We start from the raw sequence: 72,089 nt of genomic DNA, 5'->3' as shown, positions 1-72,089 counted from the left end.
GCTGTACCAGGAGCTCCAACTTTATTTTCTTTCTATTAAGTGTTCGCATGCATTCCAAAGTTTCAGGGATTCTGCAAAAAGGTGGCTTCCTTTGGTTTGCAGTCATAGGGCAAGCCACCTGTCTATCATTGTTAAGTTTGGATCCACCCCTTCTCCCAGGGAGATGGGAAGGGAAGGGGGGGGCATTTTAGTTAGTCTTAGTGAAGAAAGCTAAGTTAGAGGACGTGGACAAGCTTCACCTGCAGAAAAGCTTCATTTCACCAGACATTCCGGGGGGAAATTCCCAAAGCTCTGGCAGGGAGCTTGCAGCCTATCAGCCTTACAGCATCTGAGGGAAACAGCCCTAAAATCTTAAGAAATTCCGGAGGGAAAACAGCTTTACAGACCCAAAGAACTCCAGCTGGAGAATCTGTAAGCCTTTATTGGTAGGCCCAAGACGCAGTTTGGATCCGGTTGTAGTTCCCGCATCAGTAAAGCTTAGATAATAGACAGCCTGGGAGAGGTTAAAAAAGGGTTTTCCTCTCAAAGTATAAGAACAGTTAACAAAGACAGTTGCCTGTCCCTTGTGGACAAGATTAAGGAAGTCACTAGTGATTTAAAGCCTTGAAGCATTTGTTTGACTCATTGAAGATTTGAGAAATATCTGTTTAATTTGTTCAATAATAAAGGACTTTGTTTAACCTTTCAAGCCATCTAAAGACCATTTCTTCAGGAAAATCCTTGAGGGCCTCTTTTGTGGTGCCCTGGCTTCCTGCTGGGCAAAAGGTGCACGTCCTATCTCAAAAGACAATTATTACAGGCCCAGTGCGTGACAGAACAGGTTTACTTTGATTAGACTTAGTCCAATGACTAGAAATTATGATGATTCAATCATAAATGAATACCTGGAACCAGTATTTTATATTACATTTTCCTTTATTTATTTATTTATTTCTGTCACTTTTACCCCGCCCTTCTCACCCCCGGGGGGGGGGGAATCAGGGCGGCTTACAGAGGAAGGCACAATTTATCACATATACATACATATATAAACAAATTAAACAATTACAAATTAAAAATTAAAATCATCAATACACATTAATACAATAACACAGCAGTAGGTTAATCCTGAGTTCAGCGTTCGAAGTTTCATAAGTCCATTCCATCTCGACAAGTTCCAGCTCATCATTAGGTTTTTCTTTAGCTGCCCGGGTGTCCAAATGCCCGGTCCCATATCCAGGTTTTCAATTTTTTCCTAAATGAAAGAAGGGACGTTGCCGATCTAATTTCCCCGGGGAAGGAGTTCCACAGGTGGGGGGCCACCACCGAGAAGGCCCTGCTCCTCGTCCCGGCCAACCTCACTTGTGATAAAGGCGGGGTCGAGAGCAGGGCCTCCCCAGAAGATCTTAGGTTCCGAGGTGGGACATAGAGGGAGATCCGTTCGGACAGATACACTGGGCCGGAACCGTATAGGGTTTTATAGGTCAAAACCAGCACTTTGAATTGTGCTCGGAATTGGATCGGCAGCCAGTGGAGCTGACACAACAGGGGGGTGGTGTGCTCCCTGTATGTCGCTCCGGTGAGCAATCTGGCTGCCTCCCGCTGGACCAGTTGGAGTTTCCGAGCAGTCTTCAAAGGCAGCCCCACGTAGAGTGCGTTGCAGTAATCCAGTCGGGATATAACAAGAGCGTGGACCACCATGGCCAAGTCCGACTTCCCAAGGTACGGGCACAGCTGGCGCACAAGTTTTAGTTGTGCAAAAGCTCTCCCGGCCACCGCCGAGACCTGGGGTTCCAGGCTCAGCGATGAGTCCAGGATCACTCCCAAGCTGCGAACCTGCATCTTCAGGGGGAGTGTAACCCCGTCTAACACAGGCTGTAACCCTATACCCTGTTCGGCCTTATGACTGACCAGTAGGACCTCTGTCTTGTCTGGATTCAATTTCAATTTGTTAGCTCTCATCCAGTCCGATACAGCGGCCAAGATATGGCATAATACAAGCAAAGTATTATGCCACATCATATTATTTTAAAATAAGAAAATGCATTTAATTGACTAACTAATCATATTATAGCACACCTAAGTTACATCATAGTTGTTATAAAGCTGAGAAGTGAACACTCAATCCTACAAGTGCAGAAATCAATGAATGAGGTAATGCTAATTTTAATTCCTAAAGAAGGTCAGGGCTTGACATTAACAAAGAATTATAGGCCCATTCCATTACTGAATAGTGATTATAAGATATTTACAACAATCTTGGAAGAAAGGTTGAAGAGAATTCTACACCCTAGATTTTTACCCAAAAGGTGATTAAAGGGCAACATCAAATGTGTGTTTGGTGTTTTAACAAACATGTAAAAAAATAACAAGAAACAAGTGGCTCTTATATTTTTAGATGCTCAAAAAGCTTTTGATAATTTCAAATGGTGTTTTTGTTCAAAATTCTAGGAAAGTTTTAGTTATGATTATATTATGTGGATTAAGACAGACTTAGATTACTATTTGGATTAAGGATTATTTTGTCAATTGCAATTTAACTAAAGAATTCTATATACTAAAAAGAAAAAAAGTGATGGGCAAGAGTATTTACTCTGCCCCTTACTATTTATCTTAGCCTTTGAACATGACAATACTACATAATTAAAGGATTAAGAAGATATACATTTAAAAGGAGTTGTTTTAGATAAAAAGGGGTTGTATTAGATAAAAAGAGTTTCATTTGCAGATGATTCAGTGATTGTCTTAGAAAATCTTTCGGCTGGTATAAAAGTATTGTTGAAGATACTAAAATAATTTGGAGAGTTCACTGGATTTGAGATTTAAAAAGCAAAAAATAATAGTGCCAACAAAAGAATGAGGAAAGGGGGTCAAATTTTAGAACTAAGAAAAAAAGTGACATAATTAGGCATTGTAATGACAAATATGAACTACTTGTTATTGAAGAATAATTGTCTTAAGATATGGAATGACATTAAGATGGATTTGCAAACAGGAGTAAAACTTAAACTATCATTGTTGGTGAGAATATCCATCATAAAAATAATATTCTGACATGAAGGTTGCTTATGTTACAGGCAATACTGGCCTTGACTAATGGTGAGTTATTGAAACATTTACAAGAGATCTACAAAAATGTATATGGCAAGGGAAGAAACCAAGTATAAAGCTTTACAAGATGAAAAACAGAGAAGTGGACTGAGAGTGCAAGATTTGAAATTCTATTTTGCTGCTTGCTGTGTGTGTTTTTAAAAGAACAACACATTTTATTTCGGTCAATGACCAGCATCAAAACAAACAGACAGCAAGGTAAGTGAAACACAAGTTGAGGCATCAAAGTACAACCCGCAAAAAACAAAGCTGGGAAACAATGCAGTCTGTGAGAGTCAAAAAACAGCACCAAGCATTTGTACAATTGAAAGTGAGGAAAGCTGAGAATCTTTTATGACTATGACAACATCCTGCCCTGTTACTGCAGCAAAAAAACAAACAACTTTGGCTATGATTTCAAGTGTTTAGTCAGCCAAAATATAATCAATATAACATTTTTCAGGTCTTCTTGGTATACTTCATAAAATTATGTTAATAAAGTGTTGCCAAAGGTCTTGATAAAAAGAGCAGTACAACAAAACATGTCACACAGTGTCTACCAGCATAGTTTCACAGAGATATGGGCATTTACAGTATAGTATGTTGTTATTTCTTCCCTCCAGTACTGCAGAAGGGATCACATTAAATTTAGCCAAGACAAATGCTTTCCTGTATTAGTGATGATTATATTACCCTAGGTACTCTGCAGGAAGAAGAGCCCTCCCACTATCTTTAAAAACTGAGGAAATGGCAGCTGTGTTGATGTAATTTTGCAGCTCAGTGTCCCAGATACATTGCCGAATATTTTCTTTGGCTTTTGCATAACCCATAGTTTAGATGGCATTTTGTAAGAATTCAAGTTTTAGGACTTTCTCATCAACAGCCTACTTATCCAAAAGGTCAGTGGTTCGACTCCTGGAGTCGAACCACTGACCTATTGGTCAGCACTCCTGCCAGCACAAGGGTTTAACCCAGGGGTCCTCAAACTTTTTAAACAGAGGGCCAGGTCAGAGTCCCTCAAACTGTTGGATGGTCGGATTATAATAGTTCAGTGTCTAAAGTGCTGTTGTGCCCACTAGCCAAAAGGCCTGGCTCCAAAACCACGTCTTTAGTTTTTTTCCTAAAAGTAAGGAGGGAGAACAAAATTCCATAAGCAGGGGGTCACCACCGAGAAGGCCCTGTCCCTCGTCCCCACCAGACGCGTTTGAGATGCTGGTGGGACCGAGAGGTGGGCCTCCTCAGGAGATCTTAAATTACGAGGTGGAACATAGAGAGAGATATGTTTGGATAAGTAAGCTGGGCCGGAGCCATATAGGGTTTTATAGGCCTATATGATTTATCTTATTTGTAGTGCAAAAAACACTTTAAAACAATACAATAATTAAAATGAAGAACAATTTTAACAAATATAAACTTATTAGTATTTCAATGGGAAGTGTGGGCCTGCTTTTGGCTGATGAGATGGGATTGTTGTTGTTGTTGTGTGCTTTCAAGTCATCTCAGACTTAGGTTGACGCTGAGCTAGGGCCGGGTAAATGACCTTGGAGGGCCATATCTGGCCCCGGGCCATAGTTTGAGGACCCCCGGTTTAATCCATTGCACCATCAGGGGTTCCCATATATAAGTTGAAAAGTTAGAAATCAAATGTAACTGTCTCTCTCTCTCTCTCTTATCATTCATATTCTTGTTCTTTTCTTTTTGTTTGTTCTTTCTTGTTTACTTTTGGTTTTGGCTCTTTTAATGTAGTAAAAAATCCTTAATAAAATCTATGAACCAGAAAAGGAAATGACTGAAAAATAAGGAATACGTGCAAGATTGCTAGTAAAAATGGGAAAGCTTTAATGTGTTGCTGAAAGCAAACAAAGTACCCGTACCTTTTTCTTTCAGTTGCTTTTCTAGCATTTCAATTTGGATCTTCTTCACCAAAATTCCCAGAGCAATGGCAATTTATGCCTCATTTGAATAGAGGAGATGTAAAAGTTACTGTTTTTTGGCACAGTATGAAGAAGAGCAGAAACAATAACTTCTTGTCCATTACACATCACTATGAAATCCAAAATCTGCAGAGATCAGAGATACTCCTGAAATATAAAACTGAAAGACAAGGCATCAAAATTGACCATCCATTTGGATTTTTTAAATTTAAAAAATCCAATGTACAAGAGTGGGCTACTAAGCCTGCTTACATTACACTATGAGTATCATGAACATGGGCATTTTATGTTTGTACCCTGTCTTAAGATTTGCTGAATTATCCCCATATAAAAATTCATTACTGTCCAAAGTGTTTCCATGGGGCTTTCCAAAGCAGAGCATCTTGTAGCAAGATCTGGATAATCTTATGAAGCCTGAAAGACCACAACCCAAGGTAATAAGGATTTTGTTTGGGAACACGGGTTGCAGAAAGCTAGTCTGTTAAAAAAAGCTCTCTGCCAAAAAGAGCAAGTTATGTCAATATGACATAGATATGAAACACAAAGCTATGGAGCTCAGGAAATGTTTAGATGATGCCGTTTAAGGAAGGATGCTAAATAATATGCACTTTCTTTTTGAACACATGGGAATAGCCTGATATGACATCGTTTTTCTAAAGATGCTAATAAGCAGTAACATAGTATTTCACACATTCTACTTGAAGATGGTTATAAAGATGGATATTGCTACATTTTCATTTTTATAATTCATTGTTTTTATACATTATGGTTATTATTATTAAACTTCCAATATCTTTCCTGCTTTTTCTTTTGCTAAGGTAACGGTTTCCTCTAACGTCAAGTATAGTCCTGTCCGGTTCTGGGGGGGTGGTGCTCATCTCCATTTCTAAGTCAAAGAGCCGGCATTTCCGTAGAAACCTCCAAAGACATGTAGCTGGCATGACTGCATGGAGCACTGTTACCTTCCCGCATGAGAGGTACCTATTGATCTACTCATGCAGTATTTGAACTGCTAGGTTGGCAGAAGCTGGGGCTAACAAGGGGAGCTCAAGCCACTCCCTGGATTCAAACCACCAACCTTTCGGTCAGCAAGTTCAGCAGCTCAGAGGTTTAACCCGCTGCGCCACCAAGAGCCCGTGTTAGTTAACTACAAAAAATGACCTATCTTTTGTTTAATCAAATGTCTCACATAAATAAGGATATTTTTTTCATAAACTGGTTTGGTTTATTCTTTCTCCGATCTAGATAAGGTGTGTAGATAAGTTAAGAAATATTTCTTCCCTACTGAGATGACCCAAAATTCCTTTCCATACATGCTTCAGAACTAGAACTATATGTAACAATTACACCTTCTCACATCATCAACAACAAAAAATGTCCCAAAACATCCTACTGAGAAAATGGTCAGCCAACATGTGAATGTCAGCTGTTTTGACTGCTGCTTGTACAGAAAATATTACTATTTTCTGAAAATGTTGTGTTTTGTACATGTGCAGATCCTCCCATCCTGTTGATTACTCAGCTTGACAGCTCTGGCAGTTGACCATGCTTAGAGGACTACCTTTGTCTATGAAAAAAAATTTCTCATCCTGTGGAAGCTTGAGCAATCTGTGATCATTACCTGGATTTTGACATGATGAACATGGTGTTGCTATGGTCACTGAATCTGAAACTCACTGTTTTGATTAAATGTTAGCAATGGGGTTTATTTAAATAAAAATGTCCCCTCTAGCTAGCTAGCTCTAGCTTGGTCAATCTCTTTGCTAATGGATGAGATAGTTAATGAAATAATTGTTAGGAATGTTATGCTCAATCTATGAGCGATGGAAGTTCTCTAACTATCCTAGTAATCTGGTAGTACCTGTATGATTAGAATAGCAAACACAGGCAAGTACAGCAAAGGTTTCTTTCCACAATCAGGAAGGTTTTTATAATGCAGTTTCAGCAATGCATACACACAAAGCTCTGTACAAAAAAATCAAGTCTTGACACTTTCTCCTCCACTCAGATAATTTCACAGCAATTCTCCCATGTTGAACTCTCTTCTTCTTTTCCCATAACGATGAGCAACAACACCAGCATAAACACTCATCCACAGTCATTATGCTAGTTGTCTCACTTTATCCTAGACCTGAATAATCACATATTGTATTGCATCATCCATTGTGCCCCAACATTGCACCATGGTTTCATGAGACATTAGACATTGCACTCTTGTTTCATCAGTCGATGAAACTTGCCTTGCCTTTCTGACTTTACAATTAGTACCTGGATAGGATAACATGCTTTATTTTCATCACAAATCTTGACAATAATACAAGGAAAACAATACTCCATTTGGTTATTTATTTATCGTGTCATCAGCAACCAGACATTTGTATTACATTTTTAACAAAAACAAATAAACAGACAGACAAAACATAGAATTTGCAAGCTTGGTAGTTGATTAAATGTCCTTTGACCAGTATCTGGCCACTTGGAGTGCCTCTGGTGTTGCCGCAAGGAGGTCCTCCATTGTGCATGTGGCAGGGCTCAGGTTGTATTGCAGCAGGTGGACTGTAGTTTGCTCTTCTCCACACTTGCATGTCGTGGATTCCACTTTGTAGCCCCATTTCTTAAGGTTGGCTCTGCATCTCGTGGTGCCAGAGCACAATCTGTTCAGCGCCTTCCAAGTCGCCCAGTTTTCTGTGTGCCCAGGGGGGAGTTTCTCATTTGGTATCAGCCATTGATTGAGGTTCTGGGTTTGAGCCTGCCACTTTTGGACTCTCGCTTGCTGGGGTATTCCAGCAAGTGTCTCTGTAGATCTTAGAAAACTATTTCTTGATGTAAGTCGTTGACGTGCTGGCTGATACCCAAACAAGGGATGGGCTGGATATGTCACTGCCTTGGTCCTTTCACTATTGGCTGCTATTTCCCGGCTGATGTCATGTGGTGCGATACCGGCTAGACAGTGTAATTTCTCCAGTGGTGTAGGACGCAGACACCCCGTGATAATGCGGCATGTCTTGTTAAGAGCCACATCCTCTGTTTTAGCATGGTGAGATGTGTTCCACACCGGGCATGCATACTCAGCAGCAGAGTAGCATAATGCAAGGGCAGATGTCTTCACTGTGTCTGGTTGTGATCCCCAGGTTGTGCCATTTGGTGATAGTTAAAGAGAGTTATATTGCTACCTACTAGGAATGCTTGTGAATTCCTGCATTGGCAGAGTTTAGACTAGATGGTCCTCTGGGTCCATTACAACTCTGGTAAAGTCTCCTAATGTTATTCAGCTTTTCCAATCAACTGTATTTTTTGAAAGTGGAGAGCCATTCTTTCAGTCAAATATTTTGGGTAATATTTATGTGTGAGTTGAAATCTCCAGGCCACTTAATAAATATAACTTTTTCCAGAATACATGATGAGACAACTTCATGATGTAAAACCCTACCAAAAACCATAGATCATACATGCATCACATTTACTTTGGTAGAAACCCAGCTTTTTCTTGGTATGCATGAGGACAATTAATTCACAAAAACTGCTCATCCAGGCAAAGGACTATTTCCCAGGGTTTTTACAGACTGACAGCTACAACAATTTTCATTTTAATTATGGAGGATTTCCAACTCATAAAAAGCAAACAGATTGTTCTCTGGACATACAGATGGCAGTGTCACATACCAACCAGTCTGAGAGGAACAGAAGACTATTGTGTGCCATATGTCAGTGTCAAGACAATCACTAATTAATTTACACTAATATTTCCAGGATGTATCTTTGGGATAAGTTGCTATCAAAAAGAACCTGCTTGGAAGAGTAGGATGGATGAGCTACAGTGAATTCAAACCTGTGATCCAACTTGTTTACTTCAGTCTTAAATAAAGGTCAGCAGTGTAAGCTATCATGAATAACCTTTCCAAACAGTCCCAGTGGTGCTGACATTCCATAAATATGTTTGGAAAATAAAGTTTTAATGCTGGGATGAATTACAATGTCCCAGACATCACCAGAGCTGTGACAACAGGTAAGAAACAAATGAGATTAGGGATTTGTGTTATAATCCATTATGTTATGTAAATCTGTAAATGGTTTGCTGATGTGGTTTATGTTTTTACTACTAAAAGAACAGTGGCACTAACAAAAGAGATAGTGATGGATTGTAAACTACACCTGAGATTTCACTTTGACTTTTTAATATCTTGACCATGCAGGTTTCTTGTCAGATATCCAGGTTTACTTTTGACAACTGGCCCAGATACATTCCTAAACAAGAAACAGAATAAAGCCAGCTCGTGAAAAATGTATCTTGCTTTAAGGATACATTCCAGCACCATATTATCTGAATCTATTAAATTACAATCAATGTAACTATTTGATGGCAACTGCCGGAGAACTAAATTCAAACATTTATACGGAACTCAACAGTGATGCTTTGACCCACATCTTATAAATCTTGTAAAGAAATAATGAATTTATTAACTTTTTAACATAGTGAAGCAAGTAAGTAAAACTTTATTTATATTCTGCCCCATCTCCCTGCGGGGACTCAGGGCGGCTCATAACATAAGAAGCCAACATTCATTGCCACAAAAATACAACTATAAATTAAGCAATACAGATAAATAATATAAAACATTCAACTGTATAAACATATCACATGAAGAGCAATAAAACAAATTACACAATATCAGTAAAAACAGGGTTAAAAGCCATATTCCTATTCCATTCCTTGTTTCGTAGGCCGGATCTTCAAACATTCACCTCTCCATATGCCTGGATGCATAGGAAAGTTTTTAGTTGCTGCCTAAAAAATAACAGTGCTGAGGTCGTTCTGCTCTCTTTCAGGAGGGAGTTCCAGAGGTATGTGTGTGTGTGTGTGGGGGGGGGGGGCTATTGCAATAAGGCCCTCTTTCTTGTCTCCACCAACTGAGTTTGAGATGAGGTGGTACGAAGAGGAGGGCCTCCCCTGAAGAGCACAGTGTAATATGAGAGGCAGTTGGCCAGGTAGTCTTGATTCGAATCATTTAGAGCTTTAAAGGTAACAACCAGCAATTTCAATTTTGCCTGGTAGCAAACTGGAAGCCAGTGGAGCTTGTTCTCTCCCTATACTGTGCTTTTGTTAGTAACCTGGCTGCTTGATCTCTCCTTGTACGGTGTTCTTGTTAGCAACCTGGCTCTGAACCAACTGAAGCTTCCAAGCACTCTTTAAAGGCAGCCCCACATAGAGTGCATTGCAGTAGTCTAGTCGGGCTGTAACCAAGGCATGTACTACCAAGTTTTAGTTGTGCAAAGACACTCCTGGCTACTACTGACACCTGAGGCTCCAGGGTCAGCAATGAATCCAGCATCACCCCAAGTTGCATACCTGTGACTTCAAGGAGAATGTAACCCCACCCAGCACAGGTTGTATCCCTATACCCTGATCTGCCTTATGACTCACCAGGAGTACCTCTGTCTTGTAACGATGTATTTTCAATCTGTTCACCCTCATCCAGTCCATTACTGTTGACAGTGATTCTGGACCGGACCAGCATCTTTAGCTTTTGATGGAAAGGACTAATAGGGTTGGGTATCGCCTGCATAAATATGGCACAAACTCCAGAACTCTGGGATGATCTCTCCCAGTGGTTTCATGTAAATGTTAAATGGCATGGGTGACAGAACTGATCCCTGAGGGACCCCACAGGTCAATGGCCAAGGGGTCAAACAGGAATCACCCAGCACCACCTTCTGGGTTTTGTCCTCTAAGAAAGAACAGAGCTACTGCAAAACAGTGCCTCCTAATCCCATCCCAGCAAGATGATCCAGAAGGATATCATGGTTGATGGTATCAAATGCCACTGGGTAATGCAGGAGAACCAACAGGGACACACTTTTGTCATTAGAAGATTAAATTTATCTAGAAGAATTAGTCCCTGGCTGCAGGATACAAACCTCAAGCAATGAGAACAGCTTTGTGGTCAGAAATGCTTAAGAGCTCTCAACTCCTGTCCCTTAAAAATGGCACTGGCAAAGCTTATGCTCTGTCTTGACAGAAATAAAAACACATGCCAAAGGAGCAGCTTCACAAAATGAATTTCCTCTTTATTTTCCCCCAATAAGCTCATCAGGTGTTAGGGAAAAAAAGATGTTTTATGATTATATACTCAGGTACAAATGTGTACACATTGCACAATGAATACAGTAAAAGCAATTATTTTAAATGCACAAGGCTTCCTTTTCTGTTCTTTGCTACAAACAGCAACAACTTCCAGGGTCCCCAAACAACATGGGGATGTCTGGGAAGTGTAGTACAAAAATAATGTTTCCAAGCTCTATCCCCACTGCACCTCTACATTTTCCATTTGACTATTCACCAAAACATAATGGCTTGTGGAAGTCATTCTTCCACAGTTTTGTTGTTGTTCATGCATTCAGTCATTTCTGACTCTTCGTCACCTCATGGACCAGCCCACGCCAGAGCTCCCTGTCGGCCATCACCACCCCCAGCTCCTACAAGGTCAATCCAGTCACTTCAAGGATGCCATCCATCCATCTTGCCCTTGGTTGGCCCCTCTTCCTTCCATTTTCTCCAGCATCATTGTCTTCTCTGAGCTTTCCTTTCTTCTCATGATGTGGCCAAAGTACTTCATCTTTGCCTCTACTATCCTTCCCTCCAATGAGCAGTCAGGCTTTATTTCCTGGTATGGACTGGTTGGATCTTCTCGTGGTCCAAGGCACTCTCAGAACTTTCCTCCAACACCACAGTTCAAAAGCATCTATCTTCCTTCGCTCAGCCTTCCCTATGGTCCAGCTCTCACATCCGTAGGTGACTATGGGGAATACCATTCCTTTAACTATGCTGATCTTCGTTGCCAGTGTGATGTCTCTACTCTTCACTATTTTATCGAGATATAATCCACAGTTACATTCTTAATTTTAATAGTCTATTTTGGACTATATTTTAAGAAGTTACATAATAACCATTTTCCAATAAATAATAATAAGGATACATAATCAGAGAACATACACCCTCAATAGAAATTCAGGCACTTAAGAACCGAAGCAAGCCAAATTCTTTATATTTCTTATTTATACCTCCACACAATGGAAAGATGTGCATTAGCTTTAGATGTCAATAGGTTAGATTGATAATTTTCTGTCCTTTCTCAAATACCTATGTCAAGGCTTCTGTGGGAAGAAGTCGGGGAATTTTATTTCTGTCCCTTAAATCTGGATTCTACTCAGTATGTTTGGTGTAGAATAAAAAGTAATGTTTCATCATGAAGCTGAAGGTTGCTTTGCATTCCAATCTTGGGGGAAAAGATGGGATCTGAAAAGATAAATAAAGTGAGCAGGAAAACAAACCAGATAGACCAAGGGAAATACATCTTCAGCTCATTATTTTCACATGGGAGCTTGTCTAGAAATTCAGACTTAAGTGACTAGCTTGTCACTTAAGTCTGTTAAAGACAAGCTAGCACTGTCTTTAACTACCATAATTAATTACTGTGATAGATAGCATCAACTGCATATTGAATAACCTGATTCTCTTCTGACAGACATGCATTGAAACTGAAATGTTGTCTTGAAACTCTGAGCAGAAGTTGGGCAATTAATCACTCTACAAACTCTGAACTGTTACTGATTCATATATAATTATAATCCATAAAAATATCATGGATTATCCAGGTTAAATTAGCTGCCATTATGGTTGGACAGACAACCCTAAAGGTTTAAAACACATCTAGTCCTCCAAATATTGAAGACACAACTACAGTATTTCACCAGATCTATGATGCCAATGATTACAAGATGCACCCCACTTTTGGAAGCTTCAATTTTTTTTGAAAAAACAATTTTCTTTGAATACATTTTTACAATTCACTCTGATTGTTTCAACATGTAATCGTTTTTTTAAGGGGGGGGGTTGTTTGGGCTTTTTTCCGAGGTCTATGGGTGCTTGGGAGTCAGGGGAAGCAGGAGGCAGGTTTACTTCAACCAGACCTGCAAACAGAGCCCTTCCTCCTTCTCCTCCTTCAGAAGTAAACTCACTTTTTCCCATTTTAGATGTCCTCCAAACCCATGAATTTAAGTCTCCATCAATTGTAAGATACAGCCCATTCTTGGGGCCCCTAAAACAGGGCAAAGGGGTTTCTTAGTTTTGTTGAAATACAATATATAACTTCTAGACTTAGCATGTAAAGAATGAGTTCCATATAGGAACTCATTCCATATATCGGATGGGTAGGGGGAAAGTGAGGAAAAACAAAAGCAACCATCTTACCAGTTCCCTACTGTCTTTCTTGTCTTCTGAGATGCCCTGTCATTCTACATCTTTTCTGTGCCTTTCCCTGTCTTCTCGCTTTCCCCCACTTGCTCCATTTTAGAGTTGAAGTCCTGAAGATGGTCTTCAGGCCCTATTTCCATGTGCTTAGGAACCAGAGATCCATGGAGTTCCAGTGGAAGTGACTCATGTCATGTGATGGCCTCTATGGGACTCCCAAGCACATAGGAACAGAGTCTAAAGACTATCTGATGAAGTCCTTAGATTATTTTAACAGATTATGAAACACTTCTCTAAGAAAAAATTGATCAAAATAGCAATTGATGACCTTCAATGTTTACAAAAAAATTGGGGTGTCATCCAATGGCCAACTCATTCAGTCAGCTATACAGATTATAATTCCCATGTTCTCTCTATCCACTTGAAAATAGTTTTATGCACCTATTAGCATGGAAGTAATGAAGCAGTTTACCACAGTATCTCCTCCACAAAAATTCTTATTAAGTCACAATAAACATTTCTGAATTCTTTTTTAATCAATCCCTAGGCAGGTTCTTATAGAGTGAATATTACTCTCATAATGGCTGATTATACAGCTGTTGTTGCCTTCTTATGTTCAACTTGCACAATGCAAGCATCCACCCCAACAAAGAAAACACTGTCTCCTTTCTTGACATTGGGGGTATTTCATTCTTTATGAGATAAAAATAAAATGTTCACTTCATTTATATGTGTACTTCACTTTATCCCAAAGAGTGCATCTAACCTGTAGAATTAATGCAGTTTGACACGACTTTAACTGTCATGGCTCAATGCTATGAACTCCTCGGACTAATAGGTCAATGTTATCATTTTGTAACTTCTGCTGGGTAGACCAATGGGAAATAATTATGGCTGAAACATAGTTCTCACAACTGTGTATAGCTAGGGTAGAACTAGACTAACAGGCTGCATCTTACAACATATTGACATAATATGTCAGTTCTGTTCATCTAGCTTGTTTTCTGGGGTCCTGAAAGGAGGACACAAAACTCTCCTTATTCAATAGGAAAGTAATTGTAAAAAAATAAATTAAGGGTAAGATATTATTCCACTAATAGGCATGAATAAAGAACTGGCATACAAGGAGATGACATTTTCTTGATGTAAATTAAGCAAGGAACTTCAGTTATTTTGTTCTTATTTGTCCTCATAGTCTAAAGCTGTTGTTATTACTTTGCTTATTTTTCCCTATTGGGAGTTATATACTTGGGCACTTGAATTTAATTGTGGCCTTCTGGTCATTTTGGCTTTTATTTAGCCAATGCGGTGAGTGGTGCCTGAAAGATTCTGGTGGAATTTGTCCTTTGGAAGACCAGAGCTTGCCTGCCATTTCCCTAAAAAAATCTATCTTTTTGCAGTAAATCATTAAAAAAAAGTATTTTCTAGTTTTAAAAGCCATAGTTTCTATATAGCACAAGGCATTCTATTCTTTTGATGACCTGATACTAAATGCAAACAAAAGAAATATTTCTAATTATGTCTTTGTTGTATGGGTTGACAGAATCAGGCTGACCAATGTTGGAAACACTGCTGGACGAGATGGGCTCTGTTCTTATTTTTTAAAATATTTCATATTCAAGTGGAAAAGTTGGAGCAGAAAAGCCATACTGAAGCTCAGTGTGCACCGATTAGAGAAGAAGGATAAAATAATAAAATAGAGAGACAAATACATACATACGTATTTGTCTTTTCAATTTAGCACTATTTGATATTCCCTCCGGCTACTCTAAATGCCATATGAACTTAAGACAAACATTATCAGACCAAAAGAAAATGACTGTAAAAACAGTGATATGCATTATTTTTCTCTTGCGTCAAATTTATTCTTGTTTATTTAAGTGCATACAAACATGCAAATACTGTGGAATTCACCCATGCATGAGATGTTCCTTCTCTCATGATTTCAAAGGGAGGTTAAGCTCTGAAGTTTTCAAAAAGATGTAATTTGTCAAAGAGAAAACATTTAAGCAATGGGGAAGTTCAGTGCTTCTAAGCAGATAGATTAGTCTCAAGCATGAAAAACTGTCAGATCTAAGTTCTGTCCTACTTTAGGGATCTTCCATGAATAGCTAAGTTTTCTTTCATGCATAGTTTGTGCTGTTTCCTTACAACCTGCCTATTTACTTACCTCCCCATTTCATTCCTCTCTTTAGTTTTCCTCCTCCTTTTCCTCCTCACAGCCAGAGATTTCCAAAATTATAATTTCTATTATTAATCTCTATTAACAACTAATATTTGTTGCTGCAGTCCTGGGACAACATAATAACACACAAATAACACAACATAGGAAAGCCTAGAGAAGACAATTATGCTGTGGAAAGTGGAAGGTAAAAGGAAGAGGGGCCGACCAAGGGTGAGATGGATGGATGGCATCCTTGAAATGACTGGACTGACCTTGAAGGAGCTGGGGGTGGTGACGGCCAACAGGGAGCTCTGGCGTGGGCTGGTCCATGAGTTCACGAAGAGTCGGAGACGACTGAACGAATGAACAACAACAACAACACAACATAATGACAAGGGGATATTATGATTCGCTATCTTCATTCTGCACCATGCCATTCTATGTCCTTAAGGTTAAGGACTAATGAAAACAGTGATGGAATAGTTGTATGATTGTTATCAGAAACTTCCCATATTGTTGAACCAGAGATAGGAAAGTTAGTGAAAATGTGTCACTAGGTTTTGTTTACATTGGAAAGTTACTTTTTTAAAGTACCTACATGGAAAAGGGGGCATATGTTACCCTTACATTTATTCAAACTTGGTGTCTCTATTTGCATTACATGAATACACGTAAAACTCTGATGCAATGTAGGTGAAAAAAATCTAATCTTTTTTTTTATTATTTTGAGTTTGGAAAAAAAGGAAACAAATGTGTTATCTATGAACAATTCAATTTATCACCCATTCCATCACTGAAAAGAAATGAGTAAGAATGCAGGACACTCTGTATCTATACATATAAGCAAGCAAGAAAACACTCCTGGAACAATAAAAGTCTGAATCTTCTTTCCATGGCTCACCATTTTATTTTTGTTTATAGTAAAGAAACAGCAGCCAATAACAACAATTATCTTAGGCGAATTTGAAAGAGACGCTGCTTCATTTATGCTGCTTCCCTGTAGACCTTTATTGTGCTGCTCTTGAGCTCTTCTCTTCTGTCCCATTCTTCTTTCAGTGACCTGCATGGTGTCTGTCTATCCATTTTTGAGAATGTGCTCTCTAAGAAACAAAATAAAAAGAAGCAAATCTTGAGAAAAATGGAAATAAAAGCACTCCACATAGTCTAAACAGCATTCAGGTGCTTCTTTGTAACATAAAACCAAAATCAACCAAGGGAAACATTGCCATTCATTCTGGGCGTAATTGAATATGGTGCTGCACATTGAGGCACCATATCCTGAACACATTACTCTTCATAAGGGACTGCAATAGATGTTACCCTTCACCAGCAGGTCTTCCTCCTCCCTTGGTGTGAGTTACATCTATTTTCACATCATTCCCAGGCTAACAGGCTACTCCACTCAGGAATGAATGGTGCTTGCCCTTTACCTCTTGTTTCACTGTTCAAACAGCAGCAACCTGGTAGGTATGTGAAAATGGGTGTGACTCGACATGTAGAAAAATATAGATATCCTTTGATTGTTCTGTTTAGAGCCATCTATTTCTAAAAATCATAAATATTCCTAACTTGGTTATGGAATAAAATTAACAAAGATATCTATACCCATTTCTATCCTTTAGGATACATCTATACATAAAATCGAAGGATGATCCAGAGCATTGATGTTTCGGATTGGCTCCAGATTCCAGGAAGCTGTTTAGATACGCCACATTGAACCATCACAGAGACAGAAGAACAAACTATCTGGTTGGGAAAAATCCAGATTAGCTCCTCTGGATAGCCATCCTTACTTGGGATACTCTGTCACCGCATGGAGAGCTGGAGTTGATGGAGGTAGCTCATCCACGCTGTATCAATGCCTGAGCAGCCACATCTCTACAAAAGTCAACATCAACACCAAAATGCAACACTATCTGACCTCTGAGGCCACAGCATGTTCTTGAATGGAAGGAAGATACATGCCAAGAGGAGGGCATGCCAAGCAAACCCTTGTGGTGACCACCGTTTATCTGGAAATCTATATCCTCATTGTGAAAGATCATGTAGATGCAGAATAGATCTTCACAGTCATCTGGCCGTTCCCTGGAAACGTCCTAGCAAAAAGCTAATTCTCTCACACCCAAAGCAATTTGGAGTTTCTCAAGTCGCTCCTGACATGAAAAAAAAACTATGTCTAATGACAAGGCTTGCCCTAGCTAAGGGTTCTCACTCTGTGTCTTCTTTGAAGCACACATAGAAGATGATCAAAGAAAAACATTCCTTCATACCTGGCATAATTATCTGAAGCATTGCTCAGTGCTCTGCAGTATTGCTGTCTACAGTATTACCTTATTGATGGAATGTCTGAGAAACACAATTCTGACACCCTGCCCTTGTATCTTTTCTCATACGTGCACATTTCTCTGCCAGTTTGTCAAGTTAATGGGGGAAAGTATTCATAAGCTACCTGTGACAGTGTCTGGGCACACTGTCATGTTTACAAGCAAATCTTGAAAGCCGTTCATGCAAATTACCTCCCAGTCTGTCATCTTAGGCAGCAAAGTCACTATGGGAAATGAAGACTAGAATAATGTCCATGACAGGTGAAAAGAAGCTGAGAAAGTTCTGTGCCATTAGAGATTGAGAAATAAAAAGGGAAAGGGGCAGAAAAAATGCAACAAAGCATTCTAAAAGCTTTGGGGGTCATCATAAGTTGGTAGACAACTTGAAGACACATACACACACACATACACAAATGTTACACACACACATTTCTTCAATTAGCAAAAGGACAAACACAAGCCATAATAATATATCGATATTGTTTTTATTCTCACTCCAAATGGTCTCACTCATAATGGTAGAGCTAGATTACTTATATCCTAATTTTCAGTGAAGACAAAGTTAGTTTGGCTGGTCCCAGATGATCAAACAGTGCTGGCCAAGTTTCTCCTTTTTCACTCCACAGCAAAGGAAAAACATAAATATAACTAGGTTTAAGGGCAGACTGGTGGTGGTACAATAAGCTTCAATCCGCCAACAGAATTCTCTTCTTTCAACTCTATTCTCAAAGCTCACATTTTGTAGACTTCTATTTTAGTCCTCTTCTGCTAACAAAATGACATCCAAGTATGTGTAATTGCATTTGCTCACAATTATTCAGTGTCCCATTCGACTCTGATTCCTCTCCTACTGCAGTTGTCTTAGGTAACTTTTTTTGATACGCCTAGTTCTGTAAGATCTCTCTCCTTCCATATTTCTTCCTCTTTCTTGAACTTTAATGAGAGTTTGTGAATAAAATGCTCATTTTTGTATTATCTCTAGCATTCTTAGTTATCTGATAAGGTACCCATAACGTTAGTTTTCTTTCCCAGCACTGTAAGCAGTGCTTGACAAGTGGATAACAATGAATAATCCTGGTGGAAATCCCAGTAAGCAATTCTGATGAATTTTGGAAATATTAAGGGATGCCTAGAGTGCTTGTCCAGCAAATCAACATAGCCTGGTTAGTAGAACAGGTTGGGAAGACATTAGATGACACCTTGTCCAGTTTGCCTTTTGTACTTTGAACCAATCTTGAAAATCATGATTACTGTAATTACAGATTATAATTAGACAATGTGCAAACATCTCCACATAAACAAGCTTACTTAAAAAAACTTTGTAAAACCATAAGGAAGCAGTTAAGAATGATTAATAATTGTAGTGCAAAGGAACTACTTTTTTATTTGCTAGCAAAAGTACTAAGTTCACTGAATTTAGTATGGACGTGTCCTTCATGGGGTTCTTTTCTCTATATATTTTTCTTTTTTCTTTCTTATGCCAAGAGCTACTACTACTACTACTATATTTATTTATAACTCACTTTATCTCAAAGTGCCTTGACATAAAACCATTAGTATACAATTTGAAATATACAAATATACAGGCATTAAAACATAATTAAACACAAACAGCAATTCAAAAATACAACTAAAATCCATCAAAACTTACTCAAAATTAAAAAACCACAGCACCCTCTGACTATATTTTAAATATCCTCATCTTTAAAAGCCTGTCTGAATAAAAAGGTTTTAAACGGCCACCGGAAGGACAACAGGGAAGGGGCCATTCTGGCTTCCTTGGGCAAGGAGTTTCAGAGTTGAGGAGCAGCCACTGAGAAGGACCTCTCTCTCGTTCCAACCAACTGAGGTTGAAATGGAGGTGAGACGGAGATAAGGACCTCCCTTTAATATCTCAAGGCCCAGACAGGTTCATACAAGGGGATGCGGTTGGTCAAATAGTCTGGACCTGAACCATCTAGGGTTTTAAAGGTCATTACCGGCACTTTGAATTGTGCCCAGAAACAGACTGGCAGCCAATGGAGCTACTGCAATGGGGAGTTGTCTGCTCCCTGTAACCAGCCTCAGTTAGCAACTTGGCTGCAGGTCTTTGGACAAGCTGAAATTTCCGAGCACTCTTCAGAGGCATTCCCACATAGAGTGCATTACAGTAATCCAGATGGGATGTAACTAAGGCATGTACCACCATGGTAAGATCTGGCTTCTCAAGGAATGGACACAGTTGATGTACAAGTTTTAATTGTGAAAATGCCCTCATGGCCTCCAGTTTTATTGCTAGTCCAGGAGGACCCCCAAACTGTGAACTTGTGTCTTCAGGATGATTGTGACCCCTAGGCTGGATCCCTATTCCCTGGTCTGCCTTCCAAATGACCAGGGGCACCTCTATCTTTTCTGGAATAAGTTTCAATTTGTTTGTCCTCATCCAGTCCATTACTGATGACAGGCAGTGCTTTAGGGTCAGGGCAGCTTCCTTGACTTTAGGTGGGAAAGAGGATATAATCTACAAATAGGTGGTATCATACTCCAAAACACCAGATGACCCCTCCTAATGGTTTCATGTATATGCCAAACACCATGAGGGACAAAAGGGAATCCTGACGAACCCCACAGGACAAAGGCCATGGGTTCAAACAGAAGTCCCCACCTTCTGGTTGCAACCTTCCAGGAAGGACTGGAGCCACTTTAAGACTCCCAGTCCCATCCAAGCAAAATGACCCAGAATGTGACTATGGTCAATGGTATTGAAAGCCACTGACAAGTCCAGGAGAACCAACAGGGCACACTCCCCCTGTCTAGCTCTATTCGTAGGTCATCCACCAAGGTGACTAAAGCTGTCCCTGTTCCATAACCAAGCCTGAAACCAGATTGAAATGTGTCTAAATAATCTGCTTTCTAGAATTTCTGGGGGCCACTACATGCTCCAAGATCTTGCTTAGAAAGGGAAGGTTGGACACTGGCTGATAGTTGTCCATTATAGAGGGATTCAGGGATTAATTTTTTAAAAATATAGTCTCACAACCACCTCTTTTAGGCAAGTTCCAAAGAAGCATTGACCACTATCTTCACTCACTCTGCCAGTCTCACTCTGACCTATTTGATCAACCAGGAAGGGCAAGGATCTAGAATACACATGGTAGCTCTCACTTCTTCAAGGATCCTGCCCACATCCTCAGACTGCACAAACTTTCATCAACACTGTAACTGTATCAATAACAGCATCCAAGTTGGAACGGATCTGAGTAACTTTATCTGCAAAGTGCCTTGCAAATTCTTTGCAGCAGGATGCTGAATGGTCAGGGATTTCTCCTTGAGGACCAGTATGTAATAGCTCTCTAGCTACTCGAAATGGTTCATCTGGTTGGTTCCTTGGAAATACAGCAAGGAATGATTTCTCTGCTGCCTCCATTGCCTTAGTCTAAGTTTTCAAATATGTTATAGCCTATGCTCAGTCAGATTTGCTTTGAGTTCTCCACCAACATTGCTCTAGCCTCTGTTTCACTTGTTTCATCACCACCAACTCCTTGGAAAACCAAGGGACTGGTTTGGCTCTGCTCCATGAGAGGGGATGTTCAGGAGCAATTGTGTCCACCATCCTGGCCATTCCCCCATTCCAGAGGTCATTCCCCCATTCCAGCCAGAGTTTCAACAGAATTGCCAAGATGATAGGAAAATTTCCAAGAGCTTTCAGGAATCCATCAAGATCCATAAGCCTCCTGACCAGACCATCTTAATTGGGCCCCCACCCCTGTGGAAATTTGGACTTCCAACAAGTCTAAGCTGACCAGGTAGTGATCAGTCCATGACAACAGAACTGTGACAAGTTCCTCCACACCACAATCACCATCATCACATCCTGCAAAGAAAACAAGGTTCAAAATGTGCCCAGCAGCATGGTCAGGGCAAGATTGGGGCAGACCCATGATTGTCATGGAGGCCATGAAGTCCTGAGCCACTCCCAATAGAGCAGTCTCCGCATGGGTGTTGAAGTCTCCCAGCATGATTAGCTGCTGAGACTCCAACGCCAACCCCAAGACCACCCCAGCTAGCTCAAGAAGGGAAACTGTTGAGCAGCAAGGTGAGTGGTACACCAACAGGATCCCTATTCTCTCCTGGTTACCCATCTTCTTGACCGTGGGATGGGGAACCTGGTCAGGGGAATGGAGTCATGCTAAACCACTGCAACACCACCTACATCCCCCCCCCCCGGCCTCACCTGTTGCTGCACAGATAATCCTGGTGGATTGAGCTCAGAGAGATAACCCCCCTCCCCCCCCCCATCCTCAGCCAGTCAGGTCTCTGTGATACAAACAGGCCAGCAGGCTTATCAAGAATCAAGACCTGGCTCAGCCCCCACCAGCATCTTCTTTTTATGCCCCAGCCTCTGGAGGAAAACAGATGTTTCTGTTGGGTTTTACTTCCCAAAAATATTTGTTCAGAGGGTCATCTTTACCTTTACCTTTACCTTTTTTATAAGATGGAAGAATGTAATTTGCCCAAGGTCACCCAGTATATTTCCATGGCTGAGTGTGGATAAAGACCCTGCTCTTAGACTAAGGCGAAAATCACTATAATTCCAGCTGCCCCCTTTTTAATGCTTATAGAAAGGGAGCTCCAAAGGAAAATGAGCTGTTGTGGATCCATTTCTGTTATGGCTTTACTTTCACTATGTATGCTATCTTCTGTCAAAAGGACTTTTCATTTTAGGTCTAGACTTATGCTAGAAGCCAGTAGCAGCAGTAAGCCCCCTTTTCTCCTTTAGAAAGAAGGAAATGGAATACATATAAAAGAAATGTTCAAACCCTCAGTACTTTTCCCTCTTCTCAGAGAGAAGTTTTTGAAGAACTTTAAAGCTTGCTCCAGTCAGAAGTGTGAGGGAGAGGGAACAGAATATTTGAAACTTTCCCCTCAACAGCTTGAGCACCTCCTGATTTGCAGCATCTTCAAAGAGGGACACTGAAGCCAACCAAGTGGCAGCTGCTCTATCAAATGTTGGAAATAAATAAAAACTCTCTTCCTGTTACATTGGAACTCTATAGACACTGGAAGGAAATACCATAAACTGAGACCGAGCATGGTTTTTGGGTACATCAATAAAATACTCAATTGCTTTCCAGTTTGAGACCCATCCAATTCCAGGATAAGGCTTACCGCTAGTTGGAGTGTAACCCATGCTTCCAGTGTCTGAGTTTAGGCAGCATTAAAAAGCTATACATTGTCAGCTATTTCATGAACATGACTGTCATTTGGCTGTTCTGCCTCAAGCATCAAATACTTTGAACAATGCCTGACTAGCGCATAAAATGTACAGCGACTTCTTCCTCTTCACTTGGTGAGGTACGAATCAAAAATACTCCATCTTGCATGTGCTTCAGCAGATCAAGTGCTTTTATCTTCTCCACTGTCTAGAGACTTCTTTTTCTGGATTTCTCTCCTTCACAGAGTGCAAAATAACACACTAAAATACATATCTTTTTCTGAAAGGCATAGTAGAAAGCCATTGATTCACTCTTTGTATATGTTAAAATGTGCAGTAACTTCATTTTCTTTTCTTTTAATTTCTTTAATCACCGCCCATCACGTTCACATTCATTACTTTTCACTGGCATATAAATATTTCTATAAATATATAAATATGATATGCAGATATGCAGATGACACCACTCTGATGGCCGAAAGCGAGGAGGAGCTGAGGAGCCTTCTAATCAAGGTGAAAGAAGAAAGCGCAAAAGCTGGGTTGCAGCTAAACATCAAAAAAACCAAGATTATGGCAACAAGAATGATTGACAATTGGGAAATAGAGGGAGAAAATGTGGAGGCCATGACAGACTTTGTATTTCTAGGTGCAAATATTACTGCAGATGCAGACTGTGGCCAGGAAGTCAGAAGACGCTTACTTCTTGGGAGGAGAGCAATGTCCAATCTCGATAAAATAGTAAAGAGTAGAGACATCACACTGGCAACAAAGATCCGCATAGTCAAAGCCATGGTATTCCCTGTAGTAACCTACGGATGTGAGAGTTGGACCTTAAGGAAGGCTGAGCGAAGGAAGATCGATGCTTTTGAGCTGTGGTGTTGGAGGAAAGTTCTGAGAGTGCCTTGGACTGCGAGAAGATCCAACCAGTCTATCTTCCAGGAAATAAAGCCCGGCTGCTCACTGGAGGGAAGGATACTAGAGACAAAGTTGAAGTACTTTGGCCACATCATGAGGAGACAGCAAAGCCTAGAGAAGACAATTATGCTGGGGAAAGTGGAAAGTAAAAGGAAGAGGGGCCGACCAAGGGCAAGATGGATGGATGGCATCCTTGAAGTGACTGGACTGACTTTGAAGGAGCTGGGGGTGGTGACGGCCGACAGGGAGCTCTGGCGTGGGCTAGTCCATGAGGTCACGAAGAGTTGGAAATGACTGAATGAATGAACAACAACATAAATATTTCTATATATTTTGAGGGAAATTGATCCTTCTTGCTGGGCAACATTCTCATTGGCAGAAGACAGTCCATCACCACAAGAAAGCCCCATATCTTTTACTTGGTTTTGTGTGTGTGTGTGTGTGTGCATATGTGTGTGTGAGGACTGACTTGAGAAACTGCAAGTCGCTTCTGGTGTGAGAGAATTGGCCATCTGTGAGGACGTTGCACAGGGGACACACAGATGTTTGATGTTTTATCATCTTTGTAAGAGGCTTCTCTCATGTCCAGAGGCGGCCCTAGGTAATTTTCAATGGTAAGCAAACAGTATTTTGCCCCCCCCCCCACCAATCACTGATATATATTTTCTGTTCGTCATGGGAGTTCTGTGTGCCATATTTGGTTCAGTTCCATCATTGGGGGAATTCAGAGTGCTCTTTGATTGTAGGTGAATTATACATCCCAGTAACTACAACTCACATATGTCAAAGTCTATTTTCCCCCAAGATCGCCTCAAGAGTACCCCTGGGCAAAATCAACTATACTGCAATTGCTTACTTTGTGTAATGGGTTGAGCCACCCCTGCTCATGTCCCTGCATGGGGAGCTGGAGCTGACAGAGGAAGCTCAACATGATCTCCCTTGATTCAAACTGCTAGCCTGTCAGTCAACAATCCTGCCGGCACAAGGATTTAACCCATTGGAGCTGACAGAGGGAGCTCAACACAATCTCCCTGGATTTGAACTGCTGGCCTGTCGGTCAGCAATCCTGCGGGTACAAGGATTTAACCCACTGCATCACCAGGGATGTTGTGGTAATTTCCTGTTCCCTTTCTCTTCCCTTACTTTTTCATCTGGGGCTAGGTCTGTTGATAAACTTCAGAGGAATATCAGCTAATACACAAAATTGCAGCCATTAAAATTGTACAGAAGTTATTGAAACAATGTATATGTTTAACTGTTAGAATATATTTGTTTTGGTAACAGTAGCTGAAAGCTAGAGTTAACTGGTTGTCTCCACAGGAGGTTGCCAAGGAGACCAGGCAGGAGAGAGAGAGAAGTGGGCGGAGCCTAGCAAGAAAGTGTTATCTACATTTTGAAAAGAAGCAGTCAGTTGGGGGGTTTGGAGTCGGAGTTAGCAGTTGAGAGAGAGAGAGTGGGAAGTAGAGAAGCAGTGTTTGTGAATAGTCAGAGGTTTCTTCAGTCTAGGAAGGCTGAAGGGGGAAACCTAATTAGTTTCATTAGTCAGAGAGGACTAAGGGAAGCTTGTTTAGATCACTAGTTAGAAATGAACTAGAGATCTGGGGTTGGATCACAAAGAGATCAAACCAGAAGGCTATTCACCTCAGGAAACATTGTTTAAGAAAGTGCTTCACCACAGTAAAAGTCAATTACAAGTTGTATCATCCAGAAGTGTGAACTGTATTGCAAACCAAGTTACATTTAAAGTTCTACAAGTTCTCTAAGTTATTCCAAGTAAACCAACAGCCTGCAACCATACGCTTTGTGCAAAATAAACTTATTAACTTTTGTTTGAAGACCGTGACATCTCCATCTATCTGCGTCTGGGGAACTAGTTCTCATTGGCAAGAACTCACATTGGTAGCAGTTACCTGAATTAAATCTAGAATCATCCACACCTATTTAATTGGTAACAGAATTTAAGAACAGTCTTTACATTTGGTGACAGAGGGTGGGTACTTTAAAGTTAAAAACCCTATACCCTGTCTGTTGTTGGAATTGCAGCACCTTCGCAATTAGCACAATTGTACAACTGCTGCGTGTAGACTTTGCAAAAAGGTGGTAGCCCTGTACAACTGTTGCACAACCTTTACAATAGGGCTAGCATCGCTGCAAAAATCTAAATTAATCAGGTACTGCTGAATTGGTTTCTACTCTATTTCACCTGACAAAGAGCTCAAGGTAACTTAGGAAATTCAACATACCCTTAGTAACAAGCCATAATGGCTCTCAAGTGGTTGGCTGACCATTATATAACTAAACAAAAGCTGTGAAAGTGGAATAAAAAATAAAATGACCACAACACACCAGCTTCTTGAAAAAATGTTGGCACCATTCAGATACAATGAGAAACAATGGCTTTTGCACTCGTTCTCCATTTTTCCTCTTCTAAATGCAACAGTGACTGACAGAGGCTGTAGTTGATCTAAATCAAATCACTGTGTTCTTAACTTGATTTCTTTTTAGAAAAAAAATGCTTTCTCTACACTCAGAAGCATTTTGTTGTAGAAAGAAAGGATAGCAAAAAGCTATTAACAGGATTTGGAGCAAATCTGTTATACTACATCAGTAGCACTGTCTGGAATATATGTGTCATTGTTGCTAATGCATTTTTCATTTATTGTTTGTAACATGTATCTGATCCACAGCCAACACCACTCTGTGAGAAACAGTAGCAACGCAAGGGTGCCTGACAAGTATGACAATAAAACACAACCTACCACAGCTAACCATAAGGTTTTGATTTGAGAATAGTATCTATTGAAATCATACAGAATGATTAACTCGCTTTTACCGCTGGGTAACAGCCACTTCAGACATTTCCAAGTCACACTGAAAATTACAGAATGTTTTCCAAACCTCTCCAGGAAACTGTCCAACTTGGACTGAAGCATTATCTTTAAAGCATGAGAATAACACAAGTCGAAACAAACCAAAAACAACCCTAACTCCAAAGGAGAGAAATTAATGCTTATCCCAAGAAAGCACAGAATATGTTTTAATTTTATATTATTTCCATTCAATGGAAATTCCGTATTAAAATTGACTGGGCTGTACTAAGAAGAAATACCATGGTTACTAGATTAATTCCTTTCTCATTGAGGACATTTCCACATGTGGCTTGTAAACTGGAATTGCAACAGGATAACCTTGAACTTTTCTGTTAGCTTTCACATAAAGTTTTGTACATATTGCTGCTGATTTACCTTCTCTCCATGTACATAGTCCTCCTTTTTATGGATGGGTAAAATCTGTCAATGTCTCCTGATAGTGCTGTCTTCTAGGCCTGGGTAACAACGGAAAACTTTGTTTCTAAAATCGATTCGTTTCTTGGGGTTTTTTGTGTTTTGATATTTAAAAGAATTCAGATTTTTTTTAAAAAAAAAAAGTTTGATATTTACGAAATTTCGGAAATGGTAAAAAAAATTCGAAACAATAACGAAACAATAACGAAACAATAACAAATCGATTCGTTAATGGCGGACGCGAACGCGCAATATGCTAAAAAACCTCCAAATGGGACAGGGGGAACTTCTGAAGCTTCCCTCTCCCTCTGTTGTTGACTGTTGGTGTGATATTATAATTTTTTTTCACTAAATAAACAAAAAAACAACTATAAAACTTGCCCCAGACATGCGGAAATAATAACGAAACGACCTCAAACCGATAACGAAACGAATACATAACAAAATATGAAGCATTTACGAAACGAATTGAAAAATTCGTTTCATTTTTAAGCTGCTCCAGAATGGTTCGTTATCGCTTCGTTAACAAAAAAAATAATGAATTTTTAACGAATTACGAATTAACGAAATGAAACCGCCCAGCCCTACTGCCTTCCCATTTTGGGGGGGGGGGGGGTAATCTATTATACTATATATTTCACTTCCTTTCCCCCCAAAATGAAATTTTCTAACAGGCTAAAACATTTTAAAACAAACAAATAATAAAGAATAGTTCACTATAACATGATCTATGAACAATAAAACAAAGTAATAGGTTGAATGGGACCAAATGTGGACTTCAGGACTCTAGAGCAAGGATGGGGAACATGATGCCCTGTAGATGTTGGACTACAGCTCCCTTCTCTCCTAGTAACAGCATTGAAATATCCTTATAGACTGCAACTCCCTGGATCCCTCCCATGGCTGGAGAAATCATGTTGTAAAAAAAGAACTTTCCCAATCTTCAGAGCTAGTTAACATTCCAAATAGTGGTGAAATCATGAAAATTACTGTCCAGCAACATATGGAGTGTCACATTTTCTCTCTTCTTATTTCAGAAGCCAAATGACTACTACAATAAAATGTTTAAGTCTCAAAGTTGGGGACACCCCAACTTATCAGTTCCAAAGCTCAGATACCATAACTGTGCCTGTGCCCATTGTATGCTAATCAATAGGGCTGGGCGGTTTCGTTCGTTAATTTCGTAATTCGTTATTAATTCGTTATTTTTTTTTATAACGAAGTGATATTGAACCATTCAGGAGCAACTAAAAATCGAAACGAATTTTTAAAATTTATTTCGTAATTGTTTCGAAATTGTTTCGTTATTATTTCGTTATTATTTCCGTATGTCTGGTGCAAGTTTTATAGTTGTTGTTTGTTTTAAATTATCACACCAACAGTCAACAACAGAGGGAGAGGGAAGCTTCAGAAGTTCTCCCCGTCCCATTTGGAGGGTTTTTAAGCGTATTGCGCAATCGCGTCGATTCGTTATTGTTTCGAAATTGTTTCGTAATTTCCGAAATTTCGTAAATATCCAACTTTTTTAAAGAAAAATTTCGGAATTCTTTTAAAAAACGAAACGCAAAAACCCCCTAAAAACGAATCGAGTTTAGAAACAATTTTTTCTGTGGTTGCCCAGCCCTACTAATCAAGGTGGTCAGCTGAAACATTCACACCTAGCTCCAGCAGACAAGAGTCCTTTGTCTCACCCTGGTCATTCCACAGATACATAAATCCATTTTCCTAGTTCCAACAGACCTCACTACCTCTGAGGATGCTTGCCATAGATGCAGGCGAAACGTCAGGAGAGAATGCCTCTAGACCATGGCCATACAGACCGAAAAAACCTACAACAACCCAGTGATTCCAGCCATGAAAGCCTTCGACAATACATAGACCTATCAATTGTTTATCTATGGTATTTGACTTCCTCTAAATACCATATACTGCTATTTCATTTTAAAAGTATTAATCTATGTAGGAATGTGAACTCATAAGGTTGCATACAACCAGAGAAGTCAGCCTCTGTAAAGTTGCATGAAGAAATTCAGATTTTTTTTTAAAAAAAGAGAGATATATTTTAATAAGCGAGAAAAATACACAGTAGCTTACGCATGCATAAACCTATACAAACACACACTGACTTCCATTTGACAAGCTGAAATAAAATGCCTCATTCAAAGTAGCTTACAGTAAAGCCAATACAATACGATTTAAAACTTAAAAATATACAAACATTGAAATAAAATTAAATATTAACGGTATTAAAATAAACAGTAAAATCCTTTAAAAAACCTCTTCATAGCTAAAACCATAGAACTCTCTGACATGATCTTTAAAAACTCCTTTAAAAACTTACCTAAATTAAAAGGTTTTAGCCTGTCGCCAGAAAGATAACAGTGAGGGAGCCTTTCTGTCTTCCCTGGGCAGGGAGTGCCAGAGACCAAAGCCATTTTCCCCTGTTATCCAACACTTTGGAGTTAGCCCTATATGTGCTCTGTTGCGTTTCATGGAAAATCAGTTTGTAATTTGTGTAGAAAAAGAAATATAGAGTAAGAAACAAGAGAATGAAGCAAGAAGTAGGACAAGCAAGGGGAACATTGGATTAATGTGTTTATTCTTGATCGACACAAACTCTAGCAAATCATTTGTGCAAATATAAGTAATGTAGTAACTGAAGCAGTTCTGAGTTGAAGCTATGCAGGTAGCATCCGCTTTAATACCTGCACATTCAGAAGGAAAGCTCCTATGAACTTTACATAACCTGCCCTTAAGTCTTCCATTTCAAAGACAAATGGAAGAGTATTGTCAAATTAGGCACGACTACTAGATAAGATAAGATTTGAATGCAGCACTGAGTAGCATTTATATTCCAAATGCCCATTTTCAAATCTGTGCAAAAGGAAATTCTTTAGTGTATCACCCAATGCTTGGCTTGACATTGAAATGAAATGGGTTTAGAAGGGGCATTTCACATATCTCTTGCCACATCTTCACATCAGTTTTGGATTATACATTTCTTAATACTTTTTTCATGATTTTTTTCAGGTTAGACTATTACTGAGAATGGGGAAAGTGCAGCCTAGAATGACATGAAGCTCTTCCAATGCTCTTATCCAGCACTTGACTGCTGGAAATCACCTTGTCTGCTCTTTTGCAAATCAGTAAAAAATGGAAGAGAGTGAATTGCCTGTTCTAAGAGCTGCAATTCACCTTTCAAACAAGGTTCAGAGGCCCCTGCACTGTTCAGCATCACAAATATTTGTTTTTCCAAAGCAGAAATAGACCTCCAGTTGGTGGACCCCGTTTCTGGAACACGGTCCCTAGAGAACTAAGATTGGCCCCATCACTATACTTTTTTCATAGGGTTTTGAAGATGTTTCATCAGGCCTTCAATGCCGATCAGTCTTAGGCTCAAGACCTCCAGCCTCTAGCCATCAGTTAGGGCCCAAACCAGCACCTTAACCTGTTTCTTGCTCCTTTTCCTTTTGTGGTATTGGCCCTGGCCCAGACCTTTCCTCAAAACTGCCACAAGTCCCTGGAAATAAGTAGCCCCAGGCCCTATCATGGCCATAAATTAGGTTTACCTCTTGCCCTTCATTCATTCCCTGGCCTATTTTATTACAGCCCTTCAAATTATCCAGCCCACATGTAGGTAGGGCTGTTGGAAATTCGTTTGCACAATGGAATAATGTGGAATGGTTGTGTCAATGCATGAGATTGTGTTTTTAAGTTGTTTATATTCTAATGACTATTCTGTATGCTTTATATTTACTTGCTGAAACCGCCCTGAGTCCCCTTGGGGACATAGAGCGGTATATAAAGATTATTATTATTATTATTATTATTATTATTATTATTAGTGTCATCTACAGATTGTATTACTAAGCTTTTCTTAAAAAAGCAACAGTTCAGATGCATATAATTTCCATCCTTTACATAAATACACACAAACAAACACAATGCCACATAAATTTTGACTTTTTTTTTCATCCAATATCAAAAACTGGTATAGGTTTGTCCATAAGGTTATGACTAATAGATTTCACGCTGTAGAAATCTGATTTTCCTAACTGAAGTTGCAGGAATCCTAGTACACTGCTAATCTGTCCTAAAGAAAAACTAAGAAGGAGAACGTGAACAGCCAGATTTCCATTCTCTTCTGGCCCTTTGCTGCTACTCTTACCATTACTGCTCTGTTGATGCTGTTATTCCTACTGTGGTCATCATTTGCCGCAGAAGGGGAGAACATCTTACAATGTGTACTGAGTCTTTTGTGATGGCTCTCATGCCTGCAGTGTGCTAGCAATGGGGGAAGGGAAATCTTCTGAAGAAGACTGTTATGAATATCAAAAGATCTACCTCAAGCAAGCATATAGCCGGGGGGGGGGTGCTTGAGGGGCTTCAGCCCCCCCCCCCCCAAATTCTCATGGTAGTCCGCGAGAAGGCCTTACTGGTACATTATTTAAACTGTTATGTTTATTCGTATCATGATCTGATCACCAAATTAAATTTATCCCATATCAATATATCCCATATGCATGGGGGTATTGGGGTAACGATACAAAAGGTTTGCTAGGGCAGACCCTCTTTCACTCAGACTCAGCCCCTCCAAATAAAACTCATCTCCCCCTCCCCCCGAATCAAAATCCTGGCTACGGGCCTGACCTCAAGGCCAAATCTGGAAATCTGGAGAAATTCACCAACAACCCACCAAGAGAGTTGAACAACTTTCTCTTGTCCACACATTCATTAATCCATACAAAGACTAAGGTCCTTGTATACACAATGTCCTCTTGACAGCTAGTAGATTCATGTCGGGTGTCATTAATCTGTTCTGCATTTTAGCTCATACTTTAAAGGGGATGTTAAAGGTACTGAATTTATTTGAGGATAACGTTGAGCACATTGGATAGCTTCTTTAATGTATGGACCAAAGCTCGGAAACACATTCAGTGCCATATTGACCAACCACCATGACATTGTCTGTGTTTTGCCAATTCTTTATTGCTTCATAGGTAAAATGCATACCCATAAGGCCAGACCCAGGAAGAGATTAACATAATCTCTTAATTAATCTTATTTTGATATTCCTATGCTGTGAACATTTGCTATATCTATTTTAAACTTGGTAAGCTGCCTTGAATACTAGGGTTTATGGAAAGGCAGATTATAAATAAGATAATACTATTAGTTGTAGTAACTTTCTGTGCTCTTTGTATTTTTAGAGTTTCCAGATGTCTTGACGTTGGCTGAAGTTCCAAAGAACTGCTGTTCTTCTCCAGATCAGCAGGCAGGGAATTAAATCTCAAAGTGAGTAGATCCAGAAAAAATGAATTTGATATTCAAAGTGGAAATAAAGATTCATTGTCCATCTCCACCCTTTACTACCTGACACTAGGACTTTCTAGCTCATCATGACCAGACTTCTATAGCTATTGTGCTTTTCAATGATGGTGCCAAAAAAAAGGCCAGGGGGAGAGACTGGAAACAGAGAAAGCAGATGTATTTATCTGGGCCCGTTATGCCATCTGATGCAAGGCAGGGAACGTAACATCAATTTTACAAATCAAGCCTTCTTGTTTATACAAATCCTGGCAACCATGAAGGATGTCCTATACGAAAATCTCCTGAAGGCTGACGTTGAGCTTTCCATAAGCTTCAACAGCTTTGTAGGGTCTAGAAAATCTCCTCGTGTGTCATGTATATTCTAAGCAAGGTCATGTAAAATGTGAGCATCAAAATGAATGACAGAAACTGCTGTAGCCGCTGAATACATTTTGTCACCAGTTTAGTTATCAAACAAATCTTTGAGAAGTGTCCCGTCCCCATCCCCTCCACAACTCTGGCATCAGCTTGCCATGCTACCCAGTTTTTGCTTAAATTCCAGCCCCATTTATTTACGTAGCTTCTTTACATAGCCATTTTCATAATCAACTGACTTAGAGCAGTTCTGCCCAACTGCTAGCCCTTGCCAGTATTGCCCTTGTGATTTTGTAAGAACTACTCTCTTATTCTAGTCTTGGCCCTAGAAACTGTGTATTTTGCTGTTAGTTGGGCATTCTTTCTCTCTTAGTTTATGCATTTGTAGTATATACATTCTTGTCAAATGAGGAAAGGGATCTTAAGAAGTGGAAACTTGTCTACAAGATATTATGTTACAGTAATATTAATTTTTATGTGTGACAGCTAAAACATTTTTAAAATTTCTTCTAATTCAGTACTATAGTTAAAGTCTAAAAAAATTAAACCATATTGTAAAAATTCTTGCTTATACCTATACCTACTGCCATGCTGGTGTCCTAATGTGACCAGGATGGCATTTGTTTCCCATGCCTTCCCCCCTTTTTCTGGATTATTTCCTAGCACTTCAGAATAAGAACTTTCATATGCTGTTGTAGCCTGGGCAGATTCAAAGTGCTCAGAGGATGAGTAAGGGATAGATTCAAAGGACCCAGAGGATGATAGAAGTGGCCTGGAGACAGTTGTTTTGGAATCTCCTGGCATTTCCCGTGAGATTAGAAAAAGAGATAACAGTTCTCATGAGAACCTGCCAGAAGTATAGGCTGAGAGAAATATAGGAGGTGAATGTTTGTTCAGATCAAGGTGCTTGGAACTTCATGTGCAGAGCGTACAACGCAGAGAGACTTGCTTTTCCCAGCAGCTAAGAGATAAGGATAAGAAGAGCAGGTGTGTGAGGAATGATGCCATGGGAGGGCTTTAGGCCTTTTAAGTGGTTTTCTGCTGGTATAATCCTTTGTGAAAGCAATGTTGTATTGGGGTGAAAAGCTCTTGGTTCCTGGTTCTGTGTTTGAGTATTCATGTACTCCAGTTTCTAAGTTTGCTCCTGGATCTAGTTTCACATGTGGCATAGGTTGCCTGCATTGGATTCATGTTATCATACTTATGGCATTGACTCTTGAAACTATATTTGAAAGGATTTTAGAATCTTGGCTATCTTGGAAATAACTGTTTGAACTTTGATTATCCTTTTTGGGTTTGCTTATTTTTATATACTCTTCTCTTAATAAACTTTCACTTATTGGATTACCTGGACAGATTGTGGTTTGTAGTGAAGAGGTGTTTCAGGGTTCTAGTGCAACATGTACATGATGAGAAGAAATTAAACTTTCTTGCTGTTCTATTAATGGAAGAAGCTCTATCAGTACAACTGCCCCGCTGGATTTTGGCCTCAAGAAGTAGATACCCAACATGTTTTTTTTAGGTAGCATTGCAGATACGGGCCTCAATGATATTAATTCCAACTAGAGTTTTATTACTTGGATGTGCTGACTGATCATTTAATAATTGGCACAATGAGTCTACTTTAGTCAAAGCTACCCAATAGAATTCTGACCACGGTATACCTGGTTGATGTGTGGTTTTTATGTTGCTGTACTGACAAGTTCAATAATTTCCCATGTGTTCTTATTACTCTGACTCTGCAAGGTTTCCAGAGTGTCTTATCATTTAATTCCCAGCTGTGTATGTCTTGGGGGATCAAAAAAATCCTAGCCTCTCATTTCTCTGTTCCCACAACACTTGAAGTTCCTATGGGGATTGATAAAAAAAATCTTTCTGTGCTTTAATAAGCCACTTGGTAGTTACCAAAAAAGGAGGAGGGAAAACTCTGTAGACTGTGCCTCAAGATGTTACAGAGCACCCACACAATTCCAGAAATGTATCTGAACAGGGGAAACAAGGACAAGGGAGACATCAGAGCACATAAAAGGGAATGGTTAAACACAACACTAAAATTAAATCCCTATGAAATTAATCTAATGAATATTTGAATTTCAGGTATAAGATTTCTGCAAAATGGAGCACAGCCTCTAAAGCAAGTAATTCATTTCCTCCCACACAGTCTTCCAAACAGACAGAAAGGGCATTAGAAAACAACCCAATTTTTTCACAATCTTGCCCAGAGGACATCAGGTTAAAACTACTATGAATCAAATGTTGTGGCTTTCCTACTGATTTATCTGCTTATTTAGTTCACCCTTTTATTTACACAGATATCAGGAAACAACCCTAAAGGGACACTGTTTGGTAAATAAGTCATGATTACTGTGATTGACGTGCTCCAGTTTAATTGGCTTTCTTCTGGATTTGTCAGGTACAACAACTTCTAAATCCTGCAGGGCCATCCCATTACCTGGAACAGTGCATTTTGTCAGATCTGAGGTCCCCAAACACTGACATTGCTCCATAATGGAAATGGTACTATTTTACTGGTCAAAATACAAAACAAGATTGTATTGCATTAAGGATACGAGATTTAACAGTATTATTTCTGCTTCTTGCAATATTATAGCATCTTCTTTTTCGTGATGACAGAAATTGTTCCTACAGTTTTGCCATTGCAATGCTGCACTAAAATTGGGGTGTTCTGCCATAGGCTGATAACAGTCCTTCATGGTGGGAATTTATTATTTCATTCTCCCATGTGAGACTGAAACATTTCAAGAGTTTCCTCTTCAGTAGGGAAGATTATAGAGTGTTTTTTGAATTGATTATTCACATTGTGGATATTTTTTCAAAAATATCACTAGAATAAAACATAGATTCAGAACAGAAATGTGGTGTTTTATTGTACAAAGATGCTGCTTTTATGCAAAATTCACCCCAATGGAAAATAAAATTGAAAAGTCTCACTCAAGAATGGAAAATCTCAGCTGACGATTTTGATTTTATTTTTGCTCTGGGTGTCTCAAGATATTCAGACACCTTTACACAAAAATGAGGAAATCCGTAAATATTCTTGTACATCTAGTAATTTTTTTAAAACTTCCAGAAACTCAGGAAAATCCACACTGGTCAAAATGTGATATGAACTGCATTTTGCAGCCACACAGGAGGGCAAAATCTCACCTCATTGGCAGGAGATGGTCAGACATACCCTCTGTGATGATGTGCTGTCAGCAGGGGAAGGTATGGCCAGTGCTCCCCTCCCCTCCCTGCATTCTGTTTCACCAAAAAAAAACCTGAGGAAACCACCTCCTTACTATTTCTGGAAGCTTCACTTAGTTTCATTTTTCTGAGCAATGGCACTACAGAGCTTTGGAGAGGAGAGAAGGATTATCTTTCCAAAGATCTGTCATGTCATCGCTTTACGCTGTGGAGCTAAGGCAAGCCTCCAGGAAGAATAAGGAGGTTGTTTCTTCAGTTCTGGGGGGAAATGTGGCGCAGGGAGGGGAGGGTGTCACTGCCATCTCACTTCTCCAGGCTGCCCGAGCCTGGAAATCATGAAATAGCTGTAAAATCAGTCACATGGAATTGTAGATGGCAATACCAGATGTGTATTTCCAGAGCCCCATGCATGTAAAGGTTTGGATCTTCAAGGAAGAGCTAGATATATGCAGGTACTTTTTCTAACCTGGCTGTAAACTGGAATAAACAGTTGACCCCAAGTTACTTACATTAGCCTGGAGCATCACTTGGACGGTCCGGGCTAATGCGATTATTCATGCATATTATGGAGCCCCCGGTGGCGCAGTGGATTAAACCCCTGTGCCAACAGGACTGAAGATCGACAGGTCGCAGGTTCGAATCCGGGGAGAGGCGGATGAACTCCCTCTATCAGCTCCAGCTCCTCATGCGGGGACATGAGAGAAACCTCTCACAAGGATGATAAAAACATCAAAAAATAATCCGGGCGTCCCCTGGGTAATGTCCTTGCAGACGGCCAATTCTCTCACACCAGAGGCGACTTGCAGTTTCTCAAGTTGCTCCTGACACGACAGTGTCTGTGTAGATGGGCCCTGAAAAAAATATTATTTAAATGTATATTCACAAGATTTATATGCCTTCTAAACCAAGGAAACACATTACAGGCACTAGAGATAACAACTATTTCTTGCTCAGACAGAACTCAAAAACTTATTTTTATAGACTACAATTCCTAGAATTTCCTAACCCATGAATTGTAGTTCAAAGAAAGAAAAAAAAGTTGCACAACTCTATCCCCAGGTAGATTTTTTTCAGCCATGTATGTTGAGGTATATGCATCACTGAAATATTGCATTTTAAGTCACCCGTTTCCAACATGATGCTTTTCCTGGAGCCATTTTATTCATTCAGTAACCTATTTATAATAGAAACCAAGAGGTGTACATGTAAATTCCTTTCTGTAAACCCTGATAACCCACCATAAGCATGGAACAGAGAAATCTGCTAAATATTGGTGTAAAGTTGAAATAAACTAGGATTACCAAGTATCCAGTTTCTCTATGAAGATGAAGCTGAATTTTTCATCATTTCTTTGTGAAGGCTTATTATTCCAAGATACCAGTCATTTAGACTGTGTATTTCATTTTCTTTACATGGATTATATTACAACAAATTCTTGCAAGAATCTCATTATAATCACATTGCAGTTTACCAACTGGAACATGAGAATGCAAGGCAGATTTTCCCAATTATGGCTAACTCTTCATAAAGGTACTTTTGCCAACACAATTTGAAACAAACAAATCAGCGCATATAGAAATAAAGGGGAAGGAAACCAGAAATCCACTTTTGCAATGTTAACATTATTAATAGATTGTGCAGATGCAGAAGATTGAAAATGTCAACCAATTGATTTCCTGCTTTTCAAAGAAAAGCTTCAGGGAAGTAGCATATTTTTTATCCTTTCCCAATTCAAATTGGGAGTCTTGGTTTCGAATGGTACATTATTTACAATGCAGGGAGGCATGATCCAGAAGATCCAAAACAACATGTCAATATCTTATTAACAGAATTTGTAGCCATGGGCAAATGCTGATAGAAGAGGCATAAAGAATAATATCATCAAAGTTATCGTAAAGATAAACCAGAAGCAGATATTAGGAGTTAAGGCTGATATTTACTAAAGCCTACACTTGGGAATTATTGTTTACTGGCTTAGTTGAAATAGCATGGGCATATTAAGAAAGACATTTTGTTCTAGTTTTAATGACAAGATGTTCCTGAGGGGAAAAGTGAAATGTCTTCATGAGATCCAACATTTTAACAATAGAAATACTTGGAAGCAAAGACTTGAACTTCCTTTTATAATTTTTGCAACAAAAATGTATCTGATAACATTTAGTTTTGAATGATTAGAAAGATAAGTAATTGAAATAAGATAATTTTCAAAAGAGAAGACTATATGCATGTCTGTTTTTCTAATTTTTTGTTTTCGATATTCTTTTTTTCTATTTCTGTACTTCTTAATAAATTACTAAACTATATATTTTAATAAGAAATTTTGGGGGTTAATAGGAACATCAGTCCTACCAAGGAGCAGGTGCTCAAGGTGGAGGTGATACACCACCAAGAGATAGATGGACAAACAAGGAGACAGAAGGCAGTATTATCTATGTTGTGTTCTTTGGGGGATTAGCAAATAACATAAGGAATAGAAGAGTAACTCTACCTTCTCCCTATTACTCTGTTTACCCTCCAAACAAACAAAAATATGAGTCTGATATAGAAAATGTCCTGTATGCATCTGGGCCCTGTTTTCTGGGATTCTAGCTCATATTAAGAGCCTTAACAGAAGATCTCTTCTTCACACTTTTTGCTTCTCACATAATGTATAAATTGATGGAGTAGAGAGAACATAGTGCTCTCCTCATATGTTTAGTTAATTCTAAAGACTTGCTCTCAATGCCTTCACAGAAGGGTTCTGTCTCACCTTCAAGGCATCAAGCAAGAACTGCAGGTTCCTCAATCAGACATTATCTGCTAGACCTTCAATGTGTGCAGATCATGTTGTGGGTTGGTGGCCTCTTAGGTCTCTCTCTCCATAGGTCCTGCCTGGACTGAGAAATAAGGGTAAGTAGAGGTCTTAGTTCCCATCATTCCCTCCCTTTTGTTTCTTCTCTCTCCTGTCTTTGTGTGTTGTTAGTCCTACTTCCTCTCTCTCCTATATAAAGATTTGTTTTCTGGTTCTTCACTCCATTCATAAGAGGTAGTCTTATGCTACCGGGTTCATTCTCTCAGTTAATCTCTAAGGTGCTACAAGATCCCTTTGCGTGCCAGGAGAGCATGTTCCTTGTGTTCAGGAGATAGGTCAACTGCCTCTTCTGGGCAGGTGAAATCTATATAAATAAAAATGTAATGTTCATTTGTGGGATTAACATAAGTCAAAAACCACAACGAATTGACACAAAATTTCAACACAATACACCTATCAGACCAATGAGTGACCATCACTCATAAAAACATTGAAAAACACAACAGAAGGGACTTAAAAAGCCAAATAAAGCAAAAAGACACTACAGCGCATGAGCAAAAACAACCCCCCCCCCCCCGGCAAACAAAACACACAATAGTATATCCACACTCTCTTTCAGACTACAGCTCCCAGCATCCCCTAGACCAGGCCCTTTAGAAGAGGAGGAGGATCCAAATGCACTGCTTTCAAGCTGCAAGCTTTCTTCTCCTTGGATTTTTTGAGAGCATCCCAATCCCTGTATATTTCCAATTTCCTATTCCTGGACTGCATCTCCCGGCAATCCCCCAGATAGATAGATTAGATAGAGATAGGTAGGTAGGTAGGTAGGTAAATAGATAGATTGATCAGGAGTACTGCTGGGAGTTGCAGTCCAAGAATAGGTAGAGAACAAAGAAAGGGGAGAAAGGGGAAGGGAAAGAAAAAGGGGGTGAAGGAAGGGAAGAGGAAGAGAAGGAAGGAAGGAAGGAAGGAAGGAAGGAAGGAGAGAATGAAAGAAAAAAGGGAAGGAAAGAGAGAGGGAAGGAGGAAGAGAAAGCAAGGAGGCAGGCATGTAGCTGGGGGGGGGACTTAGGGGGCTTCAGCCCCCCCCTGAAATTCTCATGGGGGTCCGCGAGAAGGCCTTACTGGTGCATTATTTAAACTGTTATGTTTATTCATATCATGATCTGATCACCATACTCAATATATCCCATATGCATGGGGGTATTGGGGTAACAATACAAAAGGTTTGCTGGGTAGACCCTCTTTCGCTCAGACTCAGCCCCCCCCCCCGAATCAAACTCAGCCCCCCCCCCCGAATCAAAATCCTGGCTATGGGCCTGAAAGGAGGAGAGATAGAGGGAGGGAAGGTTGGCCACAGCAATGCATGGCAGGTACAGCTAGTCCCCTATAAAAACAAGTATGCAGTCTGGGTCAACTTCTGGAACTCATTGGTGTCACTTTCCACTGCCAGTTGGGGCACTTTAGAAGAGAGTCACCCTCTTCTTCTTTGAGTATGGCAGCAACATGCTTTGAATGAACCTGGCTGTAATCTGGCTGGAAGACAGGTGTAAAAGAACTGGGCTGATCAGATATTACACATGATGCCAACTTCTACAGGAATGAGCTTCAGGACAGTCATTTATAGTCTCTATTTTAAGGAACTACATGAATCTTACAAAAGTCCCTTGACCACAAGGCTAAAAAGATATAACATTTCAGAGGGTTGTTGACTCTCATAATCAATGCAGTCAAATATGGCTGTTCATTCCTCACTTATGTGCCACTGTTTACAATAGAAAATCAGCAGTATCTTATCTCCCCCTGAAGTGTTTGTGGCAATATAGGTTCAAAATGTGCTGAATGGTGATGCACATTAATAAAGTGCACGTCTCCAGGGGGATTTGGATGCATCTCGTCTTAATGTAGCTATTACTAATCACACATTAAATCATGTTAGAAAAGGGACCACCTCTTTAAAGTTATTTAAGGTTCACTTTGCTTCAATGATTTCAATTTAAAATTAGCATTTTAACATGCACCATCAACTAACACACACCCTTTTTTATGCAGGGAAACATGACATAATCTATATTCTGCTGCCCTCTGGCTGAAAAGGAGCATGCTGCCAAACACCATAAATATTCAATGTATGTAAATGCTATTTTCTTGAAATATGCAAGTGTTGTGTTACAGTTTTAATTTAAGTGTGTTGTTTTATACTTTGCTGAAGGGAATCTATGATAAAATTTGGAGTACTTTCTGTAGAAGTACAGATGTTATAGGGCTTCTCCAAGCCCCTGCTTGTATGTGAATTGTAATACTTTAGGGCTATACAAGATTCCACATTCAAATAACTGAATTATTTGTGTATTTATTTATTTATTTACAGTATTTATATTCCGCCCTTCTCACCCTGCAGGGGACTCAGGGCGAATTACAATGTACACATATATGGCAAACATTCAATGTCAAAGACACACAACAGATATAGAGAGACAGTCAGTCAGATGCTATTTAACTTTTCTGGCCACCAGGGGAGCGGTCGCTTTCATCGTCCATCTGCGACACTGATGAAGTACTTCCGCATTCCCTGCATGCTTTGCTGGAGTGCTTTGCTTGAGTCTTTTTTATGGCCTCATAAATTAGTTAAATTAGCCTCCCCACACATAGGTGGTACCTAATTTTCCTACTTGACAGATGCAATGGTCTTTCCGGTTGCAAAGGTCGACAACAAGCTACACAATTGGTTGGAAGCTTACTCCAACCCAGGCTGGCTTCGAACACATGACCTTTTGGTCAGAAGTGATCTTAATGCAGCTGACACTCAGCCAGCTGCGCCACAGTCCCAGAATTCGTAGTACAACCCATATGGATAAAAATGCAGGCATCTACTTAATTGGTCAGCTCTTCATTTTACCAGCTTTTTGGTTTAGAGGAGCATGCAACTCTCTAGAAGCCAAAATGGATGTTGTGGTTTTTAAATCTCACATTTCCTTGAGCTCCAGGTATAGGGGATGAGCAAATTTGTTGACCAAGTTTCTCTGGGTTTCTTGGTTTGTTTGTTTTTTCCAATTTTAAATTCTGTCTATCTAGACCTAAGTCAACCATTTCTCAGCTGCCTACTCAGAGTATATTACCTGCTTTATTCAGGCAGGCCTTTAAAGAAGAAGGTTTTAAAGGTCAAGTCAAGGGGTGCTGTGATTTTTAATTTTGAATATGTTTTTTATGAATTTTAACTGATTTTTAAAATACAATTAATATTTTAATCCTGTTTTAATTTTTATATATTTGTAGATTTTAAACTGTACTGAAATGATTTTAATGTAAGCCTCTTTGAGGCTCCTTATGGAGAGAAAAAGTGAGGTGTAAACAAACATCATCATCATCATCATCATCATCATCATCGTGGCATTTGAAGATTCTCCCCAGCCCCACAGAGCTACAGCTATTCTCTGTAGACAATTCTATACCATATGGAGCAAGAATTTGGATCAATTAAAGTCAATATCCATTCATATCTTCCAAATCCTGGCAGTGATTGCCAAAATCCCTTAATATCACTCCAAGTCAGTTTGAGGTCTACAGAAAATTTCTTGCTGCACATAGTTCTAGGAAAAGACAGAGCAGGGAAAAGAGATCAGTCAAAGATTTGAAATTGTGTATTTTTTTTAAAAAAAAACAGTCTCCACATTTTTAGCATTACAGACAGGGAGACAAGGAAAACCATTCATACCTAAAATTCTTATAGGCTCTATGTTTGGACTTTCTAAGAAATAACTGAATCTGTTTCTGCAGTCAGCTCTCCATTTCCATTCAACCATTCATGGCTTGAAGATATTCCAAAAAAATTTGAAATGGCAAATCTCATTTTCCCCATTTTCCATAAGCAACATCATATATAATGGGACTTGAGCATCTGCAGATTTTGGTATCCATAAGGGTCTTGGAACCAAACCAAACCCAAAGGATACCAAGGACTCACTGTAGATGCACTCACATTGCTGAACCTTCAGCCTATCACATTCTTGATGACTAAAAGGTAAAGGTAGTCCTCTGACATTAAGTCCAGTCATGTCTGACTCTGGGGTGTGGTGCTCATCTCCATTTCTAAGCCGAAGAGCCAGCGTTGTCCGTAGACACCTCCAAGGTCATGTGGTCGGCATGACTACATGGAGCGCCGTTACCTTCCCGCCGGAGCGGTACCTATTGATCTACTCACATTTGCATGTTTTCGAACTGCTAGGTTGGCAGAAGCTAGGGCTGACAGCGGAAGCTCACGCCGCTCCCCAGAATTGAACCTGCGACCTTTTGATCAACAAGCTCAGCAGCTCAGTGCTTTAACCCACTGCGCCACCAGGGGCTCTTGATGACTAGCATCCCATTATGTCACTTTGTTCAAAGGAGCCCCCCATGCCACAATGGGTTAAACCCCTGTGCCAGCAGGACTGAAGACCGACAGGTCACAGGTTCGAATCCAGGGAGAGGCGGATGAGCTCCCTCTATCAGCTCCAGCTCCTCATGCGAGGACATGAGAGAAGCCTCCCACAAGGATGATAGAAACAACAAATGATCCAGGCATCCCCTGAGCAACGTCATTGCAGACAGCCAATTCTCTCACACCAGAAGCGACTTGCAGTTTCTCAAGTCACTCCTGACACGACAAAAAAAAAACTTTGTTCAAAGGTCAGCAGCAATAACACCATTTCAAATGTTTTATAAACTATCAATTACACTTAACCCAATATGGATTTTTCTCTCTAACTTCACATAAGGATGAAATCAATCTTCCCAGATGATTATCCTAGCAGACAGTAATAATTAACAGTCAGCTAACATACATTCAAATAACATAGCTTTCCTATGATCCAAAGGAGTGTAAGAGTAAAGAAACACACCCTCCCACTGGTAACCACTTTATTACTCAGGAATCGCTCTTACCACAACTTGGTCATTTTTTTCCACATAGATGGAAAAATTGGTCCAGAATGCACTTTATAGCACAGCAGTGGAATGGCTTGAAAACTTCCTCCCTTTCTCACTCTTTTCATTAATGAAACTTATAGCAAACATAACTGCCTGTGAGAAAATGAATTCTTGTTGTCCTTTCCCCTTCACCCACCTTCTGTGACACATAATACATAGTAAAAGGAGAAATATCTCCAGTTGGCACAATGTGTCACTATTCCCAAGTTGCATGACCCATGCCATTGACCTTCTACTTACTGGAAATTTTAAGGACCTATCACAATAATTTCTACTGTCAAAACATTCTCTCATCTGGGTTGCATGTGGAGTTTTTATCTAGAATATCAGCAGCATATCCTGCAAAAGCACATTGTCTGGGATTCAGGTAGAGGCATCTCCATGTATAAAGATGTTCTTTTCTGATACCGCAGGGTTGATATCACCATCTTCTCTGTGCACTACTCTCTATGACCTAATTTGAAACCCTGGAGCTGCCTCATCTCAGCATTCTGTGCTTCAATATGAATGGGCAGGATCATAAAAATGCCTGCACTCAATGGCCCAAGCAGGAGATGCAATGAAGAACTGAAAGTTTCAGAAGAGCCCCCATAGATTAAACTAAGGACCAAGGGCCAGATATGACCCTCCAAGGTCATTTACCTGGCCCTCACTTGAAAGCACACAACAACAACAATCCTATCTCATCAGCCAAAAGCAGGCCCACACTTCCCATTGAAATACTAATGAGTTTATATTTGTTAAAATTGTTCTTCATTTTAATTATTGTATTGTTTTGAAGTGTTTTTTTGCGCTACAAATAAGATATGTGCATTGTGCACAGGAATTCATTCAATTTTTTTTCCAAATTATAATCCGGCCCTCCAACAGTTTGAGGGACTATGACCTGGCCCTCTGTTTAAAAAGTTTGAGGGCCCCTGGATTAAACTGTTGATGTAATTGTTATGCATCTGGCTATTTAGCAGTAGCAGGGAGTGGGAATGATAGTAAAACCTTCTCTGATCCTGCCTCCTGAAGTTGAAGCATGGAATGCCTGTGTAAGGCTGCTTCTACACAGTCATTTAGTCTCAGTCAGAACCTGGATTAAAGAGAACCGGTTCACTCCAAAGTGCTTACACAGGCATCCCAAGAACAATTTTCTTCCTACTTACTGGAAATTTTAAGCAGCTATCACAATCATAAGAGATGACAGAGATAGAAAGATAGAGACATACAGATGCACACATATATTTAATTAAGTGATTGACAAACAGAACTTTATATTAGCAAAGCGATCTGATTTCTATCTTTCAAAATGCTTAACATCAAAATTTGTTCACTTTTCAAACACCTATGCAGATGCAGATTCTCATACATGAATCCATCCATTTTTTTATTTTGCTGAATGCTGTATTCTACAAATCTGATCACATACCAGTGCTTTGCTTTGCAGCACTATGGAGGGTCACAACAGAGCAGAGCATGGCAAAGATTTTTACAGCATCCAGATCCATACAGAATTTAAATACCTTTATCTTTAGCTCCTGTTTATCATAATTTTTCAAAGGGAATAACAAACAGGCAAGTTAAACCAAAAGCGTTGCTTTATTTGGTTATTGTTTCTTAGTATTTATATAGTACTTTAATTAAATTATTAATTAGAAATCCGTATTTCCAAGGAGATGCTCAAAACACTTCATATATATTTAATGTGACCAGCAGAATCTAGTGGCTTAAGGCAGTGCTACTTAAAGTAGTGCTTTCTGGTGTTGCATTACCTGCTCATCCTTGTTGTTTCCAGAAATGAAAGAAATAATTCTTGCCAATAGGCATAAATACGATGACAATCCCTGGCACACTGGAAAAAATAGATGCAGCATCTTGGAATGGGGGGTCTTCAAGTTGGATTTTGCCTTATGCCAACCTCATGAATTTCATTGTGATTTTAATGTAAGGGATACTCAAGGGTAGTTCTGTCTACTACTTCCTCTGAAATACCACCTATAGCACCTGTTATTCATAGATGGTCTCTCATCCAAATACTGGCCATGTTTAACCATGTTTAGCTTCCAAGATTAGTCGAGGGCCTCTGGTCATTAGCATAGACCAGAGGCCCTCAAACTAAGGCCCAGGGGCCAGATACACCCCTCCAAGGTCATTTACCCGGCCCTCGCTCAGGATCAACCTAAGTCTGAAATGACTTGAAAGCACACAACAACAACAACAACAACAATTATATCTCATCAGCCAAAAGCAGGCCCACACTTCCCACTAAAATATGAATGGGTTCATATTCGTTAAAATTGTTCTTTGTTTTAATTATTGTATTGTTTTGAAAGGGTTTTTTTTTTTTGCAGTACAAATAAGATATGTGCAGTGTGAATAGGAATTCATTAATTTATTTTTCAAATTATAATCCGGCCCTCCAACAGTTTGAGGGACTGTGACCGGGCCCTCTGTTTAAAAGGTTTGAGGACCCCTGGCATAGACTGTTATGCATTTTAGATATCTCTTAGTGTGGAGCAAATTCACCAGGCCATTGAAATGGGAACCATCAACCACTACAGTAAATCACACAGTTTTCTTAGTTCACATGAACTGTAGCAACCTACAAATAGAGTGAAAGAGAAAAAACATATTTGTACCACAGTTCAGTTCACTCTGTTGAAGTGAGAAAACTAAATTCTTTTACATCTGTCGCAATTGATACTATACATACAAAGAATCTGTTTCTAAACATAGAAATCACTTTACCTTGAACATAGCCACAATAGGAAATATACTGGAAACCTCTGATTACAAGAAAGAATCTTGAAAGATTACTAGATGTTCCATAGCATTACTAGATGTTCCATAGTTAACTGGGATGCACAGAAGCCATAGACAAATATTTGCATATATTTCTAGAGCCAAAGAAGGGTGAAGGCAAGATAAGAGGGGATGGAAAAGCTGTGATCCCAAGTATTACTCTGTCACTGGTAGCATCCTTGATTTTCATATGTTGAACACAAACTTCATTGTTGCTTTTTCTAATTATGTTCAATTGAACTCAGTAGCAAATTTCCCATGAATCAGAATATAGCCTCACAAGAGTTGGTTGACATGTCTAAATAGAATCTCAGTTAGCAAACATGATTTATTGATCCTAGGTCATCAATCACAGGAACTTGTAGAGTGGGTCGTTATCTCCAGCCCATCCATATTCTTTTCCTTCTACATGCCTTTTCTGGGTGAACCAAGAACATCAATTAGACTTCTAATGACAATTTATTAAACTTCCTATCATTTCTGGATACAATCAGCAACAATGGCAGGCAGCGCTCCTACACTTATCAGTTGGCACCAGCCTGGACCAATCAACCACTGGTGCTGCAAAGTTTCTTTGTTTTGAATAGTTATCAAAGTATTATGAATAAATCTGTATGCTAGCAGTTAGTCTTATGCCAGTTTTTGAGCGCACACTGCTGACATCCCCTTTGGTCAAGGTGAATAAATGCTTCTATTTGTTATCTTCATCCCATCTGTTTCTTATTTGGTTCTTTGGGGAGCTTGACACATCAGGCTTCCAAACCCACAGTTCCTATGAGGCTGAAATCACTTAACAGTCGTACAAACAGAGATCAACTGCATATAGTCCACAATACTCCAGGTAATCTCCTTATAAGGTTATAATCTTAGTTGCCTAGTTTGCAGTAATACTTATTTCTTTCTTGACACATTGAACTCCTTTGAGGATATTCAGATGCATGTTGGATGATTTAGTAACTATCTCTGAAAGTTTTGTCCAAATAGTCATTTATTACTTAGAAAAAACAATCAATACCAGACTAAATTATGTCCCTTCAAGTAAAGTGATCCAATGAATTTCACAGGGTTTCCTTAGGCAAGGAAAAGAGGTATTGCTTTTCCTCCGAACACAGCCTACAACACCAGGTATTCCCTGAATAAAGCCTTATCTACTTTGCCATATAATGTAGTTTGAAACTGCAATAGATGTTGAGTGAAGACTCATATAAGGCAGTTTAACTGCACTGAACTGCATTATATGGCTCTACACTGACCAGAAACATAGTGTAGAAGGCAGTGTAGAAGGGGGCCAATCTCCATTTCTAGTGTTAACCAGACCTGTCCCTGTTAAGAATCCAAGTAGGAACTAATTTTCCTTATAGTGATAAAGTTTTGTGGTTTAAACAAAAAAATCTCATTTTCTTCCAGGATCATGTTGGTAAAGGGGCAGAGGTGTCCCTAGGTAATTTTCAACGGTAAGCAAACAGTATCCCCCCCCCCCAACCAATCATTGATATATATTTTCTGTTCATCATGGGAGTTCTGTGTGCCATATTTGGTTCAATTCCATCATTGGTAGAGTTCAGAATGCTCTTTGATTTTAGGTGAATTATACATCCCAGTAACTACAACTCGCATATGTCAAGGTCTATTTTCCCCCAAGAGCACCTCAAGAGCGCCCCTGGGCAAAATCAACTATACTGCGAATGCTTACTTTGCGTAATGGGTTGAGCCACCCCTGTAAAGGGGATAGCTTAGAGTTATAGTCTCTTATTTACAAGCATTTTTTCATTATCTTATTTTCAGAATTCTCCCTGGATTTGTTCATTGTTTCCTTTCTTTATTTGAGTTGGAATAGGGTTAGTGTGATAGATTTTATAATAGGGATCTCCTAGCTCCTTAAAACCTTTTATGCAAAATGTTGCTCATGAAGTTAGAAAACGATACGGTTGGTTAGACTTACATTGAAGTTGCCCTTGCCAATTATGGACTTAATAGTAGAGTCAGATAATAAAACTACAAGAGATTTTCAAAATGGGAGACACTTAACTGTTTTCTAAGAACTGATTTCAGACTAAGAGAATTGTTTGCATCAAAGATTTAAGGACGGTTTCAATGTACTTGGGATAAATGGATAATTTTTCAGGACTGGTTTTGAGATTGTTTATAAGAACAGCAACTGTTTAAAATAATAGAAGCCTAACTGAGCACAGTTGTTCTGATCAAGAAGATAACTAACATGTAAAAAAATGAAAGCAATTCTTCTTGTTGTTGTTGTTCATTCGTTCAGTCGTCTCCAACTCTTCGTGACCTCATGGACCAGCCCACGCCAGAGCTCCCTGTCGGCCGTCACCACCCCCAGCTCCTTCAAAGTCAGTCCAGTCACTTCAAGGATGCCATCCATCCATCTTGCCCTTGGTCGGCCCCTCTTCCTTTTACCTTCCACTTTCCCCAGCATAATTGTCTTCTCTAGGCAATTCTTAATAATAATAATAATAATAATAATAATAATAATACTTTATTTGTACCCCGCTACCATCTCCCCAAGGGACTCGGTGCGGCTTACATGAGGCCGAGCCCAAACACAACAATACAAGCAATAATAACAACAATACAAGCAATTAAAAACACATAGACAATAAGATACACAACATTATAAATAAAACAACACATAATTAAAAACAGTGGGAAGGCCAAATTTAGAGTTAAAATTGGAAATAATGCTGGGACATGAACGGAAGGTGATACTGCTGTTTGTGGAAGGGCATACGAGCAGACTTAAAGAAATGTAAAGTGCTTTGGAGGACAAAGTGCTATGAGGTCTTAAGCAATTATTTCAGTGTAACTGATGAGGCTAAATTGATTCATAAATGCCTGTAATGATCTTTCAATCTTTCTCAATCATGTCCTATTTTATGAATATTGTGTGTGTTATAATACTTGTTAGTTTTCCTATGTAACATATGAACTGAAAGTCTTCAAAAGCTTTAAGATCACACAATTCAGTCATGGTCATATTTGTACAATGCAAGCCAGCATAATGGAACACACGGCTTGTGTTCTGCAATGGTATCTGAGGGCTCCTGATTCAAATGTCTCTACAGCCTTGAATATCAGCATATCCACAAATAGCACCAAGTTTGAATAAGTACATAGTGTAACAAAGACATCATCTGGAGTAAAAGAAACCGATGCAGTACACATGAATTGAATTCATATTCACGTAGAAATGGTAAGCTAAGATTTAATCAGGGAAGACAGCAACTAATGATAATGATGTGCAAATAGACAACTATGAATATTTGAATAGGTCAACCATTTACATTATAATTTAGCAACGCTACAAAAAAAACTAATCTGAAGGTACACAATGAATATTTCCACTGAAAATAAGCAGCTTCTTACATACAAAATAGAAAGATGTTGGTAGATTGGACTATTCTTCACAGTTGGCAATCTGCTTAGTCTAAAAACACTTTCCCCTAAAATATGTATGTTTGGATCAGTGTGTTTAAAATATAATGAGAGAAAAATTTCCCATCATTTTTATGTTCATCAACTGGCATGCCCAGATTTTGTATTTTTGAAATGCAGGTCATCGATAGTACATAGCAATACAGTATCTTAGATAATTGCTCACAATCACCCACATGATACACATTTTGACTTTTTGTGTGTGTGCGTTAAAAACAGGAAAAAACATTGATTTACTTGGCACTGTTACTGTTTGATGTACACAAGATATTCAACACTGCCAGATTTTTTGCAACACAAAAATTAAGCAACCAAAAACAAACTGATACTTGTTGGCTCCATAAATAATTATCACAACTCTCTGAATCGATACTTTACAGAAGCAGCTTTAACAGCATTTCCAGCAGTGAATCTTTTGGGGAAAGTGTCCATTAAATTTGTATGTCTTTTTTCAATATTTATGTACAAAAGAAGGAGCCAGTACACAGGAAATTATTTTTTTACAGAGCTAAAAATTAACAAAGTTGTCAAAAGAAAATCAAGATACCTTGAACAGTACAATTATGATGCATGAATTTACTACAGCAATAAAGAGTTTAAAAGACAATAAAGCTCCAGGACCAGATGAATACACAGCGATATTTTATAAAACATTTCAAGAGGAATTAGTCCCATATTTTCAAAGAATAATGAACTTAAGTATTCAAACAAAACAAATACATTGTCGAAGGCTTTCATGGCTGGAATCACTGGGTTGTTGTAGGTTTTTTCGGGCTGTATGGCCATGGTCTAAAGGCATACAGCCCAAAAAAACCTACAACAACCCAAAACAAATACAGAACGTTTGTACATCTGGATCCTTAAGTCTATGGTTTGGAAGTGCCTCTGATAGCCTAATCATGACTTTTGATTGAAATAAATAACCCCTCTATACTGCCTTGAGTGACCCTTTCTCAGCCTAATTTAACATGTGAAATAATGGTAATTATTAGTATTAGTATTATTTACACAGAAACTTACATAACCCCATTATGTACCTCACATCTGTACATTAATCCCTGCAAAAAGCCATAAAATGTTGAGAGGCACTTTCTGACCCAAGATAGAGGATTTGATTTTGGTCTTCCTGTTCAAATTCACAAGTTGTTACATTGTACTGGCGCTCCCAGATCAGACCTTGCTATATAAATGGTACCAGGGCTAAAAACAAAAATAGAAAAATAAAGAATAATATGCACACTATGCATATTTAGGTGCCTGGATTTGAGGAACTGGAATATGACAAGCCTAGTTTGTAGGCTGGTTCAACCTGTGTGGCTCCATGACATCTCCCTGGTGAAGGTGATGCTACGGATGCTGGAGAAATTCTTTTGCCCCCATTTTAAGGACATTTATTTCTTACATTTGGGGGGAAAGTTCCAAATTGAGTTGTCCCATGGATGGGGTCAATGTGAAACTTGATTTTGATTCACCATATATATTAATCTGCTTCATTCCCCAAGACTGGCCATTGGTACTGGCATGATCACGTCCTTCCATTGCTGTCAAGTGGTGGTAATGGGTGAAAATACAGAAGAATAGTCTGGTAAAAACACTTTCCTGCATTTACTTTGACTGCCTATTAGCTAAATAATTAACACTCCTTTAGAAGTGATGTGTGTTCTTTTCAGAAACTCTTGCTTTAGCATTTTATAATTTCCTCCACAGTAGTTAGCTATATACATTTGACTCAATAGCAACTTAGGCCATGGGCCAAAGAGCTGCATATGTACCATCTGTGCACAATACCATAATGTTTTGAAATGTATAATTATTCTGTTTGGAGTTTTCCAATTTCTAGACCTAATGTAGGCAGGAGAGTTTTAAAAACTAGATGTGATACCAGTACACAAAAACAGTGCCTGAATGAGGTCCCAGGTCTCCCTTTGAAAAGACCTTGAACCAAATACACCAATGGATTTTCAGGCTTTACAGGAGCACATTTGGATAGAACAGTCTGTGGGGAGACAGTGCAAGTTTAACTATCTGTATTTCCATCTTCCTTCATGTAACTTACTTTTGACACTACGACTGTGCAAAACAATTTGCCATACAACGAAACAAGACAACTTTATGCTAACTTTACCTATTCTAATTTCAGAAGAAATCAGATGCATATGACAACATGTGCACAACAAACAACAATATCCAAGCAATGAGTAGTCACTTTATAAACTAATAACACTGAAACTAAGGGCCTTATCAGATGATCTTCAGGCTCTGTAACCATGCACTTAGAAAATGGAGCCCTGTTGGAGTCCCACATGATGTAAGTGCACTTCTGGTGGGACTCTGTGACACTCCATTTCCCAGGTGCATGGAAACAAAACCCAAAGACTGTCTTCAGGAGTCAGGTGTTACCCAACTCCAAACAGCAGAATACAGGTGAAAGTGGGGGAAAGATATGGGTAAGTACATTGATAGTTGGCCATCCCAGAAGACAGGAAAAGACAAGAAGGAACAGGGTAAGATTATTGCCTCCACTTTCCCCTGCTTTCCTCCGCTTTCTCCTCAACCACCTGATGAAGTTCTTAGTCCATCTGTCACTGTAAACTGCACAAAGGGATTAGAAAAGGGTGAATTTCTATTTGTTTTTCATAACAATTTATTAATATTTCACATTTCATATTCAGGCTGGAACTTGAAACAATGGGGATCAACTGAAGGAAAAACTGAAACTCATCAATTTGTCTTTATAGATCAAAGGCTTTGAATGTTTAATGGTAAAGCAAGAATGACAGTTATGTTTCCTGTATGTGGACTGGGGAGATAACTGTGCAGCCTCTGACTTATCTTATCAGCTTCACACATGATTTTAAGAATGTTATTAACCCTACTGACCATTCAAACTCAAAGAGACAAAGATGTCTGCCTATTTTTTTGGTGTGTGTGTGGGGAGGAGGTTATCCTGACATCCACAACACAAAAATGGTTCCAAAAGTGATCAGAAGTAACCAGAGGATAATTTCTAGTTATGGAAATCAGCATCACTGTGATGCCTTAATAGGATATTCAAAGTCCTGAGTGAAAGAGGAATGAAAAAAATGGCTTCTCAAACATAAAGAGACCCCGACAGGATGATCTCTGGCCAAAGCCCAGAACCATTAGAACTCCCTTTTTTATATTCCTTCTGAACTTTTCAAATAGTTCTGGAGGATTGTTCTACCATCACACTGTGAGAAGGTCCAACATCCCCCATAGGCAGAGGAACATCATAAGCATGTTCATCCATTCTGTTGGTTTTCTTACAATAAACAAGTCTCAGGCAACTGTTTGAAGTTCTCTCAGCAACTCCTTTATTTCAAGCACACCAGCAACTCAAGTCCAATGGAGCTCCCTGTTCCTCTCCCACTCTTCCTCTTATCTCCACTCCTTAACTCCCCCCTCCCTCCTTCCAATTACTCCACATGTGTCTCTGTGATTGCTTTGATTCAGTGTCCTTGAATCTTACTGGTATTTTAAAGGAACAGCTTCTTTCCAACTCCAGGGTCGGACCCTCAACTGTCTCCCCTTTACACACACTCACTTTTTTCTTGCTCCACTAACAGATAGTGACTGGAAGAGGACATGGTGCAAATGAGAATGACTGAGTGTGTTCTGACAGACAGCACAATATGGCGATGCCATTCTTCAAGTCCTCTGAAGGACTTCCTCAAGTCCTTTCAAACTCAAGAACAGAAGACATATGCAAATATTTTCAAAAGTTATTCCTAGTATAAAGGGAATGATTTTATAGCAGGTTATTAATTATTGTTAAAGATGAGGCAAGTCTAGGGGGAAATGGTGACAATAAGCAATCATATCTCAAACAAGGGTTGAATGTAGGTCTTTAAGAAATTAGCATTCCAAGCATTGGATAAATGAATAAATGGATAAATGAACAAATGGATAAATGAATCTTAAACTGTCTGTTTCTTCCACATTTATGGTTCCCACTTTCAATTTTTTCCCACTCTGAATATGTTAAGGAGATGATTTTTATATATTTTAAATCAAAAGCAAGCTGAAATGAAATTCTTAGCCATTTCTACTACCCCTCCCCCAACACAATTTGAGCCACAGTATAAAATGTTTTTCTGCACTCTTTAAACAACTTTTCAAAGTGCTTCCAGAATTTATTCACTTCAAATGGCTTGTCAGCTAGGCTACCCCTCTATTCCTCAACACAACGTTTTCTGCCACAATCACATTATTTCACTATTTGTTTATTTTTAAACTTACCTGACAAAGAACAGTGTGCTTCTAATCCAAGCAAGGAGAGGAAGAAGGAGAGAAAGGGGGGCACAGAGGGAATTTACAACAAAATGTTCTGTGTCCAATTTATAACAAGCCTTCAAGGCTGCAATCATCTCTTTCATGCTCAGTCTCTGGTGTACCCACCTTCCAAACAGCTCTAGGATACCTGGTATTGGTGCTGCTTTTGAAGCAGTCTTTTTAATTCATAAGACACCTGGAACACACTTATCTGGAGACCTCAGGATTAAGATTTTGGTTTTCAAGAGAATACATAAGACATATCCACACTCGAGATATTATACACCAGTTAATATAATTGTTGTGATATATTTTCTTCCCATGCTCTGAGCATCTCAAAGCAAGTAGCAGCAGTAAAAGATGAGACATGAACTCAGCCCCTATAGAGCTCATTATTGAAATTAGAGAGGGGAAAAACACATAAGGCATATCCTCCAGTTTTTCATAGATGGAAATTAGGACATGTGTGGCCAAACACTATCAGACAACAAGAGGGAAAAGATTTAGAACACAAAAATACTCTTTTAAGCAATAAGCTTTGGAAATGTATGTTCCCAGTTTAGAAAAACCACAAAAATGTAATACTCTTCGTGTTCATGTATTTGTAATGTCTAAAGCAGTTCATACAGAGAATCTTGAGCATGTCTCATAAAGGGGTTTTGCTTTTAGACTAATCTATTATATAATATATTTATTGCCACTCATGCTGTGTAGGTCACCTCACATTCCCGCTTCCCCACAGAGTTGTTCTTAGAGAAAAAAATGCACAATGATGTGAGCTGCAAGAAATAAATGGAATGTAATTGGTTAAGAAAAATATAATTGGGAAATCATAGTTAATATAAAGTTTTGGCCACAGGGGCCATGTCTTGATTACCTCTCAGTTGGACAACTGTGATGAATTCTATATGGGGCTGCCCTAAAACATGTTCAGAAATTGAAGCTAGTGTGAAATGTAGGAGCCAAACTCATGTCTAGTATGTGTTATAGGGACTATATAACACCAGTCTTACACAAACTGCAGCGGTTTTCAATTTGCTTCCAAGATCAATTTAAAGTGCTTAGTTTTGGCCTACAAAGCCCTAAACAGCTTGGAGTCAGGCTATCCGGAAGACCACCTCCTCCCATAAAAACTGCCATAAATCTGAGATCCTCAGAGAAGATGTTAAATGTTCCAACATCTCATGAAGTTCAGTTGGCAGCATCTCAATTGTGGAACTCCCCACCCAAACAAATTTGAGTGGACCCATTGCCTTTGAACCCAAAACAGTCCTGTTCCATATGGCCATTGATATTTGAAATTATTTTGGTTCAATTATTTAAAATGTGTATTTCAGAACAGCTTTCAGACTTCTCTTTAGGTGTTTTAGATGTTTTGTATTTTGACAAATGTCAATTTTTCCAGAAATAGACAGATGTGTAAGATATTGTCCGTAAGTTTTGATGGTTTTCACATTTGCAAAATCAATTTTTGTGCAAGTTGTATAGACTGAGGAAATTGTGTAGGAAAAATATTATAGCTGCTGCTTTGTTGTAGGACTTTGAAAACTACAATATGAATTGAGTATGTTCGTTCTTTTCTGGTCAATAACTAGTCTTTTGTGCTTCTGTTATGTGTATGCATGCACTTTGCTTCATATCAGGAAAAGACAGTACAATAAGACACACACACCCCAAACACACACATATATCTGGGAGGATAGGTTCCCAGTTGAATGGTGGTTCTCTGAAAATGCAGATACAATTGAATACTATTAAATAACTTGACTTTCAGTCCCCGTACATCATAAAGTTGCACTGGAGGTCACAATTCAGCATGGAAGTTCAGGATGCTTAGATAACTTATATCCTTGTGTACATATTTATATGATGCTGAAGGATGTTTGCTCTCATCTCTAGTCTCATTCTGGTGATGTGAGAAATTTTCTGGAGACTGGCCATTTCTTTGAAGAACCTCTCAACCTATTAAAAAAAACAGCTTCTGTTGCTGAAAAGGGAAATCATTAATAATAATAAGCTTTATTTGTACCCTGTCCCTTCTCCCCAAATGGACTCAAGGCAGCTTACAATGACCAACAAATACAGTAAACAATAAACAACAATAAACAAATATCACTTAATACAAATAAAATAACACAGTAGTATAAACATTAATTAATAACAGTTTAAAAACTATTTGTCCTCTAAAAACAGTATAGTATAAATATAAACGTTGTTTAAAACCAGCCAATTCCTATGATCAAGGTATCCAGCATTATAATTAAAGTTCTAATGGCCATTCAAAGTCCAGTCCTATAGTTAGATAATACTCTAGCCATTATCAAAACCTGCTTAAATAGCCAGGGTTTCAACTCCTGCCTGGAGCTGCTTTAAGAGGGGGATGGTGCGTTTCCTACAATCCGCCCCAAATTCACTTCAATAACAGCAAATGTTCTTTATATTACTTTTGAGCCACATAACAGAATCAATATTTTTTTAAAATGTTTGTAACTTCAGTTGCATTTGCATGCTGCTCTTCTATAAGATCTATTTTGGACAGACAATATTACTTTTTTAGTTTTTTTAGTGAACATATCATAACTTCATTCCCCTTCTCAATATTTTCTACCAGTACACTGACTCAATATGTTCATTAGAGTCACTATTTATATAAAAAAAACTACACATATATCCTACTATTCATACTCAAGTTCTTATATTTCAGTGTATTACACAAAGCTTCTCAGACAAGGTAATGAATACCTCAAGGATTTACATCTCTAGCACAATATTGTTCTTATTAAATATTACAGAAATTGGTCAAAAGAATGACAAGAGATTCAAGTTGTAAACAAGCAAACTGACTGACTTTACATGATGTTGCATCACATTTCCTGGAATCCCTCCGGCAGCACAGTTTCCATACTTTACTTGATGAGAAAAAGCCAAATACAGATAAAGAGGAAAGAAAAGTAATTTGAAAAATTCTAATCCCAAACATGTGCCTGTCACTCAAACCATCCAAGTGTTACATCTGGTGTCCCTACAGGTCTCGAAAGCCTTATCTACCAAATATTTTTTCCTGCTGTATCATCCTGTGAAACAGAATGATTTCTTTTTGAGTTCAATATTCATTCTCTCACAGTCTCAAGACTACAAGGTGACCTTCATCCCATTCAAAGCTAAGCTTTGTACGGTTTCTTTTTTCTTCATAAAACAAAAACCCTTTCAAGTACTTATAGGACTCTCTCTTACAAAGAAACATAAATCAAATTGTTCATGAAGCCATTGCTAGAACCTGCTTTCAGTGTCAGAGTTTTGTCCTCAAGTATGGTGATCCTTGGAACATTTAATGTTTCCAATTTGAAAAATAATAATAAATGAATCAGTTTCTACATACTTGTGTTGGATTCTTCTAGATCAGAGGTTCCCAACCTGTGGTCCAAGGACCACTAGTGGTCCGCAAGAACGAAAATATGTTCAGCGGTCTCACCATTACACCGTTGCCTTGAAACCATGCAGCAATGAGAGTGACTGGTCTTGTGAAATCCTCTTATAGTGCTGAGGCAACAGGAGTTGGGAGGGGAGGAAGCTGACTACCCATGAAAGATTACTACTACCACTTCAGCTTTATATTATTAAATATGGTTTTCTGTGGGTGAGCAGATGGTGACTCCTGGATGGCATATGTTCTGTATTAGAAACTAGAACTGATGTGGTAGCCAATGCAGTTTTCTGAATCAGCACCCCAAATATCCAAATTAAATCTAAAGTTGACCAAAACCTGATTCATAACCATTTTGGTTCTAATGTTGGAGAGTGATCCCTGGTCAACGTCCACCCTGGTCAAGTTGTCCCTGGTCAAAAACAGAATTGGGAACCACTGTCCTAGATCAACCTTCCCAAAATTTGCCCCCTCTCAATACAGCTCCCATCATCCAAGCAAAATTGCAAATATCATTGCAAAATTTGGAGAAGTGTAAAACTTCCAAATGTGTGTTATAATCCATACATTAGAGCCAAGGGTCAAATCCAGGCATGTTTGCATGGGCACTCACAAATACCAGATTCTTTCAGCATCTTGCTTTTGTAATGAGGCACTGTACTCACATGTTAACCGCATTTCTCAGGTTTTGCGGAGAGACCATCTTGTACTAACAACTGATCATAATTAACTCTGTAACTGAGATTTCTTTTATTGTGAACTCAAGAGTGCAATTCACCCTTGCTTAGTTTCATCAGACAAAGGTTGGAAAGATAATCAAAGAAAGTGAGAGTTCCTTCATGCCTCTTTTCTGGTGCAATAATATCGCTGCTAGGGTGGTGTGGTGGTGGTGTCTGCACCAGACTACAACTCTGGAGACCTGACTTCAGTTCCCCACTCCACCATGGGAATCCATTGGATGACCTTAGGCAAGTTACATGCTCTCTGCTCCTCAAAATATCTGTGGTAGGTTCTGTTTGGATTTGCTATAAACTGGAAATGACTTAAAGGCAACAATATCACTGTGTAGAGTGATATAAGGAATACATTTTTGTCAATGGTACTGACGATGATCTCAGCACAGCAAGGCACTGAAACACATCTTCTTGTCTAAAAAACCTAGTTTATTTAACACAAAACTATTTTCACTAAAACCTAAGCAGAACGAGAAACAAAAGCGGCTACATGGTTCAGCTTTTCGATGTTATCTAAAATCAGGCACCTTCTTACATTCCACAGTGACGTGATAACGTACGACGCAACACAGCGTACAACACTTTCCACACTGAGATTTCCGACTCCTCCTTCATGATACAGTTGACCCTTTCCACACAGGAATTACAACTCCGGCACATTGCATTACAAAGCATTACATTTCTAAGCACACAAACACTAACTTGGAAAACTACAATACACTTAATTAAAACACACACATATTCTGACATTTTTTCCCCTGTCAACAGCCACACTACCAAATTTGTTGGGATCCACATTGCAGCAGTGGATGGGATTTGAGCTAAAAATGGGCAGATAAAGAAACTGGGTGGCTGGAAAGGGTGGGCAAAGAAACATTTTGAGGATATTAAACACCAAGAATCTGACTAAATCGGAATGGTTTTAAGGAGAATGAGTGAGTCATATATTTCCAGGAAAGGTACTCTATTCATCTCTCCCCAGTTTTTGTTCTCCCTTTAGCATGTTACACACCAGAGGTGTTAAGAATATTTGGAAAATTTCATTCTCACTACTGTTTCAGTGTTGAAATCATCTGTCAAAAAACTGACAACCCTGTTGAAATTTCTCACCCTTTGCATGAGAGCAAGGCAAGCTGTTAGTTTTCTGCAATTTCTACAGGATATCCTTATGCCAAATTAATCTTCCTTTTCTTTTTAAAGCATGGAACACAAACACACAAAACAAACACGCAAGTATAGGCTTACTGATATATATACACATATACACAACCCATCCTTCTATTTTTAAAATGTTCAAGCAACAACTCAGCAGCAATCACTGATCATGCTTTCTTCTGCCCTGGAGGCTATGCTTCAGAGTAATGTATTCAAATGACAGAAAAGAGATTCCACCTGAACGTTAAGAAGAAGTTCCTGACCATAAGAGCTATTCAACAGTGGAACTCTTTGCTTCAGAGTGTGGTGGAGGCTCCAGAGGGTTGGACTGGATGAACAGTGTGGTCTCTTCTAACTCTTTTATTCTGTGATTTTATGCCAAATTTATTTAGCTGATTAGTACAAAAATGTGCCCACATTCACAATATATGCACATTGCTAACAGTAGACAATAGAAGGAAAAAGGAAGAGAGGCCAACCAAGGGCAAGATGGATGGATGGCATCCTTGAAGTGACTGGATTGACCTTGGAGGAGCTGGGGGTGGTGACAGCCAACAAAGAGCTCTGGCGTAGGCTGGTCCATGAGGTCATGAAGAGTTGGAAATGACTGAACAAATGAACAACAAACAGTGGACAAAAAGCCTCTCACCACTTCACAAAGGAAACAAAAAGTTTTGCAGTTTTTCATTCTTCTGTATGAGAACAAGGCAAAGAAAGATTTACATCCATATTATAAACCTATCAATTAAGTCTTGAGCATTCATTTCATCTGTCATATGAATTTGAAGACATTCCAGGATACATATTATCATGTTATACAAGCCATGTGGGTGGCATGGAAAATTACTACCCTCTGGCAAAATGCAAATAAATGTCAACAATAAAAACAATGAAACAATAAATTTGGCAATAAAAATAAATACACAAGGAGGAAGGATTTCTGTTAAATTGTAAAGGCGTGCATATGAGGCAATTGGGAAGGTGTACCCATTAAGAATAGAAATACTGAGAGAACCTTTGTGGGACAAAAAAGTAGTATTGGTTTAGTTGCAACTTTGCTACTTATGTTTATTGTTTATAGCTTTTGTTTCCCTTGGAAAAAAGTCACAATAAGCCTATAGAGATCTGTCAGGCATCTAAAAAGCATTCTTCATGACACCCCATGCCTCAATTTCAAAGCCCTACACTGTCATACACTATATAGTGAAAAAATATTATAGTCCTGTTATTTTGCTCATAGATTAGTGTATGCTTGAGATTCAGATCCAGCTGGGAGAAATTAACCTTGGTTAGTTTCTGCACTTTGGGAAATTCCTTTAACATTCAGATCTTAAGAAATAAAACAAGAGGAATTTATTGAGCTAGAAGTACAGAGGGTTAAATAAAATGTACATAAACTCCACGAGGATCAATAACAGAAGCCAAGGTGGTGCGTAGCACTGGGGATGGGTTGAGGGGTAATTGTACTGTGGGTGGTGGGTTATCTATGTATATGTGTATATAGTTTTAATGTATATTGTGGGTTTATTACACATCTCTCTCACACACATACACATACACACACAGAGAGAGAGAGAATCACCAGCTTTATTACTTTGGATTTAATTTGTTACAGTAAGTTGTAGCAGGGCCGTGTGTGTGTGTGTGTGTGTGTGTGTGTGTGTTGAAGAAAAACCTTATGATGGTAATTATTATGTGCAGCTGGCAGGCATGTAGCGGGGGGGGGGGGGCAGCTACGGCTATGGGCCTGGCATCTGGTAATGTAGGACAACCAGCAATCTTGGACCACACCCAATAGGGTATAACTGTATGGGTTTTTAGAATACAGTTCTGGAGAGCTTTTTCTCTGAGGAGATCTACACTCAAAGGCTCTGCTCTGAGGAGTAGGTTGGAGAGAAGCCGTTATGCTGCTCTAAAGGAGACTATGGTGGAATAGCTGTTTGCTCAAGGTTTATGTTTTGCTTTCTCATTTGACTTAAGATGAGGATGCCTCATTTTGTGTTACTTACAAAGACTATGTAAGTTTCTTGCACTGTTTGTTTTTGTATGCAACATTGCAAGTTTATGTTTCATCTCTGCTATTAAGAGTAAAGATTTTTCTGTTCATTTCTACTCTTGTCTGTGTGTCTTGTGCATGGGATGTGGCTAAGATCCGCTTGCTGTGCAACATAATTTTTATTTTAAAGGAGCTATCCATGGTGCTGAAACTATTTTGTGGCAGTTGTTTAGCAGGGTGAATTACTCCTTCAGTGTTCATATTAAAACACACAGCAAATTCATTGAACCACTGACACTGGCATCACCAGCTACCCAAAACTGAAACTTTGATTCTGATATTCTACTAAAGAATTAGTTTTTACAACTGGAATTTGTATATTCTCTAGTTTCCAGAAAGAAGTCTCTGCTGTCTTACTATTCTGCATTTTCCAAATAACATTATATGGCTATGACTTGGAAGCTTTTTATCTGTAAACAAACTATAAAGGTAAAAATTAATTCCAGTTACACAACAGTTAAAGCTGTTTATGAACTCAGCAAAAGACCACAACAAAAGTTGCCATCCCATGCACCAGTCAATCTGGGAGTAAAACCCCACTGAATTCAGTGGTTCTATTTGGAAAGACAACTTTAGATCTCTCCTGACATGTTTCTGCTGTAACTTTTATGCAGAGCAGACAATAACAAATAATTGAAATGGTCCTCCTTAATATCAAAGTCAAAACTAACTTGGAACCATAGCCAGCTGATTTTAGTCCAACTACATTTAATACTACATCTCAACTCTGAGATGAGAAAATGCTTAGAGGAGGAAAGAGATAGCATGACCTCTGACGCACAGAGCCGTTTTGTCACACCATTGACCAACAACATCACCAAAGGCTAAAAGCTTGTTCTTCTAGTACAGGGGTGAGCAAAGTGAAATCCTTTGACATAAAACACTCCCACTTCCAGATTGTGCCTACAGTCCTCAGCCATTTTCAGACTCTATGAATTGTCCTTTTTCTGTCCAAAAGAAGAATGAAACTCCAAGGAATGGATATTCGCTTTTTAAACAGGCTGCAGAGCTCCTTTGCTCTGAGTAATTTTTTTAAGTTCATTTTCAAAACTAGCAGTGGATTTTCAGACACTTCAGAGGTCTAGCATTTAGGGGGTGGGGATTTGTTGTGCACCCCCCCCCCCCCCACACACACACACACCTAGGATCGCAGCTGCAATTGCCAGCAGGTAAACTTGGCCATATGTGTAGATGTACTATTTATATATTGTGTTGTATGCCACCTTTCTCCCAGAGTGGAACCCAAGGCACATTCCAAAACAATTTGAAATATTTACAATATGTTTAAAAACAATTTAATGCATGTGTGGCTATATATAGAGGAGGTGGCACAGATTCTAAGTTCCAGCATTTTTTCCACATACAAATCATACTTTTTCCTAGTGAAGAAGAAATCACTGCATCATCTTCACACTCCCAAGTTAGCCTATTAGAAGTGATCAGCAAGGCTTCCTACTGCTATGATCAGCACATTTGGTGGTCCTGCCTACTGGAGAAATTGGCACAAGTTAATGAGCTGCTCACAGACAGCCACCTTAAACTAGAAAGAATTGCTCTGCTCTATGTGGAATAGTCAGAGCTGAACTTTTCATCATGCAGCTAAGTTTTCCAAGATAAGGTGAGTTCCTAGTTAAAAGTCTGCAAACTTAACAGAAGTTTGTCTCTAGCCTTGTGTGCAAGCTTCAGGAGAAAAGGGAGGCCATATATTTATTTAGCTGTTCTAGCAGCTTCCTGAAGGAAGCCTGAACGTTTCAACTGCACAGCTTCGGTGTGACTCATACACATACTTTCATAGGTTGCATCAACATTGTAGAATTAATGCAATTTGAAGTCACTTTAAATACTATGCCCTGATGCTATGCAATCATGGGAGCTGTAGTTTTACAGAGTATTTAGCCTTCTCTGCCAAAGAGTGTTGGTGCACTACCAAACTACAAATTCTAGAATTCCATAGCATTAAGCTGTGGCAGTTCCAATCCATATGCTGTGGCATATGCATAGCAAAAACGTATAAAATACAGTACAAACCATTGAAAAGGAAACTTCACATTTGCTTCATATTCAGTTTACAGACTTCGTTCAGGAATCTTGAAAGGCCACTGAAAGGCAACAGTCAAAATCCTGGCAGTTTAAAAGCATAATTACTTTGTCTGGGTCGGTATGGTTTTTCAAAGAATCTATGTCTTGTAATAGTAAGCTACATCTTAGTTCCTGGTAAAGTGGGCAGTGCAGAAGAATATGTGGGATGGAATCCAGTTGTCCTGTGGTACAGGGGCAAAGCCTCTTGTTGCTCGGTAGACCGTTGAGTCTTCTATGGAGCGGAGATGGCATAATATTAAGTCTAGCCAGCATGTAGGATCTCATGTATGAGGGGTTAGTGAGCGCTGCAATATAAAAGGCTGGGTTTCCCTATATGAATGGAATTGCCATGTTCATAGGCGAACAGGATTTATTGCCCAGGCTCAATAATCCCTTATAATCCCTTCCTAGCAACCTCTTTTTAATGAGGGTAAAGATTTCAGTGAAAGTTAGCAAATTCAAGAAGTCGCTATCCCTGATCTTTGCTAGGACTGTTCACCATTGTGAGTGGTGGAGTTTGCTCAAGGTGAATTGAGTCAGAGAGTTGCTGGGGCTTTGGTAGTGAATATATAAACAAAATTTAAAGATGTTTAGCCATATAGTGGCCTCTATAGAGTATTGACCAGATTTTAGACATAGAACTGCATATGGGACACAGTTGAACTGTCAACAAATTGTATTAATTCTACAATGTAGGTGCAACCCTAATCTCACTTAGTGAGAGAACACTTTGGAAATTATTCAGTCTTGTATATAAAGAAGAAATAAACAAATATTTACATCCACAGTGTATGTTAAAGTGTATGCACATTGGACAGCAGTGGCTGCCAAAGTGATCCATTTAAAGTGGAATCAGGTGTCAAACAGGGATGTGTTATTGCCCCAACTTTATTCTCCATCTTCATCACTTCATCTTGTTGACGAGAAGCTTACCACCGGAGTGGAAATCATCTATCGGTCAGATGGCAAGCTATTCAACCTCAGCAGACTGAAAGCCAAAACCAAGGTTACAACAACATCTGTTATAGAACTCCATTATGCTGATGACAATGTCATCTTTGCACATTCAGAAGAAGACCTACAAGCCACAAACACCTTCGCAGAAGCATACGAGAAGCTCGGCCTGTCACTGAACATCGAGAAAACCAAAGTGCTCTTCCAGCAGTCACCAGCCAATCCCTCTCCAATGCCAGAGAAACAGCTTAATGGTGTAACATTAGAAAATGTTAACCATTTCTGCTACCTTGGCAGCCAACTCTCCACCAAAGTCAACATCAACACCAAAATACAACACCGCCTGAGCTCTGCGAGTGCAGCATTTTTCTGAATGAAGCAGAGAGTTTTATGAGGACTGGGACATCCGTAGGGATACTAAGGTACTTGTTTATAAAGCTATTGTCCTCCCAACCCTGCTATATGCCTGCGAAACATGGACTGTCTACAGATGTCACATGCAACTCCTGGAACGATTCCATCAGCGCTGCCTCCGGAAAATCCTGCAAATCTCTTGGGAAGACAAGTGGACAAATGTCAGCATGCTGGAAGAAGCAAAGACCACCAGCATTGAAGCGATGGTCCTCTGCCATCAACTTCACTGGACTGGCCACGTTGACCATCATCTCCCAAAGCAGTTGCTCTACTCCAAACTCAAGAATGGAAAACAGAATGTTGGCAGGCAGGAAAAGAAATTTAAAGATGGGCTCAAAGCCAACCTTAAAAATTCTGGCATAGACACTGAAAACTGGGAAGCCCTGGCCCTTGACCGCTCCAGCTGGAGGTCAGCTGTGACCAGCAGTGCTGCAGAATTTGAAGAGGCACGAATAGAGGGCAAAAGAAAGAAATGTGCCAAGAGGAAGGCACGTCAAGCCAACCCCGACTGGGACTGCCTTCCACCTGGAAACCAATGCCCTCACTGTGGGAGATGATGCAGATCAAGAATATGGCTCCATAGTCACCTACAGACCCACCCTGGAGGATTATCCTACTTGGACAATGAGGGATCACCTAAGTAAGTAAGTAAGCACATTCCTTAGTCAACCAATCAAAATTACTAATAACATGGGAAAATGGTCAGATGACTCTCCCTATGATACCTGACATTAAAGATTCCCCTCAGAATGAAGCCAGCGCTGGGAAGCTGTATAGAGGAGACAGACACTTTCAAGGCAAGGAGGCAAGAAAGACTGGTAAATGGTGCAGCTCCTCACACATCAACCCCTGAGGAAACCATTTCTGCCTGGCTATTTAACTATGTCTTTAGAAGAATCACAACTTGTCTGCATTAAATTTAACTATTGTGGCCATCCTCTTTCTACTCAGGACATCGCTGTCCAAAATCCCTAGTTTAGAAGATTGAGTTCCGCCTCCTCCTGACTAATCTCATCAGTCTCCCTCCCTCCCTTCCTGCCTTCCTTCCTCCTCCCGCTCTCCTCTTTTGCAATCATCACAAGTGACCAATATTTGTCTCAGAGAGAAAATTCTACTCACTGCCAAACTGCAAAGTATTCTACAATGAGAGGAAGAAAGGGAACTATTGTAGAGCCCTGTTAATTGTGTGGGAGAATCAACTATTACAGAAGCATTGGGTCTATGGCCTGGCATATCTCAGCAAGTCTGCACAGTTGCTACCAGGTTAGACAGTTATGACCAGTGGGATGCATTTCGCTTAACAAGCCACATGTTGCAAATGAATATACCTTCCAATTTAAACCTGGAACCATCATAAATGCATGTTTTTTTTAAAAAATAAATAGATATATTGCCCTTTGCCCCACATTTTTATGCCAACCTGAAATTATTCTGTTTTGCAGTCCAAAAGTACTGAAGGGGGAGACGCTGTGGTTAGAGCAACTCATTTTTTAAACATTTCACTGCAAATTAAACTCTCATAAGGAGAAGAGAAATAAGGTGCTTTGGCTTGAGTCTCAAAATCACATCAAGTAGAAGCCATTGCCCCTTTAAAAACAAGTTTGATTGTACAATTAGAGTCACAAAAATATATTGCAGTGGATGTATTTCCATAACCAGAGTCCTACATTTTCCTAAAATCTTGTTGGCTCCAATTAAATAGACCCATGGCTTCAATTGAATTTACTTAATGCTGAAACATCATTCAACGCGTGACTTGATGTGTCATTCCCTAGTTAAGACTGAAAACAGGACACCAGTTATGTAGTTCTGTATTCTTGGGTGGCATGTTAACTATTTGTTAGTTCCTTCAATGAACCAGTTCATTCCACTATGCATTCTCCAGTGCACAATGGGACAATGAGTAGGTATATTGGCAGACATACAACTGGTTACACAATGTATCTAGCAGAAGGTGATACAACCAACCATCATGTGACAACATGTTTGAGTAGCTGTATACATGCCCAATGTGGGATCTGAGCCTTAATCATTCCTCCTTCCAAAGAACAAAAGTGGATGCCTGCAATCTGATTACTGAAGTTGGTAGGATTTTCCTTTGGTGGTGTTCCTGGAAGCAGTGATTATAGAACAAAAGATTGCCACTTTGAACGTTGCTTTTCAGAATAGCAGAGTGGGCAACAGAACTAATTTACTGGGCACAAACTACTAAGATGCTTCTTGTTGCAAGACAGACCCGTTAAAGCATCAGACCAATATTAATTAAAGCATAGTTTATTAGTTAACAATCAAAAAGGAGCTAAAAAAAACTCAAAAAGACTCAAAACACTTATTCTTCAGTGTGAAACATAAAATTACCCACAACTGGGCCAAAAAACAAGACCTGGAAAATAACCCAGATTAAACTGGAATATAATCCAGTTTAAATTTAAAGTTATGCAAACAGCAAGAAAAAGCACTCAAAACAAATGAAGGTCGTCTCAGCACACAAAGGGTCGTCACAGCACACAGGAGTCGTCAGAAACACCGAGGTCATACACCGTGAAGTCAGTCCAAACGAAGTAGTCGTCCCAAAGAAGCAAGCGTAGTGAATCCAATCCGGGTAGTAGAGGGAGAAGTCAGCATACACGAAAATCCAGTCCAGGTCTTACACAAAGCCAAAACTGAGAATGGCAGCTCAGCAGCTAATGCATAAAGATCAATATAAGGCAGTCCAGAGAAAACCCTCACAGTTCCAGCTCACCAAAGCCACAGATAATCCGATTTAAATTTACATCCACAGAAATCTTCCCAAACACGTCTTCCTAAACATAGCTCTCAGGAACAGACACCCATCAACACTTTGCTGACTGCAAGGAGTCCCCATTTCCCAACCCCACTTTTATTTACAAATCTTCCTCAGAGCTGGAACTAGCAAACGCCCCTTGCAGCTGAAGCCCCTTGCACCAATTCCTCCTTCGAACTGTAATCAGACAATGCCCCACCATTTCTCCTTCCACCTGAAGCCCCTTGCCGATCTCTCCAGTCTCTCCATCTTCTATCCAAACCCATAACTCCCCAAGATTCAACTGGATCCCCAGTGTGCCAATCCTCTCCTCCAGAGAAACCCACAAATGTATCGCTACTTGTGGGCTCTTCACAGACAGCCTGAACCTCCCGTACTTCAGTCCAATCCATTTATTTATCCTCTGAACTTGCCATACCACTCTCCTTAGTCTCAGACCCATTATTCCCTGCGAAGCCCACAAATGATTCATTATCACTGGATTCAATAAGTATTTCCTAGATCCGCTTTCTCTGTTGCTCCTCATCGGAGTCTTGCTCACGAGTAGACTTTCTTCCCCTCCTAATACTCCCAGTAGTATCACTACTTGAAGACTCCATCACAACACTTCTCCATACAAGTGAATGGAATATGTGGAGTAGCCTAATGCAAGGTATTTCTTTATGCTCCATGGGCTAAACATACACACATTTTAACATTCAGGCTATCTACACTCAAGATGCTTTAACACCCTGAGGGATTTCTTAATCATCCAACAGTGAAAGAGGTGATAAAAATGAGATAATGATTCCCTCACCTTTCTTTTTAAAATATGGCTAGGTGTGGATGAAATTGCATTAGTGATTTTAGATATGAAACTCTAATATCAACTCATAAAACAAATTACTGGCTCATCTATCCATTCTTCATACAGTACAACCAGTTTAAGTGGCAAGCTCTCTGTGATCTGAAAATGTTATTTGGTATAAGCCAGAGACTCGTGTATATCATCACTTTATGAAAAAGAACTGTGACTATATATTTTCAACCAGCCTTCCTATCTAATGGTTTTCTTCCTTGCATGACAAGCAAAAAGCCACATGACCAAAACTATAAAGAAGAGCCACAAATGGTTACATTTGTCACCATATACTATTCTCATTACAGTCACTGTCAGAAACATAGATTCATGCAGGGCCATTTTCTACTCCCATTAGAACCTTAAGACACCCGAATGAGGCATAGAATTGTGGTCTTTAATGCCTTCTGGCTGGAGAAATATAAGGCCGTCTGCAAAAGAGACTCTGACCTTTTCATTATTCTGAATTTGAGAGAATCATCCATGCTCTCCCTTGTTTACAGTTCAACTAACCAGGGTAGAACAGCTGCAGAGTACAAAGGTCAGTGCCAAACAAGCCAAGCACAATCTGCCTTTGTATTCAGCATCCAGGGGCAAAAACAATCATTTTTCTGCTTTAAAAGTGCTACGCTAACTATAACGTTCTAAAAAAGCCGCACTGCAACTGTTTGATCTTTGATGAAATGTGGTGCATCAGATAGAAAACATCAAGATGATGAGATTCCTCCCATTGATTCAAGGACTGTAATCAAATGCATTTCTATTTCAAGATGTAGTCATCATGTGGGTTGCCAGTTTGAGATCAAAAGTCTTCATGCTAAGTTTTGGAGAAGCTAGTTTTTGGAGAACATTCTCCAGAGTTCCCCAGCTGGGCCATGTTTGTTGAGGTTTTTGGGAGTTGTATTGAAAAAAAAGAAATAAAGGAAATAAAAGCAATATTCCCAAATTTTGAAGTCTCAAGCTGAGTTATCATTTAACTCAGGTGGAAGATCAATGGTGGAAGGCCCCTATAGACCAAAAAATAATACAGTTATATACTCACAATAATGTATCTCATATATATGCTTATAATACTGACACATTCAATGTACTGGCATCTACTACAAAGTATGCTACAAAGATCAATGGTACCTGTTCTTCCAGTCCTTTTCACAATCTATCCTCAATCTCTCCTCCCCGGCATACTCTGGAGATTTGGGATTCGGGAAAATTTGGTGATACAACTGTTGGATTGCCAACACTCTGAAATGACCTGAGTCCCCTTCAGGGTTGAAAAGAGTGGTATACAAATACCGCAAATAATAAATAAATAAATAAATAAGCAAATAAACAAACAGACAGACAGAGACAGACAGACCAGACAGGACTCAGCCGAAAACTTCACTGGAACAGACCAAAAGCAGCTGGATCTTTCGGGTGATGGGGCTGAGCAGTAGTCTTTCTGAGGTGGAGACCGTGATGTGTGGGCAGTCTAACAAATCAGGCAAAGGTGGCCACCTGGTAGTGGAAGCTCGTCCTCTTCTCTCTTCCCTGACAGCCTCCTCCATCCTTTCCCGAATCGCACCCCCCCACACTCCCCAGCATAGCATCCACTTGAGGCAAATAAGGTCAGAGAGAGAGAGAGAGAGAGAGAGAGAGAGAAGGCTTCCCTGGACCTCTCCAAAGAGGGTTCTGCTGGGAACTCACTTTCCCAGCAGCACTTTGCATGGCATGGGCATTGAAGGAGCCTCTGCACTCCCTCCTGGGACATGATAGGAGTTGAGGTTTTTCTCTCTGTTTCTCATATTTTTTTCTCAGCCAATTAGAGACCTGGTTGACTGCGTCCATTCTCCTCCCCTCTAGTGGCATGAACTGGTTGGGACTTCAATTCCCAGAACCCCTCCTTGTGAGTTTTTTAAAATGTTATGATAAAAAATAACAAAATTTCCCCAAAATCAGTGGATTAGTTTAATGTTCTGAACCTTAGCATGCCTGCAGTCACAACTGTGGCCTACAAGTGAAGCAAGTTTCATCCTGATAGGTCTAAAAATGACAGAGGAACTAGCCTCTAAATTTTCCACATTTGTGCCAATTGCACCAAATCTTATCAGAACGAAAATGGTACCCCACTCCCAATTTCAAAATTTTCCCAGAAAATAGAATGGAGGCAGCTGAAAATGGAACCGAAATTAGTACAGTTCTGGGGTGTTGTGCACACCCCCAGTACTTTACACAAGAGGTGGGAAAAGGTTGTGTACAGTATATGGACCCCGTCAAAAAAGAAAACAAAATGATTGTTAGTTGCTGCTGCATTTTTTACATTATACCTTACTTAGGAAATAAAAGGAACCTATACCTTTTTCAGTCATACCAGATATTATAAAGACATATTAACAAAAGAGACTGGCCATCTACTGTTTCATGTAAATGGTGTTATCTATATATGTCGATGGCTCTATTTGTAGAAACCCCAGCTTTCAAGAGTTACAGAGCTGAGCTTGGTCAAAAATAGTGGAGAGAGAGGGGAAGCAATCATACTGATGATTTGTACTTGATCTTGATTAAAAATGTAATTTCTGCAATATGATTGTTAAAAAGGTTTTAAAAGCAAAAGTAGTGGTAGCTTTCTAAAGATGCATCTACATTGTCTATTTGTCTAAATTTTGCAAAGCAGTTTTCCATGCTTAGAGAAACACACAAAGTGTAGAAAAATATGGTGAGATAACGTTCAACAAAATCCAGATACTTTAGGAAGAATTGCCTATAGTTTAAATGTAGATTTCCATGCTTTTCCAAAAAAACTCATAAAAATTGAGAGGAAAGGATATGATCAAACAAGTGTAAAATGGACATCAATTGGAAAAATCCATCTAACTCTCCAAGAAATGTGTTGTGACCCTGCTCTTTAATCAAACGGAAAGAATCCCACTCGGCCGCAGCCACCTTTGACAACAGATCTGGAAGAGGCAGTGATTTGAAACTTCTTTCTATCTGGTGTCATACTGTTAAGGAAACCTAGCAACCATGCTAATCTATCGACGGGAGCATGTATTGAATCTGAAATTGACCAGGTTCATTTTCTAGTATCCACTTTTTTTTAAAAAAAATCTTCCAACTATTCTATGGGAGAAATTGGATGGCTGCAAAATGAATTGAAATGATGTAAGTTGTATTTGAAAGTTGTTGGGGCAGGAACTTTGTCAATTGTTCCAAGGTTCACTTATGTGAAGGATTTTTTACCCTCATGTTCAGTAAACGTTTTGCAGAGTGGTTTATAATAATCTGTAATCCAAAATGCCTCCTCCCTTCCATCCTCTTGGTTGCTGCATAAAAGGCATGGCATAAAAGAAAATGAGAT

The sequence above is a fragment of the Anolis sagrei genome, chromosome 4, assembly GCF_037176765.1.
Source record: "Anolis sagrei isolate rAnoSag1 chromosome 4, rAnoSag1.mat, whole genome shotgun sequence".
NCBI classification, from domain to species: domain Eukaryota; kingdom Metazoa; phylum Chordata; class Lepidosauria; order Squamata; family Dactyloidae; genus Anolis; species Anolis sagrei.
The sequence above is the reverse complement of the archived record's forward strand: the minus strand, read 5'-3'. Positions refer to the sequence as shown.